The sequence below is a fragment of the Camelina sativa genome, chromosome 16 (assembly GCF_030686135.1).
Source record: "Camelina sativa cultivar CO46 ecotype springtype chromosome 16, ASM3068613v1".
Classification (NCBI taxonomy): Eukaryota; Viridiplantae; Streptophyta; class Magnoliopsida; order Brassicales; family Brassicaceae; genus Camelina; species Camelina sativa.
Window position 1 is genome coordinate 18,649,212 of NC_141895.1, and position 72,089 is coordinate 18,721,300.

At 32.8% G+C, this 72,089-nt stretch overlaps 7 protein-coding genes and 1 pseudogene across 8 annotated transcripts in view; 4 read left to right on the plus strand and 4 right to left on the minus strand.

Moving 5' to 3' along the window:
* Positions 1-2,343: 2,343 nt before the first annotated feature.
* Positions 2,344-4,907, minus strand: LOC104750663 (adenylate isopentenyltransferase 1, chloroplastic pseudogene; annotated as a pseudogene). The gene has a single exon (XR_015583824.1). The product of XR_015583824.1 is annotated as an adenylate isopentenyltransferase 1, chloroplastic pseudogene (transcript).
* Positions 4,908-9,387: 4,480 nt separating this feature from the next.
* On the minus strand, positions 9,388-13,108 carry LOC104753685 (putative xyloglucan galactosyltransferase GT17). The gene is made up of 2 exons (XM_087493087.1): positions 10,260-13,108; positions 9,388-9,928 (listed from the first exon to the last, which is right to left on the minus strand). Exons 1-2 carry the CDS (start codon positions 11,219-11,221, stop codon positions 9,517-9,519), a joined length of 1,374 nt encoding a protein of 457 aa, XP_087349213.1. The 5' UTR covers positions 11,222-13,108; the 3' UTR covers positions 9,388-9,516.
* Positions 13,109-32,419: 19,311 nt separating this feature from the next.
* Positions 32,420-34,260, minus strand: LOC147925711 (zinc finger protein JAGGED). Its single transcript, XM_087490464.1, has 5 exons — positions 33,965-34,260; positions 33,773-33,867; positions 33,538-33,666; positions 33,210-33,294; positions 32,420-33,111 (listed from the first exon to the last, which is right to left on the minus strand). Coding segments are annotated over exons 1-5 (762 nt in total). The 5' UTR covers positions 33,967-34,260; the 3' UTR covers positions 32,420-32,660.
* An 11,126-nt stretch (positions 34,261-45,386) lies between these two features.
* LOC147925712 (uncharacterized) lies at positions 45,387-45,776 on the minus strand. The gene has a single exon (XM_087492734.1). The coding sequence runs from the start codon at positions 45,774-45,776 to the stop codon at positions 45,387-45,389; it is 390 nt and encodes a 129-aa protein (XP_087348860.1).
* Positions 45,777-48,013: 2,237 nt separating this feature from the next.
* LOC104750667 (uncharacterized) lies at positions 48,014-50,164 on the plus strand. The gene is made up of 4 exons (XM_010472496.3): positions 48,014-48,363; positions 48,537-48,752; positions 48,841-48,904; positions 49,304-50,164. Exons 2-4 carry the CDS (start codon positions 48,580-48,582, stop codon positions 49,613-49,615), a joined length of 549 nt encoding a protein of 182 aa, XP_010470798.1. The 5' UTR covers positions 48,014-48,363; positions 48,537-48,579; the 3' UTR covers positions 49,616-50,164.
* An 8,461-nt stretch (positions 50,165-58,625) lies between these two features.
* On the plus strand, positions 58,626-59,209 carry LOC104750668 (uncharacterized). Its single transcript, XM_010472497.3, has one exon. It carries the CDS (start codon positions 58,770-58,772, stop codon positions 59,052-59,054), a length of 285 nt encoding a protein of 94 aa, XP_010470799.1. The 5' UTR covers positions 58,626-58,769; the 3' UTR covers positions 59,055-59,209.
* Positions 59,210-68,562: 9,353 nt separating this feature from the next.
* LOC104750669 (LOB domain-containing protein 42) lies at positions 68,563-70,094 on the plus strand. Its single transcript, XM_010472498.2, has 2 exons — positions 68,563-69,130; positions 69,391-70,094. Exons 1-2 carry the CDS (start codon positions 68,941-68,943, stop codon positions 69,906-69,908), a joined length of 708 nt encoding a protein of 235 aa, XP_010470800.1. The 5' UTR covers positions 68,563-68,940; the 3' UTR covers positions 69,909-70,094.
* Positions 70,095-71,529: 1,435 nt separating this feature from the next.
* The window catches only part of LOC147925713 (uncharacterized), a 792-nt gene continuing 232 nt past the window's right edge, over positions 71,530-72,089 (plus strand). Inside the window, exon 1 of the mRNA XM_087492735.1 lies at positions 71,530-72,089. This exon is cut by the window's right edge and continues 232 nt beyond it. Within this exon, the coding sequence (XP_087348861.1) occupies positions 71,530-72,089 (560 nt within the window).

The following is a 72,089-nucleotide window of genomic DNA, read 5'->3' on the forward strand; positions in this document are numbered from 1 at the left end:
CTCATCAAAAAAAATATTTGTAAACATACTAATCTCTAAAAGAAAATTATAAGAATTATGCAAGGATCACCATATAACATCATTTTCGATCTCTTTTTTAAATAAAACTTTAAATGTGTTTGGCTTTCTACTTTTAAAATTTTCGATCTATTTTGAAAAAAGGTTTATATCCTTTTCAGCAGCATTTTCTTTTGTAAACAGTAAAACCTAGTGATTAATAAATTTTACATTACAAAATGTGTGTGTGTGTGTCAATTGAAATATATATTTGTAAAGCAATTGAAATAAATATCCAATTTATGGGAGTAAAGGACCACTTCTGAGTTTACACTACGGACAATACACAATCTAACATCCAATTATACATGAGAGGAGGAATCTATGAGTTAGCTAGGTACATATGTATATATCATTCCTTAGATTGGAATGAAAGAAATAATTGTATACAAAAGCCTTTGTTGACTAGACCTATATCAATGGTGAAAAAGTTTTGATAGCAACACCTGCAGCTGCAGTCTAGAGTTTACGTGCCAATATTATTGTCTTTGGTCTCTCTGATCAAGTACTGTTACAAATTATGACACCTTTATGAAATTGCAAAGAACAATGGTGACTTGGTGAGAACAACGAGAGAATAATAAATGAGTGATAGAGATCGATGGAAACATTATTGATATTTTACTTTGTATTGGAATGGTACGTACATTTACATATAACATTGACTATCCAAGTTTTGTTAAATTGTCCGACATATAACATTGACTATCCACATGACCATGTTTTTCTCGTAAAAGAATTTATTTTTCGTAACATTGACTAAACACACGATGCATTCGAACACAAAAGTATGACGAGTTTAAAGTTCTTGGTCCTAAACCACGTGTAGTATTCACGAACAATGATCTTTGTATTACAAAGTCTCTTCTCTATATCTTATTTTTTAGTTACGAATTGTTTAGACGTGGTGCATGCACTAAAAACTTAAGAATCAATATATATCTTGTGACGAGAGCTTATAGATCCATGGCTAACTAGATGTGGAACAAAATATCGTGTGGAAGTTGTATAAGAATCCATATCAGCTCGTTATGTCTGTTATAATGAAGACTTAATTGAACCTAAAATACTTTTAAAATAACTTGGACCAAAAAAAGAAGGCTTTAAAACTTTATAAGTCCAAACAAATCATTACAGAGATCATTGAAAAACTAGTCGAATAAAATCTATCTAAGATTGTCTTTTAAGATTTTGGAGGATTTCGTTTTGATTAAGTATTAGTTGTCATATCTGACTTCAACTAAGTTCGTGGGCTGTCTGAATCAGAAAACTCCTTGCGGCTCAGGTTGCAACATTCTGATATAATCCAAAAAGTAAACATAATACAAAAACAGACGAAACTTGGAAAAAAATAGCTCGACTTCCATACATTAACGATCAAGCATCATATGTACCGTTTATCCTACGTACGCAAGGTTTATGTAAGCTACATTTGATGATGACCTTCAGTCTACAAAATATTTTTATAATGACTAATTTTATGTTTAAGTTCTAGATTAAAACCGTTGTATCATTTCTTAATTTCATTTATATATAATGTAAGATTAAATTTGATCAAGTATGTGCTACCTTTTTTATATAGATACACAACATGTTATAAAATACCAATAAAAGATGTTTACTTAATGATTGTACAATTGCTACATATTACTCATGTTAGTTCTCTTTCGTACATATACTAAAAACTACATAAATACAGCGGAAATTGGCAAAACTAACTAAGAAAAAAACTAAAATTAAATAACTAACTACTCTAACCGTAAACCTAACATATTCTCTATATATTATACAATATATACCATTTTATCTTTCCTATATTCACTCTTATCACCATCATGCCCACCCCTTCTACTGCCTAACAATCATTTTCTACCACCATTACACTACTTCCGGTCGTCGGACCACTGTCGGAGCATCGCTGGAGCACCGTCATACCACTGCTGGAGCATTGCCGGACCACCGCCGGAACCTCGCCGGGACACCGTCGGAGCCTCGCCGGGCCACCGCTGGACTATCGCCGGACCACCATCTACCTCCATCGCCGTCCACTCCATCCACCACTACCCTAAACCACAAAACCTAAAATGGTAATTTCTCTTACCTCTGATCCTAATTCTCTAATTTTTTCAAATAACTGGTTATATTCTTTGTTAGTTTTTTTATTTGGATTACTCAGCAAAGTCACCTAAAATACAATAACAGCTCATATGGAAGATCAAGTTGAGTCAATATGAAAAACTTTTCTAATCGAAGTAACAACGAGAAATAATTGTAATCTTTAGACTAAAACACAAGATTGGTTAAGCTGGTTTGAGACTGATTGAGGTCCACAAACAATGACAATAACAAAAAAGGTATTTTTTGTTCTGACGCTAAATACAAACTCTCTCTCTCTCCATGCCGTTGCTTTCTTCTCTATACACAACATTTATGCATACTACTACAACAAACAAGAATCTCCTAATTTTCCTAAAGATCAAAAACTTTAATTCAAAATAATATACTTTTGAAAAAATGGTACACATTATAGAAAAAAACAACAAACCTTTTCTAGCTTTTTTTTTTCTTTGTTTTCCCATCAATTGAGGTTTTTAAATACCAAAAATGGCGGAGAAGGAGATCATATGTATCATGTTTTCCCAACAAAACAACAACAACAACAAAAATCTCTCTTTTTTTTTTGTCATTTTTTGCATTTAACTTTTTTATTACATGACCAAAAAAAATAGTTTCCAAAAATGAGCTGTAAAATGGCTGGCAAAAAAAAAAAAAAAAAAAAAACCTAATCTTCCACCAACAGCCGCTTCACAATCTTTACGCTTGGCTCCAACACTTGCTCTTCCCAAACCTCTCTCCACTTCTTCGTCTTCTTCTCCGACGACGTACTCATCTTCATAACCTCTTTAAACGACGCCGTTGCATCAACTCTTTGTATCTTCCATCCGGCGTCTTTTAGCATCTCAATCTTCTTTATCTGTCTCTTCGCTAACGTCCACGTGTTCCTTTTGATATCATCAACCGCCTTATCGTACGCCGCTTTTCTCAAAGCATCCCACTTTATCGTCCCCGCCGGTGGATACTCTTTGAAGTAACCGTCGAACTCCGGTACACCTATAGCTTTCCGAATCCCAAACCGGGGTTCTAAACCGGATTTAACCGGGTCGTAAAACCCGGATAGCTCTTCGAACATACCCGAATCCATCATCTCGTCGACCCGTTTGAGAAGATACTCGTAGAGCACAGTCTCCGACACGTCGACCCAGATGAAGCAACACTGGTAACGCAAATCTGAGGAGATTAGACCCGACCCGGATGAGAAAGGATCGATCTTTGGGTCGAACCGTTGAGATAAGAGTGCGTGGACGAATGAGTTAGATCCACCGGCGATGATCGGGAGCTTTTGACGAGATGTTATGTCTTCGACGGCGTTTGAAGCGGCGGAGCGGAAATCCGCGGCGGTGAGCTCGCCGTGTTCGGGGTTGAGGTAACCGAGGAGATGGTGAGGGACGCCGCGACGCTCTTGTAACGTAATCTGATTGGTTGTGATCTCTAAGCCTTCGTAGACTTGGATTTTGTCAGAGTTAATGATCTCTGAAGGGAAACGAGTGGCGAGATCGACGGAAAGTTTCGATTTTCCGGCGCCGGTTGCTCCTAAAATGACGACGACTTTGTCTTTTGGCCGTGAGTAGTAGTACTGATCCTCCATGCGTATGGATACTACTAAAGGTTGGTGTTTTTGTCTTCGTTTGGTGAAAGAGATGATGCGAGAAGAAGAAGAAGAAGAATGTGATGATGAGAAAGACGGCGGTGACGTTGTTCTCGTCGTGGTGGTGGTGATGAGACGATCGGAGATTGTTGTTTGGAGGAGGAAGTTGAGTTCTGTCATTAGCTAAACAACAACAACACGGAAAGAGACAAAACAAAAAAATAGTTTCGTACGGTTCTTTTTTTTTTTTGTTGTTGTTGTGTCTTTTGTAACGATGCACCACACTACTCTCTCTCTCTCTCTCTCTCTCTCTTGGGTTTTGGGGTAAGAGAGAGCTTCTTCACTTCAATGGAGTTGGCTGACCTGTAATGTATCACCACTACTTGTGGGTTTGGGAGAGGGTTTTAGAGGAGAAATAAATCGTGAAAAATTGAGATAGAAATTGTTGGAATAGCTTAGTTGCATGATTAAGAAAACAACAAAGAGAGAGTTTTTTTTTTTTTTTTTTTTTTCTGTCTATGATTTTTTAAAGAACCATTTGTTTAAAATCTATAGACGTGATGATATAACCTAGAGATTAACAAAGACATACCGATGAAATGAAAGAAAAAAAGAAAAGAAAAACATCACTGTTTTCAGGTTATATACAACCTTTGTTTTTTTCCTGACATTTTTAAGGAAAAAAATAAAAAGAAAAGAGAGTTTTGTTTTTGTTTTTGTTTTTGTTGGGTTTTCAATGTGTTTCCCATCATTATTATTTTTTGTAACACACAAATGTGTTTTTTTTTTATCATTGAAAAAAAGAAAGGACAAAAATAGATAGATCATCCAAATGGCAAAAGAAGGAATTATAGCTTTGGGTTTTTTTAAAAACACTGATGCCACGTGTTTTTGGAAGTGTGAGGACTAAGGAGAATGGGAGAGGAAAACAAGTGAAGAAGGGTGAGATAAAAGAGACGCGTGGGATGATTTATTGGGGTTATTGCGATTTGCGAGAACTACAAAAACATCACATGCTTCTCTTCTTGATTGTGATTTTTTTTTTCCTCGTTGTTTAAACTCTATATGCACATATAATAATCTTCATCTACTATTAACTTATAAGCAATCCTCTTTCTCTTTTCTCTAAATTGGAAGTGGATGTTGAGGTCCGGAATAGAGGGTTAAACGATCGTTTTTATGATGAAACATCTCTCGCATATTGCTCCCGGTGATTATGGCATTTACTCTTACTATCTCTGACTTTGGTTATATTTGATTTTTCTTACACCAAATGTATGTGTACGATTTGACGTACGAACACCAATATCTGTTTGTAACGAGTTTTAAAACATGTCATATGACTATTCAATCTAACTTGTGCTTAGTTCTTCTTCAAAAATGACATTGAAATTAAATTCACATTCGCATTAGATGGAAACCTCATCGTCTTATTCTAGAACGTTCTTATGTATATATATATGGTACTAGAAACTCGGTTTGATATAGAAAAACCGTGAATTTATTGCGCAGTTCATCAAATATACAATCTCTTTGAAGTTATTGAACCGTGCTATATATCAATCCACGATGATAAACAATCAACATGTGCATAGAGCATCCGGAATATGAACAACCTCGGACCCCGGGCCGTGCCTATGGGTAAAAAAAAAGGCATTTGCTTCCGGCCCCCAAAATATATAGTTTTTGTGTGTGTTTTTGGAATCTCAATTCTGAAAAATATGATGTATCATTATCGTTTGAAGAGTCTTTTTATTTCCTAAACAACCCATGTATGACTCATTTAAATATATTTATTTATAAAAATAGACAAAAAGGAAAACAAAACCTTAAATTGTGAAAGACCGAGTAAGGTCGTGAAACAGAAGGAAAAAAGATTAAGAGAAGTTGGTAAAATAGTTTATTGAGAAAGAAGAACGATTATGTTTAAGGTTTTTTTAGATATATTTTTTTTTCAAAAATTTATATTTTTGAATTTTTGATATTTATTTTATTATACTTTTGAATTTTAATATTTATTTATTTTTTCATAAAATATATTAAAAGAACCTTTAATGTTAAGTTCGCCTTAAGTCCCGATAGACCTGGGCACGGCACTGCTCGGACCTACCTAGCTTTATATGATGTGTGTGATTTGAAGTTATATCGTTAAAAAACACTTGAATACTGCATGTTGTTGTATTCTTCCTACGTACTACACAATTCATCTTTTCACAATTTTTATTTATCTCCTCGGACAAAAATCTGACTAGTCCACTTTTAAGAATGCGTAATGCACATTTGTTTCTTTTCTTGATAATGACGTACGTACCACACATTTGAACGGCCTCTTTCTGCGAAATTCGTTATTAAGCTTATTCTATGCAACGAAGACATAACCGATGAGAATAATCTATACGTGCTTACGTTGAAGCAAGATGGTTCCTTTTGGTTTTTGGTCGTAGGCTATGATGTTGATGTATGCTATCGTCTACCTAGCTACTCCTTGTGGATTAAGTATTAAATATATTATTTTTTAAAATTTTTAAGTATTTAATCAATTGTATACCAATGTTTACGCAAAGTCAATGGCTTCTCTAATCCAATACGAGAGAAATTATAATATTTCTTAATGCTAATCAGGTTTTCCTATCCATTTATTTAACTAACTAAAACTTTCCCTTTCACCCACATTATCATCAATTATAATCAGATATATAACCGACACTAAATACAACTACACTAAGATTCAAAATGTTTTCTAGTTAGATGATATGAAATAATGGTCCAAACTCCAAACAGGGTCTTCTTCATGTAACAGATTCAAATGGATACATAAATTACAATATGTAAATGTATTATGTGAGAGATTTTACTCTATGGTTAAAATATAGACATGAGGGTTATATTTGTATGCACACATGCGTGTCTAGATCCACACGGGTTTTTTTTATTGATGGTCATATGTGAATCATATGAGATTTGAAAAAGAAAAAAAAAACTATGAAAGGACATACGTACGTACTATATATATATGGATATGCACGTATCAAAAATTCTTTTGAACAAGATTCAATTATAATGTAAATGACATAAAAAATAATGATAATATTTTCTCTTAAAGAAACTCTTCCGCTGTTGGATTATAATAGAATTTTTATTAATTATTAGAGACTAATGGTGAGAAATTAATTATCAGAAAGAATCCTTATAATTAGAAAACTTGAGAAATAGACGACAAAGAAAAAATTAGACAAAGGGTCCACTTGGCTTCTGCACAACTCAACGGTTCATTCATCATCCGGACCTGTATTGTATCTGTATCTAATTAATGTTAAACCTGTTGCTCTAATCATGATCCAACAAGTGCCGTAGGTCTTGTCTCTTATGGAAAATAGATTAATTTAGTCCTTAACTTCGTTTTAATATAATAATTAAAGGATAATAATAGTTAAAACACTATACGTCCAAAAAAAGTATTCCGCTAGAACTGAACTTATAGTATAATCATTACGTATATTAAATAATAGTCAGCCAACTGATACAACTCGAATTATATAAAACTGAATGGTATATAGCTGACTTTAATTTCCAAGTCAAAAAGGGGGAACGAATTAAATTGGTCTAAATAAAAGTAGTAGTCAAGTTTATTTTTTCGGCAAGTTAGACAAAAAAAACTCTCACTACAATTTATCACACGCACACACACGTTTTTGTCAAATAATGAATCACATATATGTTAAAAATTATTTACAAATAAATTGAATTTCTAGACATTCATTTAGTACCCTTTTAAAAAAAAAAGACTAGCTAAAAATTTTAATGTGATCAAAAATTCTCTTCCCGAACTATGCATGCACCACAATATATGCATAAACAATGAATTGCTTAGTGAAATGGTCATCCACAATATGAGCATGAACGATAAATATTGGTAGAACATCTTAAGTTAAGAGTTAAGACTTTGTCGGGGGACACAATCACCCCATTCCAACCCCTATGTTGACCAAACTGGTTGAAGTCGATTAACATATTGCCTCATCGTCCGTAATTTACAACTCAACATAAAAGACATCAAATTAATTACATTCGATCCAATACGTGATATGCACTTCACCTATACATATACGTCGATCTTTTGTGGTGATATGATGAAACCAAGTTAAACTCAAACTTGACAATAATTAAGTGGTATCCCAAAATATTAATCCAGTTTAGTTTACTGAAAATAGCATGACGACTATATTTTTGAACTCTACCAAACCTTTGTTGCACGCTGAAATAAACGACAAGGTGCTTCAATATAGATAATACGATATTGTACCATCTATATACGACATGCTGCCATGTAGATGTAGTATAAATTAAGTCGAATGGAACGATATGTCGGGTTTTGTAATTTATTAAAGCTGAGAACGAGGTTTAGGTACCTAGTCGTGACGTAACAAATATATGAGACAAAACAAAAATGTTGTAAAAAAACGAAACTCAAATTATATATTCTTCAAATGTTTACAAGGGAAACACAACATTATGATGATGTCCATTAAATTGTAAAATTTATATAATTTTTTTATACAAACATAGTTTAAACTTCTCTGCAATTTGAGCATCCACATGCTGCCATGCTCTGCCTCTCCACACGCTTGTCCCTAAACAAACTGTATTGAGACTCAAACAAAAAAGTACAGCGTAGTTTTAATTAATCATTTTCCTATTTAATTATTTTTTCAACTCAAGTAAAAGCACCATATATTCTCATATAGCTCTCGTTGAATTTTGGATGAAAACTATACGAATTTTAATAGAAAATACTGCTATAAAATCACTTATGAATTGGCTGCAAATATCTGAAAATTACATTATATTGGCTGTATTAATCCCAGTTATTTGATTATGTTGTTAACAAATGTCAATGATTTCATATGACAAATATCAATCAAAATTCAACATCAAAATTCTTATAATTTTAATATTTTGAAAAGAAAACAATTTTCATAGCACTGAGGTATTTATTAAAATATTAGTTTTGAATATATAAATTACTAAAAAACAAATTAAGGGCATTAATTATAATATGTACTTGCAAAGTGTTATTTAATTATAGATTAGTACTATATTTTTTTGTTGTTGTTGTCAAACAGATTAGTACTATATTATAAAAAAAGTTAGGCTTTCTTGGTCCAAATAGTCCATGCATTTTTATGTAGAACTGTAGAAGGCCCAAGTACATACTTATATTATATATATAAGATAGTCAAGAAAAGATAACTTTTTATTCTAAATTGGGCTTGAGCCCTCTAAAGTAGTCATGGGCTATTTTTCTGGCGAATTATCCAAAAGTTATACAATCTCAAGTAATTGTAATTGTAGTAGTCTCAATAGTCACTTTCCTCTTTAATGTTTTTGTTAACTGTGGATGCGATGTGAGTTGGCTACGATGACCAAACGTGTCCAAAAATCGCTTTTGTAACTTGCGATGTGATAAGAGATATCGAGGAGCAAGTTCATAAGGTCGTCAGTTGTTGAATCAAATACATAACGGAATGTTTTAAATCATAGACAAGTGCATAATTGTGAATTGTCTAAGTTATTGCCAATGTTGATACTTCATGGAGCAGCAGATAAAGTCACAGATCCCACAGTGCAGCAGAAAGGTGATGTAGATAAAAATATAATCACCAACAATAGTTGCTTGGCGTGATTCCTGGCTACTACAATTCTTTATTCTTTGGGATTAATTACATCTGAAAATACACAAGGGTATATATGGCTTAGAATGAAACGATAACCTTGGCCCTTGCTTGTTTAGCTAGTGCCTCTAAAGCTACATCAACCGCATCTGGCAAATCATAGTTCGTAGCGTTTGGGTGCGCATAAGTCAGTCTCGGGATCAAATAGATGACTGTATCCCTCATTTGAACGACCTCACTCTCCGAGATCCTCAAGAGCTCTTGTTCTATTTGAGTGCTGTTCTTTTCGTCCATGAACACTGAGTAACTTCTTTTATCGTCCGGAAGATACCACAAGTACTGTGTATACATCGTGTGGGGTGAAAAAAATACGGGTATGCACCCAGCTAATATCGCATCAAATGTTGATCTGCGCGTGAATGAGTCCCCTGGTGCTTGTAGGCAAAACCGTGACCGAGCCATTACTCCTAATACCGTCATTGGGTCGTGGCACCTAGATTGACCAAATAATCAAGATTAAAATATTGAAGACAACAAAAAATGGAGACACAAAGCACTCAAAATACAGTTCAACAACCAAGTCCCCTAGTTGAATTATTGTTACAACTCTTAGTCAAATAAGTTGAGAGAGTGTTAACCAATGAAAATGTAAATGTAATAAAGTTACCAAATGTGGCACTAGTTGTCAATAAAAGCTAAATACTGTCTAATTATTATGGACCCCCCCCCCCCCCCCCCCCCCATATGAAAATTGTGGTCGCTGTATTAAATAATACCCTAAATGCGAAAACGTATTAAAAAAAGGAGTAAAGAGAAGAAAAAACCTGGACCCTCCATTTTCACACTTGAGAAGCTCACAATGGCTTGACTTGGCGCATTGTCTGATCAGCTCGTCTCTAATGGCGGCTTTCTCCAACCCTTTCCTCGGCCCACCGACAAAACTAAACAAGTTTGGTCTCTCGACTCTTCTCATCTTGTTTTGCCACGTCACCATCTCTGCTGACGTGTATGGATGAAAATAAGAAGGATACGGTATACCAAAGTGATTGTCACCTTTCCAAGGCTGCCTCTCCACGGTCAGCACCGACATGTTCATGACACGTGGCATTTGCATGAGGATGTTTGCTCCAAAGTCAGTGTCAGAGGAGCGCATGAAATCCCAAGCTGTCCTCCCTATGGCCAAGAAATGATCACGGCCGTTACTTCTCCTCCACCACCGTTGATCACTAATGTAGTCGACTAATCTGACGGCTAGCTCGTCGCGTTTGGTCAGGTTCTGTTCTCGGAACACGCTTGAAGCGTAGAGGCCACCGTAGAAAGGGACGTAGAAGATGTCCGCATTGTGTGGATTCCGCGTGCGGCACGGGTGGTTCTCCACACGCGCGTGAAAGATCATCTCGGCTATGAACTGGTGCGTAGCGAACCACGACGTTCTTCCGCTGCGGTGGAGAGGCTGGCCGAGGCCGTTGTTGGACACATGTGGACACATGTTGGTGTAGATGTTCAAGTGCCGGCAGTTTTGGAGGAGGCCGATGTTGAACTCATTGGGAAGATCGTAGACGTAGACGGTGAAATTGTGGTGGCACGTGCGTGGGAGTGAGGCTGTGAACTCTGTTGGGAAGGGGAAATGGAGAATTAGGAAGAGGAAACAAACGGAGCAGAAGAGAAGCAGAGTGAGAATTATCAACTTAATGGTTTCTTTGTTTTTTGGGTATTTCTCTTTCTCTTTGTCCTTCTTCTCCAGCCAGAGATCGATTTTGACTTGTCTCGACTTAGTATAAGTCATTGTAAATGGAGAGAGAGAGAGAGAAAGCTGAAGTGAGATATTTAAAGAAAGAGTGTTATTAATTACCTTTACTTTGACGGTGGGTGGAACATGAAACCCGGGACTTTGTTGTTCTTATGTGTTTTATATTCAAATTTTGTATGGATTATGTAAGAACAATCCATTTGTAAACTCTCACTGTTTTGTTTATTTGAAAATTTATCTTCCGAAGTATATTTAATCATAATGAATAGAAGAAAGTTATATTCCAGTATATATTTTTTTCTTTTTTAAAAGTTGTTTGAAAATGCTTTTTGTTCTATCTTTAGATTAAATTTGTCGGTAACAACTTGTGTTGGTGAATGGTGATGGAGAAGTCTCATACCCAGAATTTGGTTTTAACCTTTGTTGATAACCATTGTTAAGAGATGTGTTATATTATATGCCTGCTCCAATGAAATAAAGTTTTAAGAACTTATAAGCAGTCTGTTCTGGTTGCATGGGGCTCTTTAAACCACTTACTGTTTCCTCTGATCGTCTTTAGTTTCATGTCCAAGTTACACTTTACATTAGCCACTGCTTACTTTTAACTGCAAATTGATGTTTTTTTTTCGGCTCAAATCAAAAAGTTAGCAAATATATACTTTTAGGCTAGCTACTCATGATCACAACATCGATCTCCAGCAAGATTTCAATGGGTCTTGCTTTAATTGTTTAGAGCATTTTATTGGTAGGTTTGTATTTTTACATATTTTAGTATTAAAGGTATACTTTTATAAAATAAAAACTTTTTGTTAATTAAAATTGTACTCTTCCAATCGTAAACTCTTGTAAATGAGGTTCTTACTTTTGAAAAAAAAAATTAAATGTTTAAACAATAAAAAATTTATTATTGTATTTCATGAACTTTTAAAAGATACTAATTCCACTGTCTGCAACTTTTTTTTCATCTGCAAAATATTGTCAACTGCAGCAATAAGAATTGCAAAGAAGAAGGATAGAAAGAGACAAAGTGAGATGAGAAAGTACCCAATTTGATAGTATCAGAAGAGGATTTTTCCAGGGACTCGTCTTCTTTGCTTCCTGATGTGTATGTATTTTATAGGTTTTAACCATAGGTTTTAGGTTTGTTTTGAGTCTTTTATTGAGTCAAAGTGTGCTTTTAAAGTCTTTTTAGTCTTCTATGAGTTTGTACAGGTTCTAGGTTGCTTTTGAAGGAAACTGAGTGTTTTGGGGATGAAAGCATACATTTGGAGCTAAATTGGTTGAAGACCGATCGGACAAGCTAGCAGATGGAGCAAACACAGAAAAAGCATCCTAGATCGGCTGATCCACATTCGGATCGACCGATCCCGAACCCGAAACAACTTTTCCTTTTTCGTTTTAAACCGATTTTTAGGGTTTTAGTTTACTATTTAAGCACGAGGCTCGACCTCTAGAAAGCAAAACCTTATTTCTACGTCGCTTTTGAGAATTGTAAACTTTGGGAGAAGATCTCTAATCCTTCTTGACACTTTGGAGAAGATTTCTAAACCCTCTTTATTTCTTTTGCAGTTTAATTATGTCTTCTTCATCTTTGATTTGTTGTTTCTATTTATCCATGTCTGAGTAGTTTCTCTATTGAGTTTTGGGTTTCAAAGGGGTTTATGATTCTCTAACGATGGTGATCTAGATTTGGGGTTGATCTATTTTGTTCTTCATCTATTGTTGTTCTTAAAGCCTAAACTAGATTAGCTACCTAGTTTATGATCATAGGTTAAATTCATCGAGGGCACCAAAAATGTTGTTGAGTTGCTAGAAAAGAACATAGGTGAGCAAGGTGGACCTTAGCCAACAGAAGTTGAAGTTGAGGCACCTTGTGAACAGATCAAACCTAAACTTTTATTGCTTGCTTGGTTTGCTAGATCCAAACGACGGTTTAGGGTTTAGTGAATACATTGCATAGATAGTTAATGTTGCGGAAGCAAGTTAGCTTTACAACCATGATTTGAGTTCTAGAACGGTGCTTAACGCATCCCCATCTAATCATCCTAGTCCGAGATAATATTCCCCATAGATTCCCTGCACCCAATATTTTCTTTCTGAATTAAAAGCAACTAATTTGTTTTCCTTTTTTGATTTGTTACTATATTCACAAATTTCTTTTTTTGTTTTAGTTATATTAATCTTCACAATTTCATAGTTTATTGTTTGGTCTCTGTGGATTCGATCCTGAAGTGTTACGACGACACCACTAGATCGTGGTTGAGTGCACATTGGGTATTAATTGACATGTTGATCAATTTGGCGCCGTTGCCGGAGACCAAAACGTTGCCTTTGAAATTTTAGAATTGAGTATAGTCTAAGATTTTTTTTTGTTTTTACTAATTTTATTATTTTCTCTTTTTTGTAGATTTAAAAAAAAAATGGAAAATGTTTTTGGGTTCATGGATTACGATGACTGGCCACACGAAGAGGAGACCATATTTGATGAAGACATTCTAGATGAGCTTTATGTGGAGCCACCGTTTGATGAGAGTGTTCTTACACCAAATCAAAAAGTTAGGTTGGATGAACTTTCCATGGAGCATCCAACAATGACAAGGAGGAACTTAGCAGCAATGATCCTGTTGAATGTCATCTCACATCGAGCAGTACTTGAAGGGAGGGAGCCCACGTTCATAGAGGTTAGGGAAGCTCATGCTTGTGAAAAGGTAATATATTGGGTTCCACCAAGCCAAATAGAAGGTACATTCGTTTCCACCCTTGAAATTCATGATTTTGAGGATATTCACATGCCATGCATTGAAGAGGTGACTTCTAGTTTGGATACTCCATTGCTCATTGATGAATGCTATGATTTGATATGTGAGTCTCAAGGTCTAGACATTTTAAGATCAGAAAAACTTGCTAGGGATTATCATGAAATATGTTTTGATATTGAATATCATTGTGCTTTGAGTGTTCATGATCTCGAGTTTGAGTTTTCAATGCCTAATGTATCTAGCTCTCTTCTTGAAGAATCTTACCTAGGGTGTGTTCTTGATATTGATACAATTCTGCATGAAACAAAAGACAATGAGGTTGATTATATGAATGAGGATATTGTGTTTTATGAAATTAATGGTGATGAAGTTGATTATTTTGTGAAAACCTCGTTTCAACCTGAAATTGACTTTATTTTCCTATTAAATGCATTTGATCCTCATGAGCATCCAACCAACAAGGAATATTTAAAAGTATATGCTACATTTGTAGTAAACTTCCTTGATGTGGATTTTATCGTTTTGCCATGGATAATTGTGTGTTACTGGACACATATTGTTTACTGCACTAACAAGAGAAGGACTAAAGGTCCATTGACTCAGCCTTTTGATACTCATGATTAACATTTTGTGTTGAGCGGTCAAGCTATAGACCTTAACCAAGCGCTTATGGGAGGCAACCCATGGGTTTTGTGCTCGCTTAGCCTTTAATTTTTGTTTGTCTTAAGATTTTGGTTTTGTTTTAGGATTTATTACTGTGAAATCACGTTTGGTGTTAAGTATTTTCAGGAACAGGTTCCAAACGCAGAAGATGCGAAATTTTCTTTTTGTTTTAGGTGCTTCAGATCGATCGATCCTCCTTACAGATCGGTCGATCCCGTTGGTTTGCTGCGGGTATTTTCAAGTTCAATAATGTTTCAAATTAGTCGATCCCATTCCGAGACTGATCGATCCCCACCCTTGCCAACACAACTCCGACACCAACTGTGAAATCACCGGTTTTTGTTTCTTTTCCTTTCTTTTTCATTTTCATGTTTTCTTATTTTCTTTGTCGGAGATGCTTTTTCCTTGGTTTTGCTTTCACACCGAGACAGTGTGAAGTAAGTCCGGGGGATGGATGTCTCCAAGTCACTGATATCGTTTTCTATGGTTGTTTTCTTTGAATTATTCTTTTCTTTGAGTCTTTTTATTCTAAAAAAAAATTTGGGAAACTATGATCATTTCTAGGAGTCTTTGCCTTGAACTAACACTCTTATGATTGCTTTAGTACTTTTGATTTGGAATGAAGCTTGGAATGAACATGAGCAGGCTCAACACGCCCCAAAAGACACTCGCCAAGGAGGACAATAAGTTGAACCAGAAGTTGTCTCTAGCTTTGATAAGACTTAACCGGATTAAACTTCTTACCTTGGGGCTTGGTATACATCGGACAAGACTCCTCCCTTCAAGCCTCACGAGACATGCATCTCCTCGCAAAGTATGCTTCCCCTCACTCTTCCCTTCAGTACTCAGTAAAAAAAAGGGAAGAAAGGAATAAAAGGATATAGGTAATAAAAGAAGTGAACCAAGGGATGTGCGTAAACCCGTGCATCTTTCGGAATTCATGGAAACCTGTCCCAAAAGAAAAAGAGCAGAGGATTGATAAAATAAAATAAAATGATACCCTAGAAAATTAGGGAGAAATCAATCCTTTGGAAGTGAGAAAAGAGAGAGGAAAGGGACTATATGAAGGAGGTCTTGGGCAATAAGAGGTTGAAGGAGTCGAAAGGTTCAATGATCGATACTCCCATGGTAAGACCGCACCCTTTTATTAATCTGATGTAGAGAGACAATGATGGGGAGAGTGAAGGTTCTTTAAGGTTGTGGAGTTCAGAGTAAGGAGTGTTGATCCTAATCATGGGGAGAGTACAAAAAGTAGTTCTTAATTTGATTTGATGAAGAGTGCAAAGAAGAGGTTCCCAAGAATATGTGAGTTTCCACTTTCAAACATTTTCTATGTTCTTGAGTTTTTGTATGTTCTTGCTTGAGGACAAGCAAAGATTCAAGTCCGGGGGAATTGATGTGTCTGTATTTTATAGGTTTTAACCATAGGTTTTAGGTTTGTTTTGAGTCTTTTATTGAGTCAAAGCGTGCTTTTAGAGTCTTTTTAGTCTTTTATGAGTTTGTACAGGTTCTAGGTTGCTTTTGAAGAAAACTGAGTGTTTTGTTGATGAAAGCATAAATTTGGAGCTAAATTGGTTGAAGACCGATCGGACAAGCTAGCAGATGGAGCAAACACAGAAAAAGCATCCTGGATCGACTGATCCACATTAGGATCGACCGATCCCGAACCCGAAGCAACTTTTCTTTTTTCGTTTTAAACCGATTTTTAGGGTTTTATTTTACTATTTAAGCACGAGGCTCAACCTCTAGAAAGCAAAACCTTTTTTCTACGCCGCTTTTGAGACTTGTAAACTTTGGGAGAATATCTCTAATCCTTCTTGACACCTTGGAGAAGATTTCTAAACCCTCTTTATTTCTTTTGCAATTTAATTATGTCTTCTTCATCTTTGATTTGTTGTTTCTGTTTCTCCGTGTCTCAGTAGTTTCTTTATTGGGTTTTGGGTTTCAAAGGGGTTTATTATTCTCTAACGATGGTGATCTAGATTTGGGGTTGATCTATTTTGTTTTTCATCTATTGTTGTTCTTAAAGCCTAAACTAGATTAGCTACCTAGTTTATGATCATAGGTTAAATTCATCGGGGCACCAAAAGTGTTGTTGAGTTGCTAGAAAAGAACATAGGTGAGCAAGGTGGACCTTAGCCAACGGAAGTTGAAGTTGAGGCACCTTGTGAACATATCAAACCTAAACTTTTATTGTTTGCTTGGTTTGCTAGATCCAAACGACGGTTTAGGGTTTAGTGAATACATTGCATAAATAGTTAACGCTGCAGAAGTAGGTTAGCTTTACAACCGTGATTTGAGTTCTAGAACGGTGGTTAACGCATCCCCATCTAATCATCCTAGTCCAACATAATATTCCCCATAGATTTCCTGCACCCAATATTTCCTTTATGGATTAAAAGCAACTAGTTTATTTTCCTTTTTTGATTTCTTACAATATTCACAAATTTCTTCTTTTGTCTTAGCTATATTTAATCTTCACAATTTCATAATGCATTGTTTGGTCTATGTGGATTCAATCCTAAAGTGTTACGAAGACACCACTAGATCGTGGTTGAGTGCACATTGGATTTTAATTGACCTGTTGATCACTTCCTCTTTAGATCAGAGATTACCAAATACTTAAAAGAGATTGTCTCACTACAGACTGAGAAAAAAAAAGAATTACGATCAGTTTTAATAAACTAACTAAACTGACCTCATGTAAGCTTTTTTACAACCAATTAGACCAACACCTTCTGCTACCTCTCTCTTTTTATGGTGAAAGCATCCACTTAACTATACAAGTCATGTCCTGTGACTATAACATAAGATGCTTAAGCAGACTTGTGACCATTTCTATATCAAGACGGGGAGTACAGAGAATGAATGAACTCTAATTCAAAAGACTACAAGCATTAGCAACAACAATAACACCAAACATATTGGGAAAAAAAACTGTATCATTTATATAAAGGCATTTTCAATGTAACAAGTATAAATCATTTGTCTGTTAGCATTAAACAACAAGATTCAGAATTTGGGTTGGATAAACACGATTCAGCAATCACAACATATATAACAACATCCAAAGACATTCAAAAACAAAAAATATCCCCGATTTCTTTCTAATCAAACCATAAACAAAAAGCAGTTCCACAAGACACGAACAAGATACAAAGCAAAAAAGAGGAATTCAATCTTAAGACAATCCTTAAATACAACTTTGCAAATGTTCACTGGCTCAGTTAAAAGTTAGGAAAACTCATCCATATGATCAAATCAAAGAGGGGTTTTGTCGACAATGCTTAATGTTTTCAGGTACAAAACAGTAAACAGAGAAACCACAAACAATACTTATGTACTTATAGATGAACTCAGCCTAATCCCAAAGTTGCTACCTTTTCAATCTTAAAGGCCAAATTCTTTGGACAATACAAACTGAATTATTCAGGAATAAGAGACGATTGACTAAATTAATCTCTTTAAATATGAAAATTCTGGAGAATTTAACTTCACAAAAATTCTGAATTAGTGAATAACAACACCAGATTCGTTTGAAACACACATAAAAAAAAAAGGAACCTTTACTAGAATTCTCCAACACCAGCTCTGCAAAAAGGGGAATTCAATCTTAAGACAATCCTTGTCGGAGAGCTATCGCGATCGGAGCATTCGAGAAATACAGGGAGAGAGAGAGAGATGAGACAGAAGCGAACAAAAGAAGGAGAGAGGAAGAAGAGAAAAAAAATCACCAACTAGTATTGACCACGTCGACGCCTCTTAAAGATTCTTAAACCTCTTAAGCAAAAAAACCGGAACCGAAAATCTGAACCGGAACCGAACCGAAATATTGGACCCAAATCCGAACCCAGAATCTTAGATTTATTCTATTGGGTCTTAAACTCTTGTACCCGAAAACCCGAACCCGAACCGAACCCGAATCCACAAATACCTGAAATAAAAATAGATATTAATAATTTAGGACTCGAATACCCAATTGTTTACCCGAGATTTCAAAAATTTTCCAAAAAATTCACGTATTTATCCCAAAACCCAAGAATTTACCCGAAAAGTTTTGAGTATTCGGGTAAATTTCCGGTTTTTATGTATCCGAAAATAATCGGATTTTTAGCGGTTCTGAAAATCCATATCCGATCTGACCCGAACCCAAAAAGATCCAAACCGAAACCGAACCGAATTTTTGCATTTACCCGAATGGATCCTAAAATCTTCTACCAGAAAACCCGAACCCGACCTAAGTACCCGAATGCCAAGGGCTACCTCTTACCAATATTATGATTTTTGATTTAATTTTAATCTGACAAAATCTAAGAATTAAGAATTTGACCTAAGAGATCCGATAAAGATGGTCTTAGACCATCTACAACGGCAGCAACGCTCGTTCGTTTCTACAAATAATATCTTTTAATACTATTATATATTTAAATAAAAAATTATAAAAAGAAAATTACCTTATTAGAAATGGACACATGTCCTTTCTGTCCAAAGAATTCGTTTCTTCCAGTCTCAAAAACCTATGGGTTGATCAAATTCACTAGAATATACTAATATACCAAATAAGCAAATTAAACGAAAAAATATGATTGGGTCATATAATCTATACTATTAAAAGGGAAGCATTTTTAATAAATAGACATAGATTAAGAGATTATTACGTAAAATACCATTTAAATTGGAACGAGGATAAGTATAATTCTTGGAGCCAAACAGATATCAATTAATAAGGAACTGTGGAGCCAAACAGATATTACGATTTGTTTAGCCAAAAAATCGGAGCCAAACAGATTTATATTTAAGAGATTATGAACAAATAAAAATCGGAAACCAAAAATATGGTAATAAGATATTTGTTTGTATATGCCATTAAATCTAAACAAATCGACCCAAATAATTAGGTACTAAAGCAAATATCATCTACTCACGTCATATAGCCAAAAAATCGGAAAGCTAACATAATCTACACGATTTCCAAATAATATAGTTTACAAAATCTTTGCAACTTACCAAATCTTGATATACGATATGATTAACTGTTAAAAACTAGGATATATTTTTAAAAAGTTCCCTACTAATATAAATAAGAGAGACATAATGAAGGTTTAAATCATCTCTACTACTACAAACCATATACAGTTCCAAAATAACAAAAATGGCTGCAAACAATGATTTCGCAAGTCTTACTAATATCGAGCCTTTTAAGACCATTTGGAAGATACAAGTCAAGATTGTACTTTGTTGGAGCCAGTATACGACTTTCTGAGGAGGAACATTGGAAATGATATTCGTTAATGTTGATGTGAGTGTATTTCAATTATATTATAGATTATATTTGTTTACCTTTACAATATATTTTAATATGTGTTTTAATATAGATCTGTTTTCCTGATCTTTAAACAGGGAACTCTAATCCAAGCAACTATAAAAAATACTTGGTTAACAAGTTTTTCAGAATGGTTGCCACTGGAGAGTGGAAAGTTAACGAGAATTTTCAGCCTAAGCTATGGGAAAAAATTGACTACTTACATTTAAGATGTCCCTAACAAACACCAAAGTCATTAATCATTGTGCGGCAGTATCAGATGATTGGTATTTGGATCTGAAAAGCTTTGAATGCATCGCTAACATAGAATTCCAGAACCTGATCAAATCTATCTATATAAAAAGAATATACACCCGATAAGAATTCCAGAACCTGATCAAATTAGAAAAGTAAAAAAAAAGTGTAATTAGCTTACCCTGGAATAGAATAACACACATGAGTGTTGTAGTCACTTGATTCTGTAAATTCTTCTGTAAATTCTTGATGAACTTGGATGTTGTTTGATGGTTCTATTGGAACTGATGATGACCTTGTGGTCGAGGATGATTAAAGAAATTGCCGATAAATATTCTACTTTTTGTTACTGTTTTGGTCGGAGAGTTGGATTGTATTAGAAAAGGTAAAGTTTTGTTGTCCTCTCGAGTTAAAATTATTGGGCTTGGCCAGGGAATTTGGTAATTGGTCTTTTACTTGGTTAAACATATATGTTAGGCCGTAAGTGTAAAGGTTCAGTTAATTTAATTCAAGAAAATAAATAAGCTGAATAATCCAAACTATAAACATTATCTCTCCAAAATGTAATTAACAACTCCAATCCAATTGGTGACCACAGTTTAGGAAAACAACGAGGAGAAATATCATATTCTTCTTTTTTCTACAATTTTTTTACCATTTGAAAGTAATATTTTTTCCTCTACATTCTTCAAAAAATAATGAATAATAGAACAAAAATGTTCCTCTCCAAAATTGATGAGGAACAAATGAAACAAAAAAAGAACAAATATTAAAATTCGTTTTATATTTTAAAATAAATAAAAAATATGTTTATTTATAATATTTAAATTTTGTAATAAAATAATTTTCATATTTTCACAATGTAATAACAGAAAAAAATATTTTTGATATGAATTTCATGTTAAACTAATCTTAAGGCTTTATTTGAAATCTGTATGAAAAATAAAACAAATTTAAAAGACTCATGTTTATATTATAAATAAAAATTAAAAATATTTTAAATTACTCTTAAAATTTTATTGTAGGTTAAAATTAATTATTAATATTTAATATGACATATCTAAAATTTAACTCCAGAACCTTAATTTTGAAATCAAATGTAAAATTTATTATGCATATATACATTAAAATTAGTATTAGTATTATCATTAAAATTTGATTTATTTAATATTTAATATATTTAAAAATATATTTTTATTGTTTGATTACAATTTCCTATTTTGTTTATTCTCAGCAGATTTTCTTTTCATTCCTCAAAAACTGTTTATTCTGTTTCGCATTGTTTTTTTTATTCCTTTTCTTTTTATTTCTTCTAATGGTTACCAATATATATGTTTTACTACTATCCTATAAAAGTACTTTCAAAAAAATCCCTTCAACAAAACCCCAAAAAAAAAATCCATTTCTATTAACAACAATATAACTATATCTTACAATAAATCAAATATCACTTATGAAAAATTCGTGCACGTACATACGGGTCACGTTAAGCATCCATAGCTACAAAATTTTTTATGAGGGCCTTTGTAAGTAAAGAGACTAACATATTCCACAATCCAAAGTTTGAAAAATGAGTGATAATGTCTGGTCATAGAAAAGCTCTTACGAATATCCTCTTAGTCTGGAGTCTGTGTGTCATAAGAAACAAATTAATAAAAACAAATGGGTCTTACGGAACAAAATAACAACTAAAATAGCAAAAAAGAATCGAAATTTTGAACTAATAATTTTTAAGCAAACAAGTGGAGCACTAGAAAATTTTCAAAAGACCAGATTTGGAAAAGTGAAAAAGACAGCTAACTTTGCCACAAATACTAATATTATTGCTCCATTGCAAACTAAAGTTTTATAAGATCTAGATCGTGATAAAATAAAGAAATAAAAACTCAGATCGATTTGGTTGTGTCTGATTGCTCGTTCTAAAATTATGTGTATGTAAGTCAGATTTGAATTACAAAACAGCATAAAATAAATGTACTACCATGAATTTAATGACTTGTGACGCATGAAATAGAAGACAAGCTATAACAAACCAATTATTGTTAGGCTCAAGCATATTAGACTTCAAATTTACCGAAGAAAATAGAAGACTTCAAATCTATAACCCTTCAAGATAGTTTCCATCTAACCTATGAACTAAGATCAAACACTATGAACCATAATTACTAACTTAACTCCATGTGTATGTTGTCATCTAAAACTTGTCCTTATTCACTCCAAAACATGGATCCGACAAGCTATTTCTGTACATCATATATATATATATATATAGAATATCAGTGGATTAAAAGACAAAAACCGCAAAAGACAAGTTACTAATCTTTTTAAGTGATTAATTAAAGAAGATAAGTTTAGGAGTAGGAGAAATGAATCAACCGATGGTCCAAATAGGAGAGGCCCGATGAGGTTGGAGGGAGATGCAACCGAGTTGAGTTTCCAAATTTTAGATTTCAGAAGTCCTAAGGCCTTTTGTCGGAGATAAATAAGTAACTAAACTTTTGAAGACAATTCAGAAAACACATTTGTCGATGTTAGTTTTCCGTTTGTTTGTCCACGTCCACGGCGAGTAAAAAAGCGCCAAGGGAAGATGCATTTGTGTTACGTAATAAATCCCATTCTTCTCGGCTTCCAAATATTGAGGCCCTTAGAGTTTTAAAATTTGGGCCTTGTTACTTCAGAAGAATGGAGATAGATAGAGCTCAGTAAATTGATAAGGCCGACGATGACTAATTTATTCATCCATATCATTGCTACGCGTATATATAATTGGTGGAAATTGTTTTATGAGAGTTTTCTTCTGTGTGTGGTTCAGAAGAAAACTAGTGAGAGAGAATAAAAACAATGAGGCTAAGCTAATTAATGGGTATAATTAAGTAGAGTAGCATGGTTGCATGCGGCAAGGCTACTAGTATAGGTCTATTATAATAACTGTTTCAGATATCAAAATGGAAAATCTCTTATTTCCTATTTTCATCATAGCTACAGGTAAAATACATTAATATAAGTTACTGCAACTCTTATTAATCATATAAATTTCTATAACGTCACGTTTTTATAATTTCAGTTATATAATTAGGATTAATATGAATTTTTATTTTGTGTTTTTCTAATAGTGTTTCGATTTTAGGTAGGATAATGTTTTAGGTGTTTTTAGGGATTATGGATTTTCAAGGTTTTTTATAAATTAATTTACTTATGTTTATCCAAGCATGTAAGGTAAGTGATATTAATAGTTTGTCTATTTATATTTACTAGTTTCTGTATATATTAAGATATCTCAACGACTCTAGGAAAAATTGGTTTATTTATTCATAGATTTGAATTCGACATAAGTATTATGTCATATACATTTATTATCTAAGAAAAGTTGGTTTATATATATATATATATATATATATATATAACATATACATAATACATTTCAACTGTAAAATTTTGAATTCGACGTATTATTTTACATATCTTAGACTAAATTATTCCCAAAATATCGATATGTTATTTTTTGTACTATTTTACATATCTAAGATATCTTGTACTATTTTATTTTTTTGCTCAATATATATATATATATATATATATTGTACTATTTGGCAAGATAGTGTATAATATACACACACATAACCTAGCTCCTACTAGTCTTCTATTCCTAGCTTCAGTAGAAGCAGAAAGATACAAAATTTCGAGTTAAGAACAAAAATATATTTACTCACAATGATAACAACAACTCGGTGTTTTCAAATTTCAACTATAACTCAAAGATACTTATATATAAAAAAAAATTGGTAAAAATATTTGAAACTGCAAGTTAAGAGATCATGTCCCCACGTGACTATATAATACTTCTACAACTAGTTTCCAGCAAGATATCTTCGTAATTAATGAAGTATATAGAGACATAAACATAGAGATATATAAGAGATCATGAGTGATAAATAAAATGAACAAATAAAATGAATAAAGAAGGGTTAAGAGCATGCATGTAATGTAAACAGAAATACAAATGCAAATTGAGAAAACAAATATTAAGGCAGTAACTTTAAACATTCTTCTGCTTCTTGGAGTGCACGACGGTCCAGTATGTTTTGAATCGATGGCAGTGTAGATTGATTGCTATTTAACAGTTAGCTGCAACATTTTTAGTGTAGTTCTGAGCCTATCTGTCTTAGACACACTAGGCATATATCATTCCTACTTCTATACATACATATTGCCTATATCTACGTATTTTATCTATACGTATAAGCATATTTGTGTATGTATTTAGATTTACATGTAGAGATGTGGTGGATAACGGACGTAGAATCCCGAGATAAATCGGAAGAAAGGTACGGGACGAAAACGTTTTTGCTTGACGGATCTGTCTCTACGTGTGTGGTGTTGGCTTTTAGCGGCGATACGAAAGATTTGTTATTAGTTAAAGTTGTCTTCACATTGCTTTCTCTCTCTCTTTTTCTTTGTCTTAACCGTGACTTGTTCACATCTTTCGTTCGTGCTTCAAGTTTTTTTTTCTAGCTTTCTATTTTCTTTTCTTTCTTTTCTATTTTATGATCACTGAAGGATACAGTTTAGATACAGAACTTATTCTCAAAATCTAAATCTTGATTATACAAAATGAATAGAAGAAAAACATATAATTGCTGTTACCGGATAAATCATGAGGAATTGATGAGGATAATTTTATGATAAAAGATTATGAAGTATTCAAATTTTGAGGGATAACGATTCAACCATATTACATCTTTAATTTATGTAGATGTGTATATTTCTAATGATTCATTATGGTAATCATATGTCGAAATCATAACTAATCTCATATGGCCAGTAAAAAACTAAGTCTATTTTTTCCAAAGAAAACTACAACAACAACCAACATAAACTCGCATTAAACTGACGCATGCTATTTACTGTAAATGTTTACTGTAATGGATACTTTTATTGAGTACAATCGAGTAGCTATATACACATAGAGAGAATTCTAAACTATTCTATACTACATAATTATATGATATTATTTACATATTTAGAAGATATGATTGATCCTGAATATGTGATCGAATAAATCATTTATCATGATTGATCCTTAATACGCCCCCTCAAGATGGAGGGACTTGGTGTAACTCCAATCTTGCTGGACATATGAAGGAATGGTGCACGAGACAAAGGTTTGGTTAATGCATCCGCCAATTGGTCCTTGGTAGAGACATAGACAACACGAAGAGCTCCAGCCTGAACCTGACTGCGAATGAAGTGGTAGTCCAAAGCAATGTGTTTCATCCTTGAGTGAAAAACCGGATTTGCACAAAGATATGTGACGCCCATATTATCACAGTATATTGTTGGGACAGTAGGTAAAGCAATGCCAAGTTCTTGAAGTAATGAACATATCCATGTGAGCTCCGACGAGGTGTTTGCGACTAAACGATACTCCGCCTCTGTTGAAGAACGTGCCACACCCTTCTGCTTTTTAGATGACCATGATATAGGATTGTGACCAAAGTAGATGACATATGCATTAGTGGAGACATAGTCACCGGAATCTCCTGCCCAATCAGAGTCTGAATACGCATGAAGTGTGTTAGGATTTTTGCGTTTGAGAAAAATACCATGTGAGTACGTGCCCCGTAGATACCGTAAGACCCGTTCAACTGCCTGCCAATGAGTGGATGTAGGAGCATGCATAAACTGTGACAATCGATTGACGGCAAAGGAAATATCAGGACGAGTAAATGCCAAATATTGTAGACTGCCAACCGTGCTTCGATATTCAGTGGGATCAGAGAGACGAGTGCCGGAGTGACGAGTGAGTTTTGGTGTTGTCGCCATTGGTGTAGTGACCGGTTTTGCCTGTAACATGTTGGTTCGTCCTAGAAGATCGAGTATATATTTGCATTGATTGAGATGAAGACCTGTGGCCGTACGTGTAGCTTCAATTCCCAGAAAATAAGACAACTCCTCATGAGCTTTCACCGAAAATCTGTTGCCCAACGCATCAAGAGTGCGAGTGAGAAGAGCATTGTCATTACCTGTGACAATAATATCGTCCACATATACCAACACGTAGACAATTGATCGGCCTTGACGCAAGATAAACAGTGATGTGTCTGCAATGGAGTTAGAAAAACCAGTGGCAAGAAGATATGTCCGCAACTCAGTGTACCACGCTCGTGGTGCTAGCTTGAGCCCATAAATGGCTTTCCATAGTTTACAAACATAATGAGCTCTATCTTGATCAATAAAACCAGGAGGTTGAGACATATATACTTCATCAGTCAGCGTACCTTGTAAGAAAGCATTGTTGACATCCAGTTGACGAATCGGCCAGTAACAATCAATAGCAACGTTAAGCACAACCCTGATCGTTGTTGATTTTATAACAGGACTAAAGGTCTCTGCATGATCGATTCCAGGCTGTTGATTGTATCCCTTAGCCACTAATCGAGCTTTGTATCGGTTGATTGATCCATCCGCATTGAACTTAGTTGTGAAAATCCAACGACAACCAACAATGGTTACATTTTTCAGAGTTGGAGGAACAAGATCCCAAGTATGCTCACGAAGTTGGGCGTTGATTTCAGCAGTGCACGCACCCCGCCACCGGTTATCTTTGAGTGCTTGAATAGCCGTACGAGGTTCGGATGGAGGAGACGAGGCAAGAGTCGTGGTGAGCAAATATCGCTTGTTTGGTTTGGCAATACCATCCTTTGCTCGGGTTGATATTGGATGAGTGTTGGCCGGATTTTGGTGGAGGCACGGGATTCAGCAGCAGTGGAGGCACTGGATTCACCGGCGATTGTTGAACAGAGGAGGAGGTCGAAGATGAAGTAGAATCCCCCGATCGAGAGAGCGAACTATTTGTGTTTGGGCTTAGGTTTTCTTGTTGGGTATTATTTTCTGTTTGGGCCTGGTGAGGGTTATTGGGATGTTGAACTGTTTTATGAGGAGGTTTGTTGGACTGGGCCGTGGGTTGTGGCCCATTTTGAGTAGGAGCAGTGGGCTCAGAGGAAGAGGAGGAAGATGATGAGGAAGAAGATAAGGATTCACGAGAACTTACCTGAGAGGAGGTCGAGGGTGAAGATCCTTCGTCGCTAGAGGCGACAGGGTTAGTAGAGGGAGATGAAAGTACCAGCGAGAGTGGAGTAGCAAAAGACGGCGGTGGATTGGACGGTGAGGTAGGGTGATGGACCACGCTCGGGGGGAATGAATGTATGAGTGGAGATGCAGAATCCAACGACGGTGACAGATTCGATGACGGTGACAAATTCGATGATGCTTTGAACGGGAACATGTCGTGATATGTAGATCCGACCGATAGCAATATCTAGGCAATAATAAGCACTCTGTGTTTGTGAGTTTCCAAGAAAAGCACAGCGTTTGGACCTGACGTCGAGCTTATGTGAAGCATATGGACGCAACCAAGGGAAGCAGGCACAACCAAAGACTCGCAGTTTTTTGATAATTTGGCGTGGTGTTGAACAAGCATTGATACGGAGATTGATTGTTCAGAACTGGCGTCGGTAAGCGATTAATGAGATATACTGCTGTTGCGAAGGCGTAGGACCAATATTGGGTAGGCATTGAAGCGGTAGATAGTAGTGTGAGACCAGTCTCAACAATGTGACGATGCTTACTCTCCGAAATTCCGTTGTTCTCCGGCGTGTGAGGTGACGTCGTATAATGCGTAATTCCATGAGAGGATAAGTAACTTCGTAAGGCAATGTATTCGCCGCCATTATCAGAGTACAAACTTTTTATCTTCTCACCAAAATAATTCTCAACAAGCGGATGGAAGGCTTTGAAGATTGTATGAACATCAGATTTCTTCCGTAAAGGATAGAACCAGGTATACCGTGTGAAATGATCTATAAATATGAGATAATATTTGTAGTTGTCTATGGAGTGAATAGGTGAGGTCCAAACATCCGTGAAGAGGTATTGTAGTGGTTTTGTGGAAGAAATAGAGGATGAAGCAAAAGGCAACTTGTGGGTTTTATTAAGCAAACATTCCGAACAAGAAGAAGCAAAAAGCGTTGACAAAGGTAAAGAGAAATTTGAAACAATGGTTTTCAAAACTGCCGAAGACGGATGGCCGAGACGAGCATGCCACGAGGAGAGAGTTGTCTTCAAACTGGAGGAAGCATACAAAGCCCGAACGTGAGATGATGGAAGGGGCCACTCATACAATTCATTCTTTGTCCTGCCTGGAGTAACAGGTCCCCCGTGCGAAGATCCCTCACCTGAAAGGAAGCCGGGAACAAGTGCACAGAGACTTACACAGAGATTAGATTTTTATGTATATTAGGAACACACAACACGTTTTGTAATGCAAATGATTTAGACGGAGAAGATAGAGTTGTGGAACCCATATGAGTGATTGGAATACCGGAGCCATCACCAATGAGCACTTCGTTACCTCCATTATATGGTTGATGGAGAGAGAGATTTTGCAGATCAGAGGTGATATGATGTGTGGCACCACTGTCTAGAAGCCATGGGTCGGATTTGTAGGAGGAACCAATAGCCAAATTAGCCCGAGGCTGCCATGGAGTGAACGGACTAGGTTGAGAAGATCCAGGAAAGGCAGAGTTACTCTGGAATTGAGGACAACGTTTGGCAGAGTGACCGTGAACACCACAAAGCTGACAGCGTCCTTGATAAGGACGGGAACCACGGTAATTTTTGTTGTAGGATTGTGTCCAATTCTGACCTGATGTGTTAATGTTGTTGTGATTGGTGTTGTTGTTGTTGTTGTTGTGGCGGTTCTTGTTGTTGTTGTATTGACCTTGGCGGTTGTAATTGTTGTTGGACCGATGAGTAGCCACATTCGCCGTGACAGGAAGGAGAGACGGCGTAGCAGCAGCAGCAGAGAGAAGCTTAGCTTCACGAGTGCGGAGACGTTCGTGAACGTATGTGATGGGAGGTGTAATGTCGCGACTTTCAATTTGATCAATGATGGGCTGATACACATCAGGAAGTCCATCAAGAATGAGTTCAATTTGTTCATCGTGGTCCATTGGCTTGCCCAGATTGGCAAGAGTGTCAAAGCGCGTAGTCATGCCTTGAATGTAGTCATCAATCATATTATCACCTTTCTTCCACGCCTTGAGCTGATCACGTAATTGTTGAACATCTCCCCGACTTGGTTTTCCGTATGTGGCCGCCAGAGTAGTCCATATCTCGGCAGAGGAGGAGGTTCGTGAGAGAAGAGGCTGAACAGCAAGTGATATGGAGCCGAGGAGAGCACTGTAAAGGAGGTTATCTTGTCGTTGCCACAAGATAAACGCTGGATTGGGAGTAACGACATCATTGGTGGTGGTGGTTGATGGTGGGATTTCCGTGGAGCCATCGAGATAGCCTACAAGACAGTAACCAGCGACGAAAGCACGAACCTGTAATTTCCACATCAGATAATTTGTGGAAAGCAGTTTAGTAACGTTAGCCATGTTGATAGTTAAAAGAGCGGAATTGTCGGTGGGAAGAGTATCTGTTGGTTAAGGTTGGACAAACATGACGATAAGGATGAAGAGAATGAACGAAAAACAAGAGAAGAAAGAAAGGAAAAAAAAAAATCGGAGATCGTATATGGCTCTTGATACCATGTAAATGTTTACTGTAATGGATACTCTTATTGAGTACAATCGAGTAGATATATATACACATAGAGAGAATTCTAGACTATTCTATACTACATAATTACATGATATTATATACATAATTAGAAAATATGGTTGATCCTGAATATGTGATGGAATAAATCATTTATCATGATTGATCCTTAATATTTACAACTCTAAATCAAACACAGTATCTATGATTTTTATAATAAAAAATCGTATTGACCTATACTAATTAAAGCATTTACTTATCGAAGCATCTCTAACATAGGAAAAACGGTAGATCGGGAATGTTAATTAGGTTCAAAGCTTATATATCTGGTCCAAACTAGCTCTTAAAGACCAGGGATCAAATTTAGATATTTAATCGCCAAAAACATTAATCATGTGTTTGGGTTAAAACATGTCAAGCTAGTCAAGGGTTAAAACATATCTAACAAAAAATTATGTTTTTATAGCTTAAATATTACTTTTAAACAGTATTTTCAGGGTCGGGCTAAGCCGGATAATGGCTTTTACAATATCGATAATTCACATGGATATGTATAACTACTCCAAATGTTTTCATATTTTTTTGTTAGATATATATGCTTTGATACAAAATTTCACCAACAAGAGGCTTTTGTGAGGTAGTCGAAAAATATAAATAAGATATAGACAATATTATAATATACAGCATATCTAGAACGTTTTATAATATAGATATATATGTATATTATACATTCATATCTTATATTGTAATCTTCACTCAAAGTCTCAAGCATTTCATCGACAACCTAAAAGTGTAATAGGTGCCTTGTTATACGGCGCTGCCGTGGAAACTATTCACAGCTCTTTCGTCCAATCTATATAATATCAATTAAAGTTACTTGGTCAACATACTTTTGAGTTGACATCACCCGGAGAGAATAAAATCATAAAACGATAACAATAATAAAAAAAAAAATCAGAAGTAGGATCGGCCGAAGCTACATAAGATAAATGTCCAATCAGGTCGGGCTACTGATAGACCGGTTTGGGCTAACTATATATAGCGAGACAAATATAAAAAGTTTGGAGGGCTGATTAATGTGATCCCTTCCATGTCAAACCACACATCTAATTTCATAACTTCATCTATCTAAATATGTTTTACTCTACAACGATAGAATTTAAATTATATAAAAAAAAGTTTGGTCCCATGACTCATAATTCATAAATCATCCGATCGAGATTGAATGGTTTTTACCCACATGATGACGTATTGACGTTACAGTATATATATCAGTGATATATAGTTATATACATGCATATACATGTAGACAATGATTCGTACCCAGCACACGTTGTTTGAAACTAAAAACTCATCTCTGTCGTTTCCATTGCATATTGTATAAGTGTACTTGCGTATGCTTGTACAATAGGCCAGTGCTCTTACGACTAAACAATGCTAGCTAACCCATGACATCAGAAAACAAATAAAAACATGTTATATCAATGCAGATCAAGTTAGTGATTCGGCCACCTCACCTATCGATCTCTGTATACATGTGTATGTATCTATGTGTAGTTATAAATTAAGGTCAGATTAAATATAAAGAAACAATAGATATACTCGAGGCCATTACCCCCTGACCACATATAATATGTCTCAACAAGAATTTCAAGAAATTATCACCATGTTTTTTTATCATCCAAAAGAAATATTTTCACTATATATATTTCTTCGAACGAGGTTCTTTGGTTATATATAAAGTTATATTTTTCTCTATGGTATCAATATAGTTGTATAATATTCGAGTGTAACAAAAAAATTAGCCGATTTTGGATAACAAATAAATGTGGCATGTAAAGAGGGCGTAATTGTTGGTCAGTGTTGGATGAACAAAATTTTCTTTTGTAACAAAAATCGAGTAGAGTAGCTTTTTAATAGGATTTTAAAAAAATAAAAAAGAAAAAAAGAAAAATCGAAGTAGTAGTTGATAGGAACTAGAGTGGAGCTGAAAATGCAAAAGGGAAGTTTAACTAGTTAGGGGAATTCAGCTTGCATCTAACGGTCTCCATCTGGATCTAGTTACTTCTTTCTTACACTTTATAACTTTATATGTAACAAAATGTCCTTTTAAATTTTGATTTTGAACAACCAACGCCAAAACCCATAAACCAAGTCTCTCCAATCCCCAATCCTCACACCTAGCTTCAGGCCAAAATAGCTGAGAGTTCTAGATGAGCTCAGATAAAGGCTGTTCCAATCTCACTACACATTGTATCATATATTATTATCAAGACAATCTCTCTCTCTCTCTCTCTCTCTCTCTCTCTCTCTCTCTCTCTCTCTCTGACCCATTTGTCCGGTTCCTCTGTCCTCTCGTTGTTCTCTAATATTATAATATATTGCAAAAGCTTTATTTTTAGCTTATAGTAATCACTTCCATTGTGTATCCATAAATGGAAACTTTGTTAAACGTTCACCTTTTAATTTATACCCAATAGTACACATCCATGATGGTCCCTCTCATCTTCTAACTATGTTAACTTTAGTCTTAAATGAATTGGTTTAACATCGTTTTGCATCTGCGATTCAGTACGATAATTTTTCATTTTTGTATTTATACCGCACTAAATTCGAGTACTACACAAATCATAATGTTAGATATAACAATAATAATCACAAAACAAAACCGTTTGAGATTAAATATAGATATTCAACTAGACAAACAAAAAAAAAAACAGGAAAACAGGTCATTGTGGTAATAACACATGTAGGATCCATAACGTTTAGACAATTCTTGATCCCACTTTTACATAGACCCAACAAAGTAACAAATTAAGAGAACAAGAAAAATACCCAAAATAACAAAAGAAGATAAAGAAAAAGAAAAGCAGAGGGAATCTATTTTAATATTTCAGAGCGAGTGATGATCTTGGAACCGATTGATGGGGAACCTAAGAGACTGATCCAAACGCTGCCGTGAAGCGTCACTATCACGACCTTGTGGCGGTTCGAGCGGCGCACGGACGCTGGCGGAGTCACGGCTAGGGAAACCGGTCGGACCAATGGGTGCACCTACACAAGTGTAGCAGCTCGGTTCCACAGGACTATCGGCCATGTAATTAACAGTGGTTGCGGTGGGGAGGTTAGGGTTTGGAGAGATGCTTCTGCTCGCTCGGAAAGATGGGTTTAAGTAGTAGTCGTTGAAGTGGTTGTGAGGAGAGTATTGGTTTGAAGAGTATGGATATGGCGGCGGCGGCGGCGGCATGGGCGGTTGTGGAACCAAGTTTGTTGAGGAGCTTCCGGGGTATAGCATTGGTGATGAGTAAACCGACCGGTATATTGTTGGATCTGTAGTGTGATAGCTGCCAATAATTCCAATTATATCATTCATATGATAATAAAGCACATATTTACACGAAAATAATGATGTTAAGTACATTGAAGAGGTAAAAGAAAGTACCCGAAAGGTGAAATTCCAGGTGGGGTTATGGTATCGTTACGGTAGACCAATTGACGAGCTTGATTCAATGTCTCGGTCTCCCTCTCTTTAATATAAGTTCATAGAGAAAAAGGACACATCGATAGAGTTTTAGTCTTAAATGCGATTAAGCTACATCTACTCGTGTTTAGTTGTAGTCAAAGCATGGATGTGACATCAAGCATTTATCGAAAGACAAAGAGAGGGTTTATTTGGACGAACTAGAAAAGTGTGAATATGAAATGTGGATTATATAAAAGTTTAAAAGAGGTTGAAGGAGAGAGTAATATATGTATAAAAATGGACTTGCCTTGTCGGTGGCGATTCATGTGGCCACCAAGAGCTTGGGATTTGCAGAACTTGAGTGAACAAAATCGACATTCGTACACCTTCCCACTCTCATCTTTCCTATCTTTACTACCTTTCTTCTTTCTTTGACCTATTTACCAACAATGAAAAAAATCACATTAACACAATAATTCTAGTATAATCTAATAAACTTATATCTAACTAAAGAAAAAGTTAGGGTTTTATGGTATGCCTACCAGAGGAAGAACCTTCCTCGAGGGCTTGCTTATTGCCATCTTTAGAAGAATCATCTGGAAGATTGTTGAGGTCTAAGTAATTCTCCTCATGCCTCCTGTCCAAAATTTTCAATAAAAAAGGTGTCAATATAAAGATTTAGGAAATTATTAATGGAAGATAGAACTAAGAAAGTGATCTGGTGGGGCATATACATAGTAAGATTGGCGTGAGATAAGACTTCTCCCGAAGAGAGCTACAATAATTGAGAATATATTTTAGAAGACTTTCAGTTGGAGGCGGCACCACAAAAGGAAGAGAAAAACGTAGAGAGTAGTAAAAGTTAAATAAGAGAGGTTCGAAAGTTTTCTATCAGTTTATCTGCCACAAACCCTCCCTCCCATCTCTCTCTCTCTTTGTTTCTCTCTCTGCGTGTGGAAACTAAATTAGCAAAGTGGGTCTCGTGACCTTAAAAAGATAAGAGGGTAGTCATGTAGGTTTAAGGGGGTTTAATTAAACCAGAGAGAAAGTTTTTGTGTTTGAGTTTGTGTGTGTGTGTGTATGTGTGTGTGTGTGTGATGAAAGAGAGAGATGAGAGGGACATTTCCTGAGTGAAAGGAGATGCTAGGGCTACTACTCTAGAACCCTATTACTGTGCAATTAATTCATGTTAAAAAAGACAAACTCTTAATATTTTTTTGAAAGAGCTAGCTATTTTTTCAAAAAGAATCAATGAGTTTGGATCTTTTAGTTGTGTATACATGTATCTTTATAGAAAATCAAGAAAAAGTTATAGGAGATTCCTTTCAACTAGTTAAGTTAGTCGTACTTGCAAGATCGAACTGTGGATGGTGAAAGATCTTTGAACTTTAGATTTATAACCGTTTCAGCTGGTTGAAGATTAGAGCACGTTCATTAGTTTTTCACTTTTTCTCACCGTTGTTGGAAAAATTAATGCTATTTTATAGATATTCAGAAAATGTGAAAAACTTATGACTTGCTCTCATGAAATTAACCTCAAAATTGCACAAATAATGGAATGAAACATTAATTAAGTGTAACTTATTAGAAGAATAAACTAAAGAATATGAAAAACGTTGTGTTTTAATTAGGTTTAAGTTTAATTAAAATATAAGGCGTCTTATAAAAACAAGAGTAGTACTTTTTCAACAATGAATTAAATGTGGAAAGACACATCTAGCGAATCATTGTCTCTTGATAAAGAATCTTTCATGAATAGTTTGCAGCTACAAGATGGTCCTTGATGAACTTGTGATCCTCACTTAAGCATACAGAGGAAAGAACCAAGTAACTAAAAGAGAATAGATTTTATACTTTTAAGGACAATCCGAGACATGGCTAGTTCTATGGTCCTGCTGTTTTGAACAATACGTTTTGAGAAGTTTTACAATAAATATTTGTATATAAATGTGAGAAAAATGTTAGCTAGTAATGGTCCCCCATATGTAGATGCAATGTAATGCTATAGCTAGGCCTCTCCTGGGCATCCACATCAAAAAAATTTCTTTCAAAATTGTTTTTTGTACCCTAGGGTTTTGCAAATGGGACATGCAAGTGTTGCTATCACATAACTAATTATTAGGGTCCTTTGTGATCTTAACTAAGATATGCATGTCGTCTATTATCCTTACCTTACCTTCCCATTACTTGTTTTTATTAATTCCTCAATATCACGTAATTAATCTTGTCGTAAATTATCCTAGTTGATGTAATTCAATCAGTATTAAAACATTGGAATAATATCAAGTTCCCTCTATACCACATGCTATTTATTTTTGCAGAACTAACGTAAGATTTATAACATGTTCTGTCCCCATCCAATATATATTAACTTGTTTTTGCTTAGAACTCGGTTCCTTACGTTTGCGACCGTTTGATTGTGCGCATGGCGATGCTTATTAAATATATGAAAAAAAACATATAACTTGATGCTCTATATGCACTTCATCCATAAAAGAATGAATAAGATCAGTTAAAATAAATTAGTGTCCGTTCAATAGACATATTTCTCTCGTCTCTCTACTTGGAGAAGTGAGATGCTCAAAATTTTACATTTCACGGTCACGGAAGCGTGCGTCTCACGTGCCAAGTGGCTTGGAGGTCAAAAACTTCAAACCCCCCCCCCCCAAAAAAAAGGTATATGCTCGTGCCGACCTACATAATATAAAGGAATCTTTGTTTATAAAAAAGTCAAGCCTTATGTTAATACGATAACTCAATAAGCACACTATGACTCGATGAGCATGAGTGGGTTGACGGGACGGAGATTGATAATTTCGAGTTCATCAAATGAAAACCAATGGCGAAGAAGCCCAATCATAGTCGACAACTCGACACTAGCTAAGAACATATGTTCTTTGTCGTGATTTTGGTCATTTAGTTAATCTGACTTAATTATGTACTAATCATGAGATATAAGCAATCAAAAACCAAAAAAAAAAAATTGCATGTCAATATGTGCAAATCCAACAAAAGTTGGTCGACGATGATCTTAATTACATAACTATGATTGGATCCGTGCTACAGCGCGGAGGAATATCGATATGGTATAATTTAATATAAAGATGTAGGAGTATCGAAAACAAAACAAAAAAAAAAAAAAAAAAACTGCAATTCCTAAAAATTACACATTTACAGTGTGTGTTTCGACAAACCTACTTGCAAAAAAATACATTTGTTAAAATATCAAATGTAACCTTCTCTAACATATGATTGTGAATTTTACAAACCACATAACTCTTACAAAAATCATGACAGCATAATGAGTAATACTAAGAGGAATATTTATTGACATATAGTGGGTACTTACATATATTTTAACATTGTTTGGAGTTAAGTATGAAAAATATATAATACAGGACAAACAAAGAAAAATACGATCCATCGCACACACATATTTTTTTCATGTATAGTATTGGTACGTTAACTTTGACATTGGGGTTAATTGTTTTTTTTGTCTTCGTATACTATATATTTTAGAAAGGATTAAACATCATGAATATTATATTCAAAAATTCTAACTAACCAATTCAGGTAATTATAATAGTACAACAATCAAATACGTATTTTAGAAAGGAATAAACATAATGAATATTATATTCAAAACTTCTAACTAAGCAATTCAGGTACATTTTCCTGAGCTTCGACTACATAGTTAATTATCCATTTTGAAACCAATTCACATGTACAATAATATGAAAACAAAAGTTACAAACTAAATAATGTCCAAGAAAATACATATAAAAATGAAAAATGTAATAGACTTACCAATGCTTTCGATTTTCTAGAACAACCGTATCCACTAATTAAACATGGTGCAACTAAAATTAGATAACATTATAAATTAGAGATATAGTTAAGCATATAAAAATGACTTTACGGGTTAGGTTTTGTTTTTGCCTTCAAAATAGTATATTTTCCAAAACCTACAATTTCAAATAAAAGGACTAATATTAGATTAAAAAAAATGAATGAGAAAATGTCATTTCTATATTACTAACATATTAGAAAGTGAGAATTAGAGCTTACATATGATTCGGTCAAAACCACCAACTTTGTAATTTGTCACTTTTGTGTAAGTAGAGTATTGCTTCCAACAATGAACCATTTTCACCTTAATTTTCTAGGTTTGTTTGAAAGGTTTGATAGCATTGAGGCTTGTGAAACCATCATTACCAGCCATATTTTTGTTACAATTTTGCAAATAAAGTTTAGTGGGAAAATGAGAATGATATGAGAGTGGCACAACCTCATGATATGAGAGTGATTTTGGTCATTTAGTTAATCTGACTTAATTATGTACTAATCATGAGATATAAGCAATCAAAAACCAAAAAAAAAAAATTGCATGTCAATATGTGCAAATCCAACAAAAGTTGGTCGACGATGATCTTAATTACATGATAATATATAGTATCATTTTATTTTCTAATATTGGATACACTTAGAATAATATTAAATTACAATTTCGCCCAACACCATCGTTCGTTTGTTAATAATTTTTTTTCATAATTTGAATTAAAACTATCAACATTCTTTTTTTTTTTAACAAAACACTATAGTAGTTTAAGCGAATTCAATGAAGAACCAAGGTCTTTAATATTTTTTTTTGTGTGTCTAAGATGTTAATAAGATCTTAAGAAATTAGTATTGATTAGTATTTGTGTATGATAGATTTTTTTTTTTTTGGATTTATTTGGGTCAAATGTATAGAAAGTAGAGAATAGAGAAGTCGATATTTGTATACGAATTGTGACATGGTCAATAACTTCTATATTGGGTAAGATGATCAATTACTCGTTTCAGTATCCAACATATTAAGAAAATACATGAATGTAGGGTACAATTAATTAAAAATGATAATGATGAGGCTCCAAAAACCATATATAATTTTTTTTTTTTTTGTTATAATGATCTGCATAAGTTATGAGTAGGAGAGAGAGAAGGGGATCAGGTGAGAGAAGGACCACACTACTACTACAAGACTGTCACGGCTAGTAAGCTACGACTTCTAATCTCTCCCTCTTCATGTAACATCTGCAAGACTGCAACTCTCTTTCGGACAATCATACTTTTTACTCCTTTCTCTTACGTGGTCCTTCCTTGGGTTTTATTTTCACCTTTTTATTTTACAATTTTTTCCCCTATATTTTACTTTGTAATGGTTGAGATGAAGAAGAATACAGAATTTTGTATATTGATACTTCAAATAGTAGGAGCATAATTATTGATTGTTCTGTATCATCCTTGTCATAACTCGTAATAAAACCTGGTAGTGCGTGAGAATATGACATGTTGATGTGGTACATCCCAAAATATATATAAAAATTACTAATGCATTAGTGACTGATGACTTGATGTGAAACAAGTTGTTTATAAAAAAAGCAACAAGTTGAATAAGTGCCAAAATGTAAACTACACGATACTACGATTAAAATGTTGAACGTTCGATTTACAACAGTGAAACAATGAGTAATAATAAACTGACCTTTTTATCACCTACTTACCTTTTGTTCAAAAAGAAAAAGAAAAGAAAAATCACCTACTTGACCAATTTAATTATCTTTAAGGATATCTATTTATATATTAGTACGTATTGCTACGTGATAAGCACATTTTGTTTCATGGCTAGTGGCTACTACATCCAAGCTCTATAAGGTATGTGAATGTTTGAACAGAGTCAATAACATCTTACTTCTTTTTTACGGAGGTAGTACAAAAGTCTTAGAAACTTGATGAAACACGTTAAATAAAATGCAACAATTCTGGTACGTTGGGTTTGTACAAGAAAAGTCTCATTGATATGTTGGATTTGTACAAGAAAGTCCTAAGCCCGTGTAAGTTAATGGGCCATTTCTACAATGTCAATATAAAAACCCAAATATCATTCTGCCGTAATGTCAAATTCAAGGGACCTTATAAAGGAGAGAAGGGCCGTTAGACAAAGTATATGCGTACAAGAAATTGATGATACATGAAACACTCACAAGTGATCTTTATTTAGAAGTTAGAAATCATATAGAAGACCAAGATGAACTCTCTCTCTTTATTTTTTATGATTTAGCTTACTTTGACACCAAAATAAAATAAACCAATGAGCTATTTTGTTTATCATTAAACTAGAAAACACATTTATCATATATTTTTGTGATATCTAACAATGGTTCTAAACTTCTAATGTACGTGATTTCGGTAAAATGAGAAACGCAAACTGGACTTTGTTCAACAAAAAAAAAAAAAAAAAAAAAGAGAGAGAGAAACGCAAACTGGACTAGTGATCCCATCTATATGGGTTGCACTTTGATCCTCGGTTTTGATTTTGGAATTGGAGTAAAAGCCCACTGGGCTTCTGGGAGAAAAACAAAAATATATATGATGATGATTTATTTTTATTCTTTTTATTGTCCAATTATGGGACTTTTGTTTTGGTTTTATGCTAGCTATATCAACGTATCTTTTGGAAAAGTATGTGTACGGGAGGGTATAATTATAAAAGGTCTGATATGCTCAACAAGTGGGTGTGTATGATACATTTGATAGCAACGGGGTCCCATAAATATACGCTGACGATATTTCATTACAAAAAGAGTTTATAACCAAATTATACTTTTGATATATCTTGTTTAAATAACGAATGGTTGGTCCTAAACAGGTTACACTTGACAAGTGCTGCGTCAGATTGGGATCAGAATACAGCAATACAATTAAAATTATGCTCTTTTTATTTTAGGTGAATCAGCTACATAAATAATTGTAAAGTTTAGTTTAGTTTTAGGTATTAGATGAAGAAGTTAACCATTACAAACCAACCTTTTTAAAACTAAAGTGGATATATATACAGATTAATGTTAAAAGATAGATATTTACCAAAGAAAGTCAAAAATAGAAAAAAGAGTGGCCAAACAAAAAACTTACACTTAAAGAGGAGACTCTCTTGTCAATAACAATCCTATGAAGCCAATAGGGAAAACTTGTTACCTGACATAAGATTTCACTCAAAACTCCAGCATAAACCTTTTCTATTTTCTTTTTTGTTATTATGAAATTTTCTGATTTTTTTATATCTCAATTTTTAATAAATTGATGTTTTGACATTTTTACACATATTTATAAAATTTTGATTTTTTAAATTTATAATTACTCTATAGTAAATATATACAGTAGAACCTCTATAAATTAATAAGGTCGGGACCATGAAATTTTATTAATTTATAGAGGTTTTAATTTATCGATAAATTAATAATTATTAATTTATGAATAGAATTTTTTATCAGAAATTTAGAGTTTAGAAGAAATTGCTACTACTATTTTTCAAGGTGATGATGTAGTTGAAAAAAATATGACGGTACCTTTAGAACCAATTACACGTAAGGAAGCAATTACCGCGTCAAAAACTCTCTATAATTTCTAGATGCGATTTGAGAACACAACACCAGAAGTTTTTGATGCAGTCAGAAAGATTAAAGATGCTCTCCAACAAGAATGCAAATTCAAGAACAAACAAACAACAATAGATTCATATTTCACTAGATTTTCTTATATATATATATATATATATATATATATATATATACTAGTTTATTTGATTATTAATTTATGATATTGATGGGACCATATTTTTATATGGGATTTTCAAAAAAATTATTAATTTATTATTTTATCGAATAGTGTCCAAAATTATACTAGTCCCAACTTGGGACCGGAGAAATTTATTAATTTATAGAGGTTATTAATTTACCGAATATTAATATATAGAGGTTCTACTGTATATATATATATATATATATATATATATATATATATGTGTGTGTGTACATATAACCATTAGATAACATGCAATGTGGAAAAAGCATAAACTAAAAATTTATTTTAGGCTATTAATTACAAAATCAATATTTTAAAAACAAAAGAAAATTCTAAATTCTAAAACATCAACATATTAAGAACATAGAGAGTATTCTTCAACTCTTTTATTTTTCTATTTGTCAAAAATATACAAACAAAAACTAGTTCGGTAAAATTTAAAATCATATAAAAAAGTTAGAGATTTATGATTTGAAATTGATATATTTGTTTGCCTTGATCATAGCCACAATGAATATTCTGACATCTCAAATCGAAACGAAACGGATAATTTTCACCAATTTACTTAAAATCAGAAGATTATCGATATTTTTCTTATTTGCTAACTTTTCAGTCTCCACAAAATCTATACTAATAAAAAGTAGGAGCTATAAGCTCCTAAGACCGTCCACATAGGATTTTAAATCTCCAATTGTGATTAGATACTTCACTTATTAACATTTTATACAATTTCCAGAATTTTCTGTATTAAAAATTATTTTAAACAATCTATCATGATTTGACATGTCATTCATTAACATTTTTTAAATTTACAGAATTTTTTAGAAAAAGGAAAATTTTAAATTTATGGAAATCAAAGAACTATGCACAATATCCCACATCGGCTAGAAAATTTTTAAACAATGGTTCAGAACCAGTATAAATAAAATTAATATGCTTCCAACAACGAATGAGCAGGAAAGCTTGATTTGTCAGGCGTCCAAGTTTAAAAGTTTTATTTGGTTTGATTCGGTTTTTTATTTGATCAAAATAAAAGTTTCAAAAGTTTCAAGAAAACAAATTATAATATTTAAAAATTTTAATATTATAAATATTGAAACTTTTAAAAATTCTTAGCTTTTAAAATGTTTTTAAATATTATAATTTTTAAATTTTAAAAGTTTAAAATATTATAAATATTGACACTTTTTAAAAGTTTAAATATTATAAATATTGAAACTTTAAAAGTCCTTAGCTTTTAAAAAGTTTTTACATATTATAATTTTTAAATTTTAAAAGTTTAAAATATTATAAATATTGAAACTTTTTAAAAGGTTCAAAATTTAAATTTCGAAACCTTTTAAAAGTTTAAAATATTATAAATATTTATGTAAAACATAAATTTCTTATTTATCTACGTTTGTGCTTTTTATTTCTTATGAGCTGTAAAACATATTTTTGTGTATGATTTTATAGATAAGTTGATATTTTTTCATTAATTTTTTATTTTTTATCTTATTTTTTATTTTTATGAGAAAAGAAATGATTTTGTTCCTAGAGTTTGATGGATTAACAAGTTGTGTGGTAGTCTAAAAAAATGTTTTTTAGTGGAAGAAAGTGAAGAAGTTGACGAGGATGAAGAAGAAAAAGAGTATAGCGAAGAACTAGACGGTAAAAGTAATGATGACGATTACCACAAAATTTTGACAATAGAAATGACAAGAAAGAATATGAATAATAAGAAAACATTGAATAAAAAACATGAAAACATAGGTGGTAGCGATCAATTAAATATGAAAACGAGTTAAATTCATGATGATAAAATTGTTTTGTTTTTTTGGTGGTCAAAGAAATGGTTTAGGATATGTGAAGTCATCAGTTTAATTCGCCTCGTCTGGATATTGAGTTAAATTTATGATTTTTTTTATCAGATTTGATTTTATAACATAACTGATTTTTATATTTCAAAAAGTTGTGTATTTGAAATTTAACTTTTTCTTTAATACTAATTTAATTTTTTTATAATATAATATTTTACTACTATCATCAATCATATATAGTTTTTATTAGAATATATCAAATATACATATGCATAGCGTGGATTCAAAACCTAGTCTTTAAAGATAAAAGAGCTATTCAAGTCGATCGGCACAACTAAAAAAAAACAAAGAATCTGTTAACGGTAACTTCTAAACGTGGGTTCCCAAACGCTAAAAGGAACTGTCACACAATCACAAAACACAATCATGTGAAGTAAGTCCAAACAATCCTTTGGCTACCGTACACGTGCCTTATCTTTTAGAGGACGAGATCGCGTGTAATTGAAGCAAAGCATTTTTGCGTTTAAGGCGGTCCAGTTCTCTCTGATATTTATTTTTTTCTATTTTGGTAAGATATTTTTTTGTTTTAGAAAAACACATAAATCGGAATATAATAAAATAAAATAAAAGAAAACATTAATTATTACAATAATTTGAGAAGATCGCTTATACCGATGAGATTTCTCACGGGAGCAAGGGGACCGCTTGAACGTGGGTAGATGATAACAAAATTAAAATAACTATATGAAAAATAAATTAAAATATTTTTGTCGTAGTAAGTTTGTGTGACAGAGCAAATAAAATAATGATAAGGTTTTTAAGATCTACTGTATATAATCTTAAAAATTAAAGATCTTCTGATTTTTTTTTAATGGTATACTTTAATTGTTTTTTAGTGGTGGGACATCAGTAGTGAATGAGAGAAATGTAAAGATAGTGGGAGCTATTGTTTAGTAATTTTTAATTTTTATTTCATTCTCACAGTGGAAACTCCCTTGATTTAGTTGTTGGCATAAGGTTTATTAGAGTTGGAAGAAATTGTCCATCATAGATTTATATATAATAGTTTTCATAATTTGCTATTAATAATAAATTCATAATTAAAAAAAGAAAAAATATTCACATGCCAATGATATTTTTTGAATGTTTTTCCAAGAATGCGGTAGTTTATAAATTATGACTAAATATGTTTTTAGATTGATTGTCGAATGACACGTAGCTTATTAACAGATCTGACCTTTGTTTATTGTTTCTCCCCTCCCTCAGAAGTCAGATCTCATAGATATATTATTACTTAAGAATTGTTACACGAAAAGAAAAAAATATATACTTAAGAATTAAGGAGATTTATTACCGAAATTTTTCTATATTTCTGTTTGTTTATTTAAAAAAAATTGAGTACCAGATTTAAGTATATTAAATTTTCATTATATTATGAATAGTTACCAATATTCTTCATTTATCAAGTTTATGAATACTATTCAGTTATTTAATGTTTAGCAATAGTTTGATATACTAATGTATTATTGTACAAACAAAATTACCACAACACACTAATTTAAACCGGAGTTGCAATAGACCGTGTTTAAACTTCGATATTTATGTGCACCTTTCACAAATGATGACTTAACAAAATTTATAGTGAAAATAAACTTTTTTACTTTTTTTTTTAGTTTCTATTAACTATTAAGTAAAAAAAATTGGAGTATATTTCTAATTGATGCATTAAAATCATATTTATCTTCGAATTATCAGCTGCCATGTTATAGGAGTTATATTTTGAATTATCGCACATAGCGTCCTGTAGTTTAGTGATAACCGTAATTTTATTTGTCAAATGTTCTTAACTTACTTGTCATCAAAAAAACGCTTCTACAATTGATAGACTGGAAATCTAAAGCTTGGCTTTTTACGTGGCCAAATTGTTTCTAGTATTTGATAAAAAAAGTTATGAGCTCGCTTACCAAAACTAAAACTGATAACTAGATATTTTGAGACACAAAACCGGTTGTTGGTATGGATACCTTGAATAGAAAAATTAGTTGACAGTTGACACAATACATTATACATGTCCTAGAAATTAGTAAGTATGATTTTCGAATAACCGAAATATTATTGAAGTAATACAAAAAATGGTTTAGATAACATATGACTGTTGTCAAGAATAGAAAACAAGATAACAACGTATGACTATAGCCGTGTTCGTTTAGTTGTCGCTGAGCGACACTCAAAATAGCACTCATTTTAAAAAAAATTAATGATCCAACAACACATTTGCTATTGAAAAACATAAAATAGCGATGCAATTATCGTTTAAATGAGATGCCATATAAAGCAGTGATATTAATTATGACGAACAAAAGCTGTAACAATGAAAGAAAGAGGGAAAACCAGAGACAGTTATAGAAGAAAAAACCAGCATTGTCAATTCAATTTTCCGATCGCCAGAATATGTTGCTGCGACACGAAAAGAATAGGGCTATATGTAAATGTCAATGCAAAACCAAAATCATTTTTTTTTTGTCATCTGGTTTTTCCATTCATATGAGAAGGGATTACATAGTGTAGCTTTGTAATCTAATCAAAAGCTACTAAGGAAAAGTGATTTAAACAGTTCATGTAACCACTTGGGTGATCCCATGGATACATAAGATTGCAAGAATGCAAGATCAGGAACACTTTAAGCTATGAGAGAGGCACCTCTATTTGATTCTGGTTTCTCTAATTGGACACTTCAGTCTTGTATTCTAGTTAATTGCAGAAGCATTTCTGATTGTTGGTGAACGTAAGATGGCCAAGCTTTTGGTCTGTTTATCGCACCAGTCAGTATCGGTGATTCAGAGGCGAAGATTATTTTCGAGACTTTGTGGCTATACATGCTTTGAGCAGCCCATAAGAAACTCTGAAAATCTGCATCCTCTTTGTTCAAAGAGTTAGCCAATGCTTTTCTGCTGTGTAGCAGAACTGAACCTCTTTCATCCCTAAGAACCCAAGCTGCACCTGAAACCGAGTTCTTTTTTACTCTTGACGTGCCTATGTTGCACTTTAACCAACCAGAAGGTGGTGGTTTACATTTTGTCACATCCCATAATTCCTCGGTTTCTTCCTCTATTTCGCATTCCATATCTACTTGTTGAGACAAACTCCATTGTTCAGCGTCCTCTCTAATCTTTAGCAAAACCAAAATCATTGAAAACGCAAAAAATTAGCACTCACAAAAAAAATCTAAAATACATTTGTTATATTTTCGATCTAGAATTGACAATTTTATATGCATGTTCATCAACATATATATAATTTTAATAACTATCATTTTATAAGGGGATTTTCAAAAATAACTTTTTTTTCCAACTGGTATTATTATTAAAACACTTGGTTCCAACCAAGGTAGAATACAAAGTGGAATACTACGCTCAAATGAGGGGAGACTTAAGCCGACGGACTACAAGAATGTCCTCGGAGTCAAAGGCCGGAGGAAAACAAGATTTTCCCCGAAACTAACAAAGTTCACAAAAAAACCATACATAACAGAGCATTTGATAACAAAAACGAAAGGGAACAACAACCTTAATCTAAGAAAAAAGCAACCGGCCATGAAACCTTAACATAAACAATAGAACCAAGAGAGCAAAGAACTTCTTCTTCTAACACACAAACGGATGAGATTTACCAAGGATGCCCACGACCAACTCAAGAATAACATCAACCACCTCCTAACACGATGAGAGCCGATCTCTCTTAACCAAGAACCATGGACTTCATAACACGGCAAGCAAGACCACTCACTTAAGGAAGCGACAACGATGTTGATACGCCAAAGAACGTCAAACTAGAAGTCTTCAAAACGCGAGGAGCGAGGCCTAACTTCTCGTAGAACACCAATCATATAGACGAGACCGACGAAAACAGAGAAGACTATCACCCACTATGAACAAAAAGAAGAAGAAGGAACTCGGCAAACTTAAGGTTCTACTATCACATTCAAACAAAACGAAACCTCTGCTTAGAAAGGAGCCGAAACATCCCAATCAAAAGCTACTAAAACTGCTCAATACTACTAAGGACCACCATAAATCTATCACTAACAACAACCAACTAAAGCGATTCCATCTAACCCTAGCAAAACGTCGAAGAAGAAACGACCAGACGGCCGACTTACTGGACAGCAGAAACAGACGAGACCATGGCCATGGATTCACGAAAACCAACTCTCGAGATCCTCCAACAAGAATAGAGCACCCGCTAGATCTATAGATCTCGGACACCCAACAACAACCCTCTCTGGAGCAGCTGACCACCGACATAACCAAACACCCTCGCCGTGAAGATCTACCATTTCTACCACAATAAGCTTTTCTCCAACGAAATACAAGAGATAAACGAATTGCAGATCCAAAAAACTACAACACAAACGAAAAGGGGAAGCCACTGACAGCGTCGACGAGAAGCGCCAACCATCGTAGTGACTTCCCAGTCACATATCTGAAAAAACTAGGGTTTTGGTGTTTGGGAGAGGGAGAGAGCGGCTAAATAACTTTTTCATATGTCACTTTTAAAAAATATCATTCTTATATTGTGCTTTTTTAAAAATACCTCTTTTCTATGTGTAAAACAACTAAATTCTAAGCCTTAAACTCCAAATACTAAATCTTAACCCCTTAAAATTATATCTTAAATGTAAAATAGAAAACCCAAAACATTAAAAAAGTTATAAAACAATTTAACATATTGTAATTATGTAAAAAAGATAATTATGTAAAAGAAGATTTTTTTGAAAAAATATACCAAAAATGATATTTCTAACAAATTCTCCGCTTTATAAGAAATCTAAAATACATTTGTTTTATTCTCCATCTAGAAGTAACAATTTTATAACCATGTATTCATAAAAATCTATATAATTTCAATAAATGATATGTTGATAATATTAATTTAAAAATGGTAAACTATAATTAAGTTTGATTATTTACTGCTGATATTTTTTTTTGCTAATTCAGCAACTGCTGATTCATATTGTAATTGTATAAGTTATAACATAAATAAAATATTATTTTACTCGATAACATACTATTTATCAAAGTAAATAAAAACGTTTCAGTTACAAAGTGATTAGTCCATTTTATCCATTATTTTTCGAAATTCTATATAACGAATAAAATAGACTAAATATATATATTTCCTTTTATATCATATAAAATTGTATTGTTTTTTTTTTTCCGCAGAAAATTGTATTGTTATCAAGTTAACAAAGAACAAACCGAAACATCCCTAATCTAATCATACCTAAACTAAAATTCCCTAAAAAAGGTATATCAAAATATTTCCTTACTATAAACTACCAAAAGAAATCTTAATTAAAATAGAAACATAATAAATTCATAACATATCCATCGAGCAAAACGACCCCTTTAATATTTTATTTCAATATAAATATTTTGTTTTTTGAAAAAAAAAAGAAAGGAAAAAAAAAAAAAGGGTATGGCCCTATAAATGAACAAAGGGACCTCAACAATCTCCTCTTCTCTCGTCGTCGCCGTCTCCTTTGGCCCTAACTAAACACACACACTTCACGCTCTCTCTTCTCTCTCACACCTTTCATCATCCCTTCTTCTATGTTCATCTAAGCTCCTCCCTTCTCTCTCTCTCTCTCTCCTTCGCCGCCATAGCTTTCACCACTCCCTTTAAACAAAGCTGTACAGTTAAAGCTTAAGGTACGAACACGAATCTTATCTTTAAATCCTTCAGATCTGTGAATTTGGCTTTCAAAAAATAACGGATCTGTTCTCGTTTTGTTGTTAATTTCAGATTCAGATCTTGCGTTTTTGTTTTTTTGCTTAGAGATCTAATTTTCAAAAATCTCTGTGTGTGTTCATATGTGAATCAGGTTATTTTGAAAAAAAATTTTGTTTGAAAAAATTTGGAAAAAGATGAATCACTTTGCGGTACAACCAAACGCGTTCGCAGCTGGTGGAGATTTGAGAAGCTCTGTTTCAGTTGTTGAAAGAGATCAAACCACCGTCGTTTGCCCAAAACCACGTCGTATTGGTCTCCGTAACTACCATAATCATCATCCTTCTCGATCTCTCCGTTGCTACTTCAGGTTTTGTTGAATTATATTAAAATCCTCACTCCTGTGATTGATTGATTCAATTTGACTGAGATTGGTTTGTGATTTTTGTGTGTTTCAGTCATCAATTGGAGCTATGTGAATCTAAAGCAGAGACTGATATCTTAGATATCATACTCACCAAGGTTTGTATTCTTCTTCGTTCTCCTTAAATTTTAGGTGATATTGAGTTGTTTTTGGTAGGTGAAACTTTGGTAAACGATCTTTTTCAATCAAAAGAAACTAGTAGCAAGTCGGTTTCTTGAAAATATTATTCTAGAAGGAAAATAAAAAGTAGTAGTGTATTAACCGTGTACGATTCTTGATTATATATAAAAAAAGGGAACATGTGATCGTTGTGTGTGTGTGTGTATTTAGAGGACTTTGTCGAAAACTTTAGGAATAAAGACGTCTTCTTCGAGTTGACTCCTTACAGCACATAGTGTGGGTCACCTATGTTTCTTTAAACCATTTAAGCCAAAAGAAGTGTATGAATTATATAATCATGGAGGAGGAGACTGATGATGATGTGTTTTGGTTGACAGGATGATTATGGTACAGAACAAGTTCATACGCAGCAGGTAATAGACTCGCCGTCCCCGTTTTTATGTGGGTCGCCGCCGAGCAGAGTCGCTAACCCATTAACACAGGATGCACGATTCAGAGATGACATCGTACTAGTCTCTTCACCACCGGTGGGTTTACCTCAGTCATCTCCTTCTTCTACTTCCTCTGGGAGGAAAGGAGGAGGGTGTGTTGTTAGAGGCAATTTTGGTAACAGCCCAGCGGTTAGGATTGAAGGGTTTGATTGTCTTGACAGGGACAGCAGAAACTGCTCTATCCCTGCCTTGGCTTAGAGATAAAAAAAAACAACATCGAAACACCCTTTAGGGATTTTTCATACAATATACTCTTTTGAATTAACTCACAAGAAAACCAAATTAGTGGCGTCGTAAATATAAGTAGTGTTAAGGAGATTGAGATGTTGTGTGGAATCTTTTTGAAGGGGGTAAAGAGTAAGAAGAGTACGAGATCGATCGATCTATTGGAGTTTGCTTCCTTTTTTTTTTCACGAGTGTAAATAGGTAACGGAGCAAAATTTCTGGGTTTAAGTTTTTTTATATAAGTTTGTAGTGTTTTTAATGGGTCATATCTTGTAAGTATTAAGGTGAGGGAAAAATAAAAGTTTTAGGTTTTGGGAGAAGTATTAAATATATTTGGGAAGGTTTCTTTGTATGGTCATTTGTGTAAAGTAAAGAAGGTTTGAGACCAAATCAGAGATAGAAGAAAGAAAGATATTTTGGGTATTAGTTTTTTTTTCTTTTCTTTTGAGAGTCGGTTTCGAAGCTGAGAAAAAAATTTGTACAAAATGAAGAAATTGAAATGATATTTTTTTACTTATGAAAGCAGCGAATATTGTTGTTTCTGATAGAGATGATGTAATGAGTAAATAAAAAGAAAAGCTGTGAACTGAGATGTGCCATGTGTTTCACAAACGTTGGAGACTCAGTTCAAAATATCTGGTTGGTTTAATTATTATTATTTTACTTTCCAGAACAAAAAAATTAATGTGGTTATTACTTATTAGCAACAAAACTTTAAGAATTATGACTTCATTCAATTGTAAAGTTGAGATAAATTAGTTAAAGATGTGAGTAAAAAATCAAGAGTTATATAAAATAACTTGAGAAAGTGTTAAAAAGGTAAATGAAAATGTGTGAATATATTCGTGATAAGATAAAGTGTGGGTTTTTTATTTTTAAAAAAAAAAAGATAGGGAGAAAAAAAAAAAAAAGTAAGAACATGCGGTCTCTCTCAGCATCTTCTACGCTTTTGGTTACAAGAATATCGTCAGATCTGTGAAAGTCTGACACTCTGCTTCTGCTACTGTTCCCATTTCATTTTTAAAAAAATTTTAACTTTTTATTCTTTTAATAACTCACCAGTTATTATTTATTATGTTTTGGTAGAAACTAAATTGAAGTATAGAAATGTCTGAATAACAATAAAAACAATTTTTTTTATTTATGTAATTTTAAAATAATTAAAATATGTAAATTTAAACAAAAAATAATCATATTAGCAGAGAGTAATCAAATAATTAATTTCTTTAAAAGATAAGTTATTAATCGAAATAATACAGAGGGATTTTGATCCTCGTCTCGTCATGCCCAATCTGAAACTATTTCACACATTCACTAAAGTTGTCGTTGCAAAAACGACCAACTATCGCATACCACTCTTCTTTATCCACTAGCTCTGTTAAGGCGGACTAGACCTCACTAGCCTCGACGTTGGAGAGAAAGATGTGGTTGACGAAGAAATTCGCAGAAGAATGGGGAGCCACTGGAGACTCTCTCACATAGGTCTGCCTACTAAATAACTAAATGTAGAATTATCAAAAGTATGAGCAAATTTTTAGTACAACTGAAAAGTAAGGGGGTGTTATTGGATAGTGGTTTTAAAAAGAATTTGACGTATTTAGAAATCAGGTGTTATTCAATTGTGTATTTTAAAAAATCCATTAAAATCTAGTGTTATTTAATATCTTCTGGATTTTGTATGATTTTGGATGTTAACGTACTTTGCTTCTAAACAGAATACCACACTTTTCTCAAGAATTTCATTTTTTTCTCCTCTCTCTCTCGTGTTTAACATATTATAGTTTAATTTTTTTTATCTCAATCCTTTTATATAATCATACTTATTCAGATCTGTGTTATGATCTGTAACTTTTTTTTTCTGGGTTTATGATATAATCACACTTTTTTTTATGGATTCAATGTCTATTTTCTTCCTACACAAACCCTATGTCTATAATCACACATATTCATCAGATCTGAGATATTTTTGAAATTTTTTTTTTGTGTCCTTTAACTTTTTTTTCTGGGTTCATGATCTGTAACTTTTTTTTTCTGGATTCACTTATATAATCACACTTTTCTTTTTCTGGGTTCAATATTTGTTTCTTCCATGACTTGTGTAAAAGTTTAAGTGTTGTTAATTTAATATGGTTTTGGGATATAACATTGTTTTTGGATAATATTTTTCTAGAAATAACTTAAAAAAAATCTATAACAATCACCAAAAATACATTATCAATGTCTTTCAAATCCACCTAATATAATTATAAAATCCACACAAATACATTAGACTTTTAAATCCACTAATGTCCAGCGTTAATTAAAATCCTTAAACCAATAACACTCCCTAAATCTTAAGTTCTCACAATATCTAAGAAAATAGAGAATTTTTTAAACTATGATAAATATAATCTTGCTTTGTTTGTTTTATGTTTTCCAATTTTTTTCCCTAAATAACTAAGAGGTTCATAGTCAAATCTTGTACATCCATTCAGTCCTGAGACCTTTTATATTATCTCGTATCAAGCGCCACTTGAACCAGCGATCTCTAAGTTTTCCAATTTTTTTATAAATACTTTTTAATATTAATACAAATTTTTCATTTTTGTTCAGCTATTGACAAGTTAACTTTTTTTTGTGAACGAATTGACAAGTTAACATATATGCTATTTTAACATATAGTTTCAAAACAATATCTCATACAAATAAAAACCTTAAAGAAAATAACAACATAATATTACCCATTAAATATAGAACTGGAAAGAAAAAAAAAATAAAGAAAGAAGAAGAGATCTTTCCCCCAATCAGGATAAATTGCATCCTACTCTAGGAAGTTACATTTTTGAACGATTAAAAAAAAGTGTTCCTTTCTTAGTGATTGAAGATTTGATACTTGATGCATTTTCCTATATGTTGGAAGAATGAAGATCCTTCAATGTAGAGTAGTCCACGGATCAAAAAATCACATATGGAATTTCAAAGACTGGACATATTCTCTAAAGCCCACTGGAAGCTTTTTTCACCTCCTTATCTAATAACATCACTACCAATATAGGCGAAGACTATGTATATGTTAGAAAACTTCCACGACAGTCTCTAATTACCTGGACAGTTGTAGTCTCATTCATATACTTTAAGTTCCGCTTCATATATTTTCTCAATTTTATCTATTTTTAAAATCATAATTCAGAGTATTAAGAATAGATCTCTAATACCTGCAACATTAACCTAAGAATATAATAACACCCTGATAATTAACAAACATAGGCTGCCGTCATATTTGGATCTTGATCCTATGCCTTCATAGTCCATTCTTGTCTTTATAATCCCAAAGAGATTTAAATCGACAAATATCTATCATAGTCAAAATAACACAAAGCAAGCAAGAGGTTCGTGAAAAAATAAAGTAAAAGGAAAACTATAAAGTCAAAAACAATAGCGAGAGGATCGAGAGATATAGTTTGAAGAAGAGAATTATCAACGATTCAACATGTTGTCAAAAACATTTTGTAATAATTAATATACTGTAGTTGACAAAAAAAAAAGACATGCATTTATTAAAGAATAAAATAAAACACATACTTATAGAATAGAAGTAATAAATAAAGTTTGGGAGAAGCGAAAGGATGTACATAGCGGAAAAAATGTGGAGCGCCGATAAAACTGACCAAAGAGAAAGGTCAATGGGGAAGTAAGTAAACGTAAGTAGTTTGGTTTCGAGAATTGTGCAACCCATTCTCACATGACATTTGTCTCCCTCTTTCTTCCTACTTCTTCCTCTTATTTAATGATCTCAAACCAATTTTATAATATCACAGTTACACCCTAGGTGAATAAACAAACAACCATCTAGACTTTTTTTTTTTTCTTTCTTCTACATACATAAATAAACCTCTCATAAAACTAACAACTAGATATTTATTGTTCCTGCCAATAATTTACATAAACAATTACATGATGATTTTCAAAAATGTCCTAATATAATTTTTTTCTTCATTCTTTTAATTTATTGTTGAACTTGTAATAGAGTTAGCATAAGAAAACCTTTGATTAACCCACTTTGCAAAAACAAAAAAAACATTCATTAAAATGGAAAAATTTCGATGTCAATCATTTTTTTTTGTTTATTTTTATTTAAATGTACCAAGACAAATGTATTGAGACCAAAATTTTATTGATTATTATTAACCAAAACTTTTTAAAAAAAACATATTAAACAAATTTTAAGTGTGTAAGTTTGTAGAACTAAAAATTTAGATGATTATTATAATATCTAGAGACTAATTATAAGTATTTCATTATTAAACACACTATATTATTATTTATCAAGATACTAATTACATATGTATATATATGGTGGTAAAATAAAATTGTTTTTTAATATTTTATTTTAAAGTATATGTTTGTCTAATAACATTTCTGTTTTTACTTTTCCATTATCGCTTAAAATTTGTTCTTTAAAAAAATTACATCGTTGTTGTCACAAATTTGATGCATCGATTCTTCACCAGTATTTCGATTTTAATCTGCGGTATATCGCGTGCATATAATTTATATTATTATTTATATTTTATATTGTATTTTTTATTTAAATATTAGATGTTTTGCAAATAGATAAATAACTAAATTTTCTGGCCGTTTGTGCGGCTAAATGTTTATATTAATTTTTAACTCGTAATATACTTTATGACTATTTGTTTGTTATATTTAGTTTGTTTTGTTTGGTGTTTGAGATTCTATTTTGATTTTTAAGTATTATAACAAAAATAAGGGATCTAAATACATAATAAATTATTTATACGCTATGATTAAGTCACATTTTTCTTAATGATTTAATTATTTTACACAATCTTAGTTAAATCAACTTAATTTTGTATGTCAATTATTTTAATATTAATAGTGTTTACAAATAATAAAATGAGGATTTAACCCGTGTTAGCACAAATTTAATGTTATTTTATTAATTCCAACATGTCTTTTTTATAACTTATTTACTATATAACCATATTATATAATATTATAAACTTTTTTAATAATACATATTCGTAATATTTTAGAATTTATTAAGTTTATCTATATTAATTATAATATATAAATCAATTTGAATAGAAATTCTTCTTAAATTAAGAATGAAAGCTCACAAGTTTTAGAAAACCAATGGGAATCAAATTGTTAATTTTCTTTGTTTGCAAAGGATTAAAAGATAAGATATTTTCAAAACACAATAGAAGATGTGGTTAAATATAACATAGTTTATGTTTTCATATTGATTTTGCTATAATTTTTTTAGTTGGAATGAAATGTAAAATATTTAGGAAACAAAATCTGAAATAATGCTATTATTTGAAAAAAAATTTGAATGGATTAGTTTTATAAATAAATACAAATAAAAGGGTAGAATACAAAATGTACTTTAAATAATGTATATAGATTTTTGTAGTTCTAAAGACTAGGCAAAACATTTATGATTGAATCGTTTTGATAGAAATGGCTATTAATTATATGGGCCTGAAGTCTACGTTGGCCATTACATAAGGTTCCAAATTATTAATTACTGTGTAGATATGTGGCCCATTTAAGCTTTGTGTACAGTTATAGGCCATTAGAAATCGTGTTGGTTTTTTAACACAAGGGATGTGTAAATTTTACAAAAAATCGATTAAGATTATATGATTTGGAAACAAAATCATGAAATTTAGCATGTCTTTGGTATATGCATTAGCTAATGAGCTGGTAGATAATGGACAGATGAGGATGCATGTGTTGGTGGAGTTTTGTAGCAAAAACAGGCATTAATGGTTTTCACAAGTTTTAGTTTTTATGTGATATTTGTTCTTTTAGTGCTCTGCCCAAAAATGAATATAAATTTGCTCTAGGTGTTTTGGATAATGTTGAAGATATAATATTAAGTCGGCATCTCCCAATTCATGAATTTGCTGAATTAAAAACTTTATCGAGTTGGGTATAATATAAGTATATTAATTTGCTGAGTATTTAGTATTTACTTATATTGAGTTGGATATAATATAACTATACTTATTATACTTCATGAAACGCACATATGTAATACACGTACGTACGTGACTTTGTTAATTGCTGTGGATATGACTCGGGGGCATGTGTTAATTTTTAATGCTACAAGTTGTGTAGTTTTATTTTTGGTTTAACGCTTCAGAGGTAGTTTAAACACTTAAAACTAAATCTAATACATCTCATAACTCCTTTTAAGTATTCAACACCTTAAACATATTTTTATTAAATCAACATATAACTAAACCGTAGATATTTATAATGCAAAGATTATTTGATTTTATGTTTGTACAAAAGCTCTTTAATTCAAAAAAAAAAAAAAAACTAACTCAAACGAAAGCTCAAAACAGTCCAACTCAAAACTTTATCGGTCATTTATTATAAACACAATTATTGAACTAACCCCATCGGCAAAACAAAAACGTGGCTGGTGATAGCCTTTGATGGTGACTGAGAGAAGCAAATGAAAGTAGACGAAGAGAAGGTCCAATTGCCACTTGCCCCTTCCGATCCCCACATACAATATTCAACTTGACCCTTTCCAAACAAAATTGTTTTTTCTTTCACATTGTTATCTTTATTTTTAGAAAATGTTTTTTTCCCTAATCCATTTCGGGTAGTTACACCCCCACTAGAAAAACACAACATGTACATGAAGACACATACCTATCAATAATAGACCTATCGTTCAATAAAGGTTGTCGACAGAAAAAAAAATTAATAGTTAAGGTTATTGTATTATACTGATTAGAATGTTCAATCCGAAATTTAAGATTGCTTATATGCGGGTTGATTTGTTTGGACTTAAAAAATTTGACATCGAATAAAACATAATTTATATATTTTTAAAAAATTTTAATAAAGAAAACAAAATTGAAGTTTCAATTTTTTTTGTTTGTTATCATTGTTTAATTGGCAAATTAGAAGCCTCTTTTTTAAAAATCAGATTCGAACATGGATTTGATGAGAATGAAAACAGAGGTGAATACTATTGACTCACTTGCTCCTTCTTTTTGCGTTTCAAATTAAATTATAAAAAACATATGTTTGATGTAGTTGAACAAAAAAAAATAAACAAAAACCTTTATTGAGTAGGGTTTATTTTAAATAAAAGTATATTTTATTATTTTATAACCAAACAATTATTAAAAAAATAGATAAGAAAATTGTTCCATCTAAGATCAGTTTGGATCAAGTTTTGAACTCGTTACTAGTAATTTTAAATTATATTCAAAATGTGTGGTAAAACATATTTAGACAAAATTATCTTCTCTTTTTTTCTTGCACACAAAAAAGACAAGATTATCTCCTGCCGTCACGAACAAGAAAGGGAAGTCCAGATGATCTCCAATCTCCAAGACTAAATATGTCGATGATGCGCTAAAAGTATATTATCAACTACTACAATTTAGCTAAAACCAATTAAAATTAATATAAGAGGATATGGCGTGCAGAAGTAGGCACATAATAAGACGTGGTTGAGTTTCAACCTAACACAAAAAACGCCGTCGACACTGAGTTACAAAGTCTGAAGGTCATTGGATTCCAACTCAACCATACAAAATTCACTTTTGAAAGCAAAGTACTACTATTATCTAGGCACTTTGTTAAAATTCCACCTATGACTAACTAGTAATAATCTAACAGGCCTAGAATAATACTAATATTATATAGAGAATATGACCATTCGCTTTTATAATTAATATCCTTTTTTTTTTTTTTGGCGACTAATATCCTTTACAAGATGATACAAAATTAATATCCGCTTTTATAACTTAATTTTACTTTCTTTATAATTTCGTAACTATGTATTATAATCAAAAAAATTAAGTTATAATTTTGATAGATATAATTTCTTTGAATTATAACTACATACATACATGTCTTCGTAGTACACTAATTTTTGGTTTGATCACATAGTTTACAACTCTACAAAGAACGTAACCTGAATCATACGTACATGTCTCTATTATCCCTTGCGTACGCTACGTTTGGAGATAAGGATGTATACAATGCATATCGCCACCTCGTGACCATTTTCTTTGAACACGAGAACACTCTAAATCTATCTACTTTATATATATATCTTTCTATTTTTGGAATTAATTTTCTTTCACTCTATTTTTGTTTTAACAATAATTTAAGTAAATGAAGAATATAGTTAAGCATGCAGCATGCTCATTTCTTTATATAATAACAATAATAGTTAATCAATGAATGAAGTTACAGATTGAATCATTCGCTGACTATTTCAAAAGTTTGACTAGTTATTTTGTTTTTCCTTTAAGAAGTCGCTTATGTATTTACTAAAAGTTAGACTGAACCGATTTATCTTAAGTAGAAGTCTTTTTTTTTTTTTTTTTGTAAGCGTGATTCAATTTAAGTTAAGCAATAACTTGTAGATAAGTTTATAGATATACAATTAACATATATACAATATCACTACCAATTTTTTTTTAACATATATACAATATTGCTATTTTATTTAGCCTTTTCATTTAATTTCATATACTTTGATTTTTGACAATAATATGTTTTAGATACTATGTTATTTTTGACAATAATATGTTTTAGATACTATGTTCGTTACATATATTCATAAATAACTTTCTTTATTTTTTTTATAAAACTGATCACATCATTATTTACTTTTACATTTATATATACTTTGTACAAAACAAGAAATACTCCTACGAATCATCACCGGTTAATCATTTAACTGATATAATTTGAACTAACCAATCTGAATTTAATCAATGTAATATACTTAATGTATCAAATATTTTAGAATCTCCAGATATTTTTTGGTTTAACAACTGCACAAGATATTTGGAGTGGGGAGAAAAAAGGGGAAACAATAAAAAAAGGGAGGACACGTAGGGCAAAAGGAAGCAGACAGATGTTGTGAGTGTGACGTAAGGCAACTGAGTTTACGTGAAACCAATGTCGGTAAGAGAGAATTCAAAAAAAAAAACAAATCTTCACGTCTCTCTCTACATCTCCAACTCTCACATATATGTCTTCTTCCACTAACCACTTCCCTTATAAATAATCCTCTGACTTCACTCTCCATCTTTAATTTAGATCAACACCAATCACAACAACCAACACTTTTATAATGAAAAGACAGAGAAAAGATATGGAGGAAGAAGAAGGCACGGATAATGATCACTCATTGGCTGCTGCAGCGATGGAGGTTGCGGTTGCCGCAGCGGCGGCTGCAGCCACGGAGGAGGAGGAGCAATGTTGGGGCGGTGGAGTTGTGGAGGAGATGTCGTGGAGCTCTGTGTGGTTGCCTTTTTGGGACGTTGAGTTCGTTGGAAGAAACTATGGTGTCTTGTTCAATGATGTTGTTTGGGACGATGATATTTGGAACATCCACAACTTAGCTCATTCCTCATAGTCATACTCCTTACTCCTTACCTTTCCTTTTTCCCTTTTAAGAACAATAATCGGATTTATAGTTCTCTCTATATTAACTTCCTTTAATTACTTTATGAGTTGGTCCGTTTTAAAAACTATGTTCATATCTTAATATACTTTAGTGGCATAAATTTATATACGCCGTGCGTTAGCTTGTCTGAAGTTGGATTCTTTAACCAGATTCCAAAATATTATGCCCACGTTAAGTTATTGGATATATCCGGGTCGAAGTCAACTGAATGTTGCTTCGGTTTTGGTTTATTACTTTTGTAATCCAATTCTCTAATATGAGCAACTGAAACTTTTGGTTTCAGTGTGGTTTGGGTTACTAAATAATACAAGTCAACAAGTCTTATCACAGAATTCAAGAAGTTTTGTTAGGTTTGGTTCGGTATAATTCAGCTATACGTGAGTTGGTATGAACCAGGGTAGATTAATTGTTTGTGGTTCGGTTCAGAAAATATGGGTTTTTTTACCGGACAACGAAAACAAGATGTGATAATAGACCCATATTTTAAAAAATAAAAAGAAGATGGGTTTTTTTCTCCAAAACTAATTTGTTGGAACTAAGAGAAACCATGTTAAAATTGGAACCTTTCTAACTAATGCTACTCAAACCCAGGTGACGAGACTTACTTTCTTTTATTACTGAATCAAGACCACTTAATTAAACATATAATAAATTAATCTGTAAATTGGATCAATCATCGACAAAACAAATTGGATCCAAAAAATAACAAACATAAATGATTTTTGATCGAGCATTGAATAATCGACTATGACTATGAGGTTGATTAATGGTCCCTTGAAGACACAATTATGATCTGTCGATCAGCTGATCGATTAAGCTTTCGTCTGCGTATTGTTTTGTTTTCCCTTAAAGTTGACCACTCCTCTTTCTTTTCATTTTTTGATCTCTCCTTCATCTTCCTGCCTCACTCCACCTCCTCATTGCCAAATTCTCTTTTCTTTTAGCTCAACCTCATAGTACTCCAAATGCCCCTCCATTGCCGAATCCTCCCTTCTTTGAACTCATAGTACTCCAAATGCCTCTATTATATGCTAAAATATGAATGCAAACCAAAGAAAACTAAGAGAAATAAATTTTCAAAATCATTAAAAACATATTTTAAAAAGAAATCACAATTACATTGGGGATTAAATACAAAGATTAGTTTGAAATGGTTCCTACCATAAAATCATCTGAAATTGTGGATCTTATTGTATGACTATACAAAACCATTTCTACTAAAATTATCTCTTATTCGGGTCTAAACTCATTTATACCTTTTTATGCCATGTATTATAATTTTATTTTTGTAAAGGCTTTTTTTTTTTTTTTTTTTTTTTTTTTTTTTTTCTATTGTTATTTTTTAAGAGTGTCGTCGTAGTTTTGTGTATCTTTACAAGTGTAACTTTCCAGTCGGAAAATAACATATGCAAATTTTTTTGAGGGCTTATGAAAGTCTAACATTCCCAGCAACATATCTCATATTTTGGCTTCATGTTATTTCATCTTTTGTATCGCTTACTTGTTGATGTGAGTCAACTTTTGTTTCTACCCAATCAATCTACGTACGTTTAAGATATTTCTTCTGTAAATGTATTTTTGTAATATATTTTATGGGTAGTACCTACTCAAATCTATCCAAAGTACCCACAAAAATCCGAAAAACCTGAAATATACATGTAAAAACAGTTGTATAATCTAACAAATTCAATAAGAAACAATGAACCAAAACACAAATGAAACCATGTTTTGAGCATTTTAATCGTAAAACAAGTCAAACACCAACCAAAGTAGCAAAATAAGCATCCCAACAAAGAAAAGCATGACTTAAAATCTTAACCAAATGAAACTGATAGAGTGATAAACTGATAAAGTGAAAGAAATAAAGAAAGAAGAATCATTCCCAGCAGCTGAGATCAAGACCTGTTACATCAGACCAAACATTTTTAAAACTAGAACTCATTTGAACAAAAATATGACAGAAATAAAGTTACCTTATAGCCGAGTATAATGTCTCCTATTTCGGGTCGAGTCTTAGTTGTTTTAATTTTGAAACTCTGAAAACAAACAACAACAAATGTTACTTAACCGTTACAAAGAAGTAAAAAGTTAAACATGAATGTAAAACTTACCTTTCTGAAGACTATCAAATAGTTCAATATCAGCAAGGATCTGTGAGTTTGCAAGGAAATCTTTTTCATTATTCTTCATATCTTGTTTCATCCATATTATGAACAGATGTGCACATACCCTTAGCTTCTTGACTATCTTTTCCATAGAGTTTGTCAAAGCACATCTTAGCAAACTGCATTTTCTGTCTAGGGGCGAACACACTAGCAACAATCAACATCTTGTTAATATTCTTGATCCCTTCCCAATACTTAGAAAATTTCTCTCTCATTTCAGTCGCCATTTTGCTAAGTTCACTATCATAACTATTGCTCAAAATCGTGAGATTCTTCTCTATAATGACAATTTCACCATAACACTTGTACGAACAAGTCTTAGTCGAAGCTGAGACAACCAAAGTAGCAGTGTAGAACAAGCCAAGAAACTTCACTAACCTCTCTATTGCCCCCCCCAATCCGTGTAAGAAGGTGGTCCTTTACGTTTCACCCCATTCTCAAGTTCCATGAAGTAGTCATTATATAACTTGTCTTCATCCTCCATCTTCTAAAAAGCCAACCTAAACTACATGCTCTTGTCAACATCAAGTATGTAGAATTCCACCTTGTCCTCATATCCATTGGCAAACTCCCCCTTGTCATCTTCCTTGAAATAACCTTTTGCTCAAATGAGTCACATCTTGGACCTGAAGACCGAACATACTGCACTCCATTGCGAACAGCTGCCACATTATCACCCACTTCAGACAAACCATCCCTAACAATCAAGTTGATGATATGAGCACACCACCTCATGTGAAAGTAAGTCCCATCTAACACTAAAGAATCATACCTCAATAACTTAAATTCTTCAACAAACTTCTTTAATCCAGTACTGTGGGCAGTTGCATTGTCGACTGTGATGGTGAATAACTTCTCTATGTCCCAATCAACCAGACATTCAAGTAAAACCTTTGATATTGTGTTGCTCTTGTGATGCGTGATATACTTAAATCCAAGAATCAACTTCCTTAAGCGCCATTCTGCATCCACAAAATGCACAGTGATCACCATGTAACTAGCTCGTGTAACATTAGCAGTCCATATGTCAGTAGTAAGAGACACTCTATGCTGCTGAGAAGATAACCAAGCCTTCAAATATGCTTTCCTGGCCACATACATCTGAATTATATCTCTACTAGCTATTCTTCTTGAATGAGGCTTGAATAAATTACACTTGTTGCAGAAGTGTTTCCATGCCAGACACTCAATAAAGGCAAGTGACAATTCTGCCAAAATAAGCATTTCATTTGAAGCCTCTCTGAAGACACTCTATGTTATTCTTCCATCTTGCAGCTTTCCCTCATTATTAATAACAGCTTGTGTCTGACGTCCAACCCATGCCTTGTATGACTTACATATATCCAAATGCTTCTTCAAGTTTGAAGTCCCTTGTTTAGTTGAACATACAAATGACTTCTTGCAATAGTGACAATCACCCATATTCAGATCCTTCTCTTGTCTCGTGAAATGCTTCCACACTTCAGACCATTGAGTAGGTACCTTCTTAGGTTTACCACCATCATCATCACCTCGTGTAGCTTCTTTCCTCTTCCCTTTGCTTTTATCAGTTGGTGGAGGAGTCTTACACTTATCTCCTTGTCCTTATCCTTGTCCTTGTGTGTTCTCATCATTGGCATCGTGGTTGTTCAAAGAATCCATCTACAACATTTCATAGATAACCGATTAAAACATGTATGATAACATCTCCGCAACAACATCACCCAACATTACATTTGGTCCAATATACAAGAAACCCCAAAATCTCAACATTATATCACATTACAACCGATTCAATATACAAGAAAACCCCAAAATCTCCAAAGCAAAAAAAAAATAGTTTCAACATTACAACCGATCCAATATACAACAATCTAAATTAACAAAACAAAGAAGAAAGAGGAGAAGAAACACCTATGAACAAAACAAAGAAGAAAGAACCAAACGAATCAAGAAAAATTGTTTCTCTCCGCAACAACATCACTGAACGAACCAAAGAACTTTCACAAACCAAAAAAATTGTTTCTCTTTAAAAATATATATCTAAAAGAAGTAAAAATCAAAACAATATACAATAAAGCTAAGAAATATAAAACTAAAAATCATATATTTGTTGTAGTTTCTTAAAATCATAAGTTCATAAATCATAACTAACAAAACCTGCAACTGATAGCAACAACAAAGGAATTGTTTCGTTTCTAATTTCAAACATAAAGAATCAATAATGAACAGAAAGCAAACCTGCAACCGATAGCAACAACAAAGGAATGGTTTCGTTTCTAATCTACTACCTGTTCTATGATGAACACAAAGTAACCAACATAGAAATCACGATGCATCACAAACTACCCTAAAATGTAGCATAGAAGAACAAATGTTATCACACAAATCATAAGTTCCATTAAAAATCTTCAAAAAACTATCACCAAGGAGATATGACGCACACCATAGGTCTGAGTAATGGAGAAGAGACCAAGGTAAAATAACAAATCAAACAGTGTGGTTATCCGAGAGCAATTTAAACTAAGAAGAACAATAGCAGTAATCAAACTATGAGATTCAACACCAATTTAGCAGAAAAACTCGGAAGATAGAGGATGAGAAGTGAAAAATCAAACACAGTCTTAACATAGATCGAACATATCTGAACTAAGAGGGGGTATTGGTTTGAGATTTAAAGAGAATTTTAATGACTTTAAAAGTTTTGTAAAATATGTTGTTATTCAATCAAGACTTTTTAAAACTCTTTTAAAATTTGGTGTTATTAGTTGTGGATTTGTAAAAAGTTATTTAAAATCTTGATAAATATAGTGTTATTGGATTAAGAGTTTTATAAATTTTTTAAAAGTTTTATGTTATTCAAGTAAAACAAAAGAATCTTGGATTGTTAATGAATTCAAATATTATGTTATTGGTTTAGGATTTTATATCATTTCCTTCATAACAAAAGTCATGAAAACTATTTCATCAAATATAAAGATTGTGAAAGATTTTATGAAAGATTTTACAAGATTAGGAAAAACAAATCAGCAAGATTTTAAAAAACTTTCTAACAATCTCTTAGAATCTTTTATTTTCTAATTTATTAAAGTCATTAAAATTCTCTTTAAATCACAAACCAATACCCCCTTTTAATTCTTTCTCCAAAAGATCAAAATCAATGTGAATCAAACAAATACAAATTTGACCAAAAAAAAAACAAGTACAAAAATAATATCAATTGAAATCACAATATAAATTAATCAACAGAGTTTCAGACATAAACAAATTAATAATTAAAAAAAAAAAACAGGAGAATGAAGCTTACAATTGATCGACTTCTAGCTGCCTATGATCGGATAACCCAAAGATGAAGCTAACGGCGGACTTAGATTTTGGGGATCCAGTTTGAGGGTTTTGGTTTATAAAACCAAAAGATTCTTGAAATCAGACAAAATCTGGCAAGTTCGATATGGTTATGATTTTTTAGGAAGATTCACAAGGATTCGAAGAGGGAGAATAAGGGAAAGTGGCAAACGGTTTGATGAAATCAAATCATATGTGATAATGTGAGGGATATCGTATATAATTTTTCTCGGGTAATAAACAGGTATCTTCGGTTCTTCGGGTTCAGTTCAGATAATACCCGATACCTGTGGTTATTTGAAAACAAAAACCGATTGGTTATTTAGACAAAATCGGTTCAAGTCGGAGTCGGTTATTTCGGGTCGGCTTATTTGCCCAGGCCTACTGCCCATCAACCCACATTTACCATTAATTAACACGTTATTGTATAGATCTATACGTAACTGGTTACCTCTCAAACTATATGGTTACAAATTAATATTGAAATGTCGAAATTTCTAATAGGAATCTAGAATTACACTTATGTTTAACGTTTCTAATGGGAATCTAGAATGGACATGCATGCAGTGAACTCTCGCTTATCTCCCCAAAACGTCTTTAATATAAACACAAATTATTTTGATATTTCTGAAAATTTTATTCTTGAAAATGTTGGGATTATCATTTTCCTCATATTTTTTTTCACGATTCCAATGGTTTACATTAAATTTAAGATGGATTAGGCGTCGAGGGTCACATGATTGGACGTTTTCATAAAATGAAGAGTTTTGAATGAAACCATATCGTAGATCGTTATCATAAATTGTTGGACCATAGATTCGGCGAAGTGGCACAAGTTGATAAGATGAGATAAAATGAAGAGTTTTGAATGAAACCACATGTTTCTTTTATTCTTACAGTCTTACTGCTGGATTGTCACAAATCGACACATTCCTCCTTTTTTTGAACGTTTCCGTTATAAATACGCAGAAGAAATGTGGACCTAAAAAAAAAAAAAAAAAATGTGGACCTATTTAACACTTTGGATTATAATACCGACCTTTCCATTAATTCATTATTTTCTCACTCAAAAATGAATTTTGATATTTTTAAATTGCTAGTTGTGTCCCCCAAGTTATATAACAGAAAACAAGTTGCAAATTTATAACGGCTCAATCAAAGATCCAAAAGTACAAAGGCCACTTGTACATTACTACATGTCATGTAAAAGGACATGTAAGATCCACTTGTTAAGCATATGACATTATTACATCTTAGGTGTTCAGAGTTTGTTTCACAAAAGGCTTCCATTGCGTTACTAATTAATGTAAGAGATTTTCATTTTTACGTACGAACAGTATATTACATATGTTGCAATATTAGACGGAAACATGATAATAGAGTCGAATCTCCGAGTTATTATTTTGCACGTACCATACTGAATAATGTTTAATTATTTTAGCTTCTTTCTTTTTTTCTTTCAAAAATAACTAAGATTATTCTGAATTAGCTGAATAAAAGTATTTAAATAGGATTACAAAATCGTCTAATCCTGCTATATAGTTTTCTATGTCGATCTGTATTTGTACCGTGTGAACCTCAACTCCGAAACATTTATAACTGGGCCCATTTGAACTTCAAGCCCAGTATATAAAACGGTACAATGTGAAAAACACGACTATATTTATTATAATTATTAATTAAATAATTAATTAGAAACATAGTATTAGTTATCAGTTCGATTCGGTTCAATTAAGCCCGAACCAAACCAAACCGTTTAAGCATGAAAAGAAACATAACCAAATAGTTTGAGTGTAGGATTGGATTTAGTTTTGGTTGGTTTGAGTTTGGTTGGATCGATTTGGTTTGGTTAAAATGTCCATTAAACTAATAAAAATCATGAAAAATGTAAAATTACTTTCTTTTTGTTAATTTTTGTGAAAAACATAAATCTTTTTTTAAAAGAACAATGAAGTACGAAAGTCGACCATGATTATTTTTTTTTTCAAAATACTTAACTTCTTGCTTTAAAAAAAAAATCATCGAAATGAATCCTACATTTTCTATTATATATATATAAAAAAAAACAATCCTTGTATATTCTAACGTCAAATTATATATGCGTTATGCATGTGTAAGAACTAAGAACTGAGTAGATAATCAATCACACGTCGGACTTTTTATCAATCTCTTTCTAAAATTCGCCTCCTGTTGTTTGTAACGTTTGTAAAATTTAAATTTTAAGCTATTAAAGTTTTTTAAATTGTCTTTTATTGATACTATAATGTAAAAGGATGCTAAACATTTTTATAAACATTTTCAGAAAATTCAAGAAATCCTCCTTAATTAAGTCAAATTATAAGAGCCAATAAACATTAAAATCCCTTTGGCCTTTAACAAAACGAGTGGTAATATTTTTGACAGTCGCCTCATGTTGTTTGTAACGTTTGTAACAAGTAGAATTTAATTTTTAAGCTATTAAGGTTTTTTAAATTGTCTTTTACTGATATTATAATGTAAAAGGATGCTAAACCTTTTTATAAACATTTTCAGAAAATTCAAGAAATCCTCCTTAATTAAATCAAATTTTAAGAGCCAATAAACACTAAAATCCCTTTGGCCTTTAACAAAACGAGTGGCAATGTTTTTGACAGGCGCCTCATGTTGTTTGTAACGTTCGTAACAAGTAGAATTTAAATTTTAAGCTATTAAGACTTTTTAAATTGTCTTTTACTGATACCATAACGTAAAATGATGCTAAACCTTTTTATAAACATTTTCAGAAGATTCAAGAAATCCTTCCTAATTAAATCAAATTGTAAGAGCCAATAAACATTAAAATCCCTTTGGCCTTTAACAAAACGAGTGGTAATGTTTTTGACAGTCGCCTCATGTTGTTTGTAACGTTTGTAACAAGTAGAATTTAAATTTTATGCTATTAAGGCTTTTTAAATTGTCTTTTACTGATACTATAATGTAAAAGGATGCTAAACCTTTTTATAAACATTTTCAGAAAATTCAAGAAATCCTCCTTAATTAAATCAAACTTTAAGAGCCAATAAATATTAAAATCCCTTTGGCCTTTAACAAAACGAGTGGCAATGTTTTTGACAGGCGCCTCATGTTGTTTGTAACGTTCGTAACAAGTAGAATTTAAATTTTAAGCTACTAAGACTTTTAAAATTGTCTTTTACTGATACTATAATGTAAAAAGATGCTAAACCTTTTTATAAACATTTTCAGAAAATTCAAGAAATCCTCCTTAATTAAATCAAATTTTAAGAGTCAATAAATATTAAAATCCCTTTCGTGGCAATTTTTTTGACAAGAGCCTCATGTTTTTTGTAAGGTTAGTAACAAGTAGAAATTTGAATTTTAAACTATTAAAGCTTTTCAAATTGTCTTTTATTGATACCAAAAAAAAAATTGTCTTTTACATACTAAAATACGTATTTTCCCGCGTATATTAACGGTACAATCTCCCTAAAACCTGGAGCAAAAAGAGGCATTGAGTAGTTTTTGTTTCCCGTGTGCCACATTTTTTTTGTTTCAGAAATTTTTTAAAACTTGTAGATTTTTCTTTTGGCTTATTTGTTTTTGTCGGTATATCATCTATGGGTGGTTCTCGTGCATGCCTCCCACTTTTCATCTCCAAAGTTTCCTCGTATCTCCACCCCCTCTGAACCTCTCTGCTAACACTCAATTAAATTTACGTAACCACCCTCACATTTTTATCTCTTATTTTATTGTCTTTAACTTCTTTTTTTTTTTTTGATTTAATTTGAATTTTCATGAGGTCGTGGAATTGATGATGATATCACGACATTAATTGAGATACACAAGTGTTAACGAAGAGGCTTGATTGGGTGAATGGGTTAGTGGTAAATGTCGTAATATTGGAATGCATGGATGGCAAATCCAAAAGAAGAAAAAAAGTGTAAGAGATAGAGAGAAGTTGGTATTCCCGAAGAAGGAACTCCCCAACTTTTGCCAAAACAAAATGCCAACTTCACTGAAACGCACAACCTCCTTCCCCTCATTTCTTGGTCTTTTTCTTTTATCTTTTGAGAAATCAACACGAATATTTTACTAATTTTACTATCTCTTGAGAAAAGTAAATTTATCTTAAATGTATTTGTTTTGTTTAAAAATCATAAAAGCCTGGACTGCACCAGCTTTCTTTTTTCCACCACTTTCTCCAAGAAACGCAAAAGTTGAAAAATACCAGCTCATATTCACTTATGACTCATGAGTAACTTCTTCCTTATAAATTCAGATTGTTTACAACTTCCTTGAGTTTCACTTCGGAACACAAGCACGCAATCTCATAAGTATATATGTCACTTTTAAACATATAGAGGGATATAATGAGAATCAGCTGCAACGGGTGTAGGGTCCTACGCAAAGGTTGCAACAAGGATTGCACCATAAGACCATGTCTTCAATGGATCAAATCCGCAGACTCCCAAGCTAATGCTACACTCTTCCTCGCCAAGTTCTACGGTCGAGCCGGTCTTCTTAACCTCATCGAATCCGGTCCTGATCACCTTCGTCCCGGTACACTCTGAAAGCCAACAATTCTTTTTCTCATGTTCCATTAAATTATTTTTATACAACGGTCCATTGAATTATCAAGTGAGTAAATAGTACAAAAAGTTACAATGTATCTTGGATACAAGGATCTTAATGAGTATTTCAGATTTCGTCACAAAAGTCTTACATGCACAGACACACGCATCACCATCACATCACTATAATGTACATTGTTTTTCATTTTCTAGATTTGATTTCATAACCTTCGACGATGTGTATTGTAGCAATATTTAGGTCACTTCTGTACGAGGCGTGTGGTCGGATCGTGAATCCTGTGGATGGTTCGGTGGGTTTGATGTGGTCAGGGAACTGGGCCCAATGTCAGGCAGCCGTTGACGCGGTGCTCAACGGCTTACCCATAACTCACACACCTCTTCCAAGTGCATCTGCGTCTCATCAGATCATTCCTCCTCACAGGACTTATGACATACGCCACGTGGCTAAAGATCCAACAACCGGCGGCGACAGTTCGGAGAGTCTGGCCACACGTGTTAACGCTAACAAGGGCAAGACACAAACTGGCCGATTCAAACGCCATGCTGAGTCCGTGAACCAACAAGGCGAATGTAGTCATGACACATGGCAACTCCCAAGTTCTGGTGCTACGCATGGCTATGGTCACTTCACGTTGGAGACTGTGGAGAGTCGAAGGGAAGCTCCACTTGATCAAAGTTCTTCGAATCTTGGGTTTGATGATCAAGTCGATATCAACGAGGTTGGCTTAGAGCTCAGACTTGGTTAGAAGCTTTGCCAGCGACAAAAATAGATAGCATTATTATCATAATTATGTCCTTTAAATTAATAATTTCACTTTCTATATAAAAGGAGAAAAAAAAGAGAGGAAGAGCAAATCAAACTTGGTCTATTATTAGCTTAAAAGTGTATAAGATTTGGCTTTAATTAATGTGAATCATAAGGTTATGGTATATTTGATATAAGTCTCAACGCCTAGCTAAAAGAGTTGTTGTCTTGTTGATATCTCATAGTGACTTGTATTTCTTTTTTATGGCAAAGTAACTTGTATTTCTAAGAATTTTTTTTGCATGAAATTGAGAATATTAGGATAATCTGAAAAAAAAGACAATTAGTAACATTAAATTGAGAATATAAGGATAATCTGAAAAAAATACAATCAAAGTAAATTGGTACTCATTTTAAAAAAGGTTGCATACCCAATTCAAGCCATCAATTGTTTTCTATATAAAATATACTATATTACAAAAATACATATTCTACTTCCTTAAATTTTTGTATTTTCTTCATATGGTTTTTTATGCTTCATATGGTTGATTCATCATATATATAAAAACTTTTGTGATTAGATAGTAACACTTGTGATTTTGAAATAAGAACATAATATACATGGTAAAGATTACTAGCACATTAATTGGGTAAGACCAAGAGTAATTATTGGGTTGCTCATGTTTTTTGTTGGCCAAATTTTAATTACAAAGCTCAAAAGTTGGTTCCACTAAGAGGAGAATCGCTTCTGAAATTGCTTGTTGTAGAAACGTTTCTCCTACTGTTTGTAGGCCATAGAGAATTTTATTAGTTCAGCTTTATCGAAAAATTAAAAATATAACTGCATAATTAAAGTATTATTTTTTTTTTTTTGAGAATTTTCTGCCGTTTCTGTGTTGGAGATGCCCTAATCAGCTCACGAGTTAATCAAGTTGGTTCATCAGAAAAAGTCTGATACAATTTATCCGTTTCATATCGGTGTCGTTATATACTTTACTTTTTGTTTTAGTTATAGTTTTGTTTTTATTTTTAATGAAGTTGTTTGGTAAAATTTATAGATTTAACCATAATATTTTTAATGTATTAACCAATAAAAAATTATAATATTTTAACTACGAATAGAAATTTTTTTTAATTGTTTTCTTAATTTATTTGAAAACATTGAACAATACTTATAATGGAACATATAGTAGTGTTCGAAATAAAATTAATAATGTATGAGAAATAAAATAAAAATTTCTTCAAGTCTTGATTTTTTTCGAGTTTTCACACAATTTCTTACAAAATAATGTTTAGGTATAAGTTAAATACTTTCGCACACTAAATATTTTATCATAAAAATGAACTAATAATATTTCAGCAAGATTAAATATTTTCAATAAATAGTATTTCTTGTTTAAACTTTATTAACACTAATTACTAAAAGTTGCATACAACATAGAAAATTAATACATACTAAACAAAAAATTGTTTCAGAAAATCATTTGTTTCTAAGAAAATTTATATTTTTTTAGAAACATATCGATTATATCGGACTTACAATTATTTTTAAAAAAATATATTGAGTAAAAATATATTGACTTACAATTATTTTCATTGACCGTCAAACGAATTCCTGGCGTATGGATCTGCTTCATGAGCATTTTGATCCGATGGATGTCGACTTGATATGGGCTTTATCCTTAGGGAGCTGCCCATCGGCAGACTCCCTAGGATGGCACTTTACAAAGTCTAGAACGTATACGGTTAAGTCTGGATACCATACAACATGCAGGGCAGCACCGCAAACCTTTGAGGCTCTAAGGTGTGGTCCAGAGATTACCCCTCTTTTGGCTAGTGTTTGGCAGGTTAAATGCCCACCTAAAATACAACATTTTATGTGGCAAGTTTTGTGTGGCTGTCTTTCGGTCTCGTCTAATTTGAGACGGTGGGGTATAGCGTGTGATTTGGGTTGTGCACGATGTGGGGCTGATGACGAAACAATAAATCATGCTATTTTTGTTTGTCCACCGGCTCGACAAGTGTGGGCTTTATCTCATGTTTCGGTGGAGCCAATCTCTTTTCCCACAGACTCTTTGTATGCCAATATGGATCATTTTTTAGGCTCAAAAAATTCAGGCTCTCAAGCATCCGCTTTTCCCTGGGTTATGTGGTATATATGGAAAGTCAGGAATGCAAGGGT

Bases quoted from the DNA above. Each gene is read 5' to 3' on its own strand.
- LOC104750669 (XM_010472498.2), top strand. From the start codon at position 68,941: ATGAGAATCAGCTGCAACGGGTGTAGGGTCCTACGCAAAGGTTGCAAC. The intron at 69,131-69,390 runs GTACACTCTGAA...TGTGTATTGTAG, and splicing joins TCCTGATCACCTTCGTCCCG to CAATATTTAGGTCACTTCTG.
- LOC147925711 (XM_087490464.1), bottom strand. The intron at 33,295-33,537 runs GCAAGTCCATTT...CTTATATTAAAG, and splicing joins CATGAATCGCCACCGACAAG to AGAGGGAGACCGAGACATTG. The intron at 33,112-33,209 runs GTACTTTCTTTT...AATTATTGGCAG, and splicing joins CCTGGAATTTCACCTTTCGG to CTATCACACTACAGATCCAA.
- LOC104753685 (XM_087493087.1), bottom strand. From the start codon at position 11,221: ATGACTTATACTAAGTCGAGACAAGTCAAAATCGATCTCTGGCTGGAG. The intron at 9,929-10,259 runs GTTTTTTCTTCT...TGGTCAATCTAG, and splicing joins TGTGAAAATGGAGGGTCCAG to GTGCCACGACCCAATGACGG.
- LOC104750667 (XM_010472496.3), top strand. From the start codon at position 48,580: ATGAATCACTTTGCGGTACAACCAAACGCGTTCGCAGCTGGTGGAGAT. The intron at 48,753-48,840 runs GTTTTGTTGAAT...TGTGTGTTTCAG, and splicing joins TCTCTCCGTTGCTACTTCAG to TCATCAATTGGAGCTATGTG. The intron at 48,905-49,303 runs GTTTGTATTCTT...TTTGGTTGACAG, and splicing joins TAGATATCATACTCACCAAG to GATGATTATGGTACAGAACA.
- LOC104750668 (XM_010472497.3), top strand. From the start codon at position 58,770: ATGAAAAGACAGAGAAAAGATATGGAGGAAGAAGAAGGCACGGATAAT.
- LOC147925712 (XM_087492734.1), bottom strand. From the start codon at position 45,776: ATGGAATGCGAAATAGAGGAAGAAACCGAGGAATTATGGGATGTGACA.